The sequence below is a fragment of the Phlebotomus papatasi genome, chromosome 3 (genome assembly GCF_024763615.1).
Source record: "Phlebotomus papatasi isolate M1 chromosome 3, Ppap_2.1, whole genome shotgun sequence".
Lineage (NCBI taxonomy): Eukaryota > Metazoa > Arthropoda > Insecta > Diptera > Psychodidae > Phlebotomus > Phlebotomus papatasi.
The window spans coordinates 25,566,882-25,638,970 of record NC_077224.1 but is presented as its reverse complement, the minus strand read 5'-3'; the positions used below and the strand labels follow the sequence as shown (position 1 = coordinate 25,638,970).

General features: G+C 32.8%; 1 protein-coding gene across 1 annotated transcript; it reads left to right on the top strand.

Annotated features, from left to right (window-relative positions):
• The first annotated feature begins 14,150 nt into the window (after positions 1-14,150).
• Positions 14,151-71,787, top strand: LOC129807352 (transcription factor Sp9-like). The gene is given in 5 exon segments (XM_055856561.1): positions 14,151-15,211; positions 64,238-64,376; positions 64,379-64,517; positions 68,790-69,510; positions 69,565-71,787. Coding segments are annotated over 5 exon segments (1,488 nt in total). The 5' UTR covers positions 14,151-15,094; the 3' UTR covers positions 69,937-71,787.
• The last annotated feature ends 302 nt before the right edge of the window (positions 71,788-72,089 follow it).

Here is a 72,089-nt window from a genome sequence, read left to right as displayed (position 1 = left end):
CAATCCAACCATAGAGAGACTCAAGTTTATTTTAACACCTTTTGCAACATTTTTATTGCGTTCTCCACATTTTTTTTTATAAATTGATATACAGGGGGAGAAAAGTAGAAAGAAGTGTTGGCAAATTGATTGAAAAACCTTTCAGGTAAATGTCACTGAATTTCAATAATTCGCTTGAGTATCTCGTTGACAAGATCATGACGGATATTTTGATGGATATCTCTCAGTCATTTGCTGATTGAGATGAATTTGTAGTGTGACTAATTGGGGTAGATTTAATTGATGAGGTTTTTGTGTGAGAAGTGGCAATAAATTAAGAAAAAAAATATTAATAAAAGTAATTTATTGGGAAAGTGATCCAAGACGGATGGGCGCGAAAGTGTTGGGAAACACGATCGTGAATTGATCAACAACCCCGGGGGATGTTTTGACTTGGGCCATCAACGCGGGAAAAGTTGAATTGAAGTGCGCATCTATCGAAAGTTGTATTATAATGGGTGTGTTAACACTGTAGATATAAAATACTTTTTTTTCTGGGGGTTTCCCTCCTCTCCCTGAGGAACTAATTGACCAAATAACAGGCTTGAGATTTTCAAAATTATAGTAATTTTGAATGCTAAAATTCATCAATATCTGGCTTGTGGCCTGTCGCCCAGGAGATGGGCTTTCTTTCTGAGCCTGTGTTATCTGGGCAATGGATACCCCATGACAGGGTACTAGGGGAGAACTAAGACATCATCTGCACAAACAGAATGTTAATAATTTACTTTTATTTCACCGCCACACTCAAATTTGCATATCAATCTACCTCCTCATGCGTCCATTACTTTCTGCACGAGGGCACTCTCCAGTGGCTTTGGCAAAATTTCCCTCGTGGCCAGCTTATGGTCATGCTTCTCTGACTTTTAAGGATTCTTCTTTTTTATCCACGAGTGCACCCAGAGACGCCCTGGGCATCATCATCCATTACTCGATCGATTGACTGACAATCTTGACATAAGCATGTGCCGAACTTCAACTTAATTACAATTATTAACTTACTCCGATGGTGTTAAGGTGCCTCGTTTTTACTCCAATTCCATCGCCCATTGGCCACTAATAAACCCACACAATAAATTAGTTTGCAAATCAATTTTCGGTGTGGAAATGCATGAAATTCTACCTTAGTTCTGCATGATTGAAAATCGATACCAAAATTGCTATCCCATGCAAATTAATATTATTGAATAATGCTAAATTGAAAAAAAAAATAAAACTCCGAAGAAATACTAAAGTTTCAAGAACATTAAAGTCTAAAATAATAACCGGAAAACTGAAAATTTTAATACTTTATTCTACGAAATATCTATTAGGATTTGCTTAATTTAACATAATTCAACAAGAGATGGAAAATTTAAATATCCAATTGGTAGGTATATTTTTTCCTAATTTTCTTCTCATTTTGTGTGAATATTTCAGACTTTAAATACGTTAAGTTTATTAATAATTACAAACTATTATTAATGTACTTATGCAGTATTCACATGAAAATAGAAATTAGGGTAAATGCTCAATATTTGGGACAGTGTGCACCATAAGTGCCAATGTCCTTAGTTTGCTTGAAATGCCATATTTTCAATACAAATAGAAGTTTTTTGATACTTTCTGATGTTTGAAACCTTTCAAAGTTGTATAATTTTTTTCTAAAATTAATCTTAAAACGCTTAAAAATGAAACAAATAGGAAGAAGAAATTGACTGTAATTTTGGACACCTTGTTTGCAATTTTGGACAGCTGATATTTCGTAATAGGACTCCCATTTTCGTCTGCGTCAAGAACTTAAATTACCAAGTGTTCCTTCTGTTAACGAACAGAAACTATAGCATGCCCTAAGGAGATCGAAAAACTTTCAATTTTAAAATTGAACGAATTTAATATTAATAAGAAGAATAAATATTAGCTGGGATACATTACTTATTAAATATTAGAAGAAATTTGTATAATTTTAATCAATTTATTTGAAGTGTCCAAACCTTTTAAGTGTCCAAAATTGCAAGCTGTCCCAAATTAAGAGCATTTATCTAAAGTTTTCGTAATTCTCAATTTACAAAACACTCCCTTTTTGAATTCGAATATCTATTTGATAGAAGAAAAATCGGTCCTTTATAAAACCAAGACTTTGACGAATTTTTTGTGTATAGATTCTTGAAAAGGTTTATGATGAGAATTTTGTTTTAAAATTATTGTGGAAACTCCTAAGACTTTTAACTTTTGGTTGTCTCAGTGACGGAACCATGAGCTCTATAGGGGGAGGTAGGGTTTTTTTGATTGTGGGGCTGCATTGATATACGATTTTTCCCCTACTTCTGAGGAAAATTAGGTTTTATTGCAATCATTAGCATCATCATTTTCAACCGCTTATCCCTATTGGGGTCGCAGGCCCATGACATCCAAATTAGCAGCCCACGCTTGTCGATTCTCCGCCACTTCAGGAAGATGTTCGGGTTTGATCCTAAGGCGTTCCATGGCAAGATTCTGAATTTGATTCAGCCACCTTGTCCTAAGTCTGCCTCTAGGTCGATGCCTCCTCACAATGGCTTGCATAGCTTTTTTTATTGTAGTGCTATTTAGATATAGACAAAACAATTGTGAAACTAAATAAAATAATTCTAATGTCTAGATTCCTATAGAAATATGCGGAAAAACTTGTATATTAATGTAGCCCCACAGCTGAAAATAGCCTCACCTCCCCCTAAGGAGACTATAAAAATTTTGGTATAGAATTTATTTTGACTTTCGGAATTTTGTCAATAAATTTCTCAACGTGAATATTGAATAATTTAAATATTTTGAACATATTAAAAATAAATATAAAAAATATTTTAACCGTCAGTGTTTGAGTGTATTGAAATTTAAAATTCCTTTGATAAAAATTGTTCAATATTTTGGTACAGAAAATATCCAATTTACTATTCCTAATTCTAAATAAAATGAATAGCACACATATTTTTATCAAATGCAGTATAAAACTAATAAAATATTAATTATGAAAAATATAAAAAGTAGAATATCTGCTAAAACTGACAATTCACCCCATCAATTACTCTATTTATCAGTATATTTCAGGATGAAGGCAGCAATAAATTTTTGTTGATGCAATGAATTAAATTTATTTTTAATATTAATGGTTTTATTGATTTATATTTATGAAAATTTTAGAATTCACTGAAATTATGATTATTTTAAAAAGAACAAGCCTAAAAAATGTAAAGTTATTTCTCATTTGGATTCATTGTTGTTTTTAGTGGAATTTGATTCTCCAATAGCGTATTGGATATGAGTTAAATGGAACTCTATTATAACTTTATTATCCTAATAAAAGTAGAGTATCATATACCCAAAAGTCGAAAGTTTTAAAGAAAACTTAAACTATTTTAATGAAAAAAAAAACTGTTTTTAACGATCTTTTACGGGGATCAGAAATTTAAAGGATAATGTTAAATAGTGTCTCAAAATTCAAAAGTATTATTTTGAAATAATATAAAAGGAATTTTGATTAAACAAGATCTTTTCTAAATTTACAATTTAAATTAAAATACAACTTAAAGAAGTTTACCATTTCCATTTACGTTAGGGCCCAAATAGACTCTGGCTGGTTCTCGAGAATATTTAGCATGTAAAATTTTCCAGTAAAGATTTATTTAAAAGTCACGCAAGGGGACAAAGTCAACCGCATTTAGGGTACTAAGGGTTTGGGATCATCAATTAGAGGGTCTTTGCATAAATTTCCTTTATCTAATTCTTTATTTCTAAAGTTTACAAGCTAAATATTCTCGAGAATCAGTCTAAGTCTATTGGGCCCTTATTGCCTATTTAATGATTTAAAGATTAAAAAGGCTACAAAAGATTTATCACTTAAGTATAGGATTAAATTTCCATCATGGTTCTATATTCTTCTTAAACTGCTAATTGAGATAATACAAATTGAAGTTAAATATTTAAATCCCTTCGGATTTGAACGTAGGGGGAAACATAAACGGTAAGAATAATGCGCAATTGTTAAATCTTGATAGGCTGTTTCTTAAGTAACTAATTAATAACCTTCAATTACAGTTAATGCACAATTAAACTTTGACTTACTAAGGCCCAAACCAAGTGTTACTTCTTTTCGCATAAATGCATCTATTTATTAAATATTAAAGTTGTAAATTACATTTTAATTTGTTTTAATTACTTTGGAATAAGAGCAGATGCGTCAGATTCATTAAAATATATACTTTAGGCTTAACCTCATTATTTTGGTTTGAACAGTATTTTAACGATCATTCTGTCTAATTTCTGTTATTTGTAGGGAATAGAAAAAGTTATGTGTATTGTAATCTTGCATTGATTTAGAAGGATTGCCAAAGTAATGAGGTTATGTTTTAATTATTGTAATGAATTTAGCGCTTCTGGTGTTATTAAATGCAAATTTAAATGTTTTAGAAGTCTTCAGTAAATTGCAATCTACATTTCAAAATGGTACGATTAAAATAGGAAAAAAATTAGAAACTAAAATAGAAAAAGAAAAATTGTGAATTTTGAAAATGGCAAGGATTAACCGAATATTCAGCTTAATATTCCAGATCATTATCTAGATATATTATATTATAAATTTCTAATTTAATAAATATGTAGGTTTATTGCTGTGTTTTATTTATTTTTTTATTGCAAAAGTAATTAAAATTAGAATAAATAATGAGGAAAATGGGGTAGTTTTATGCAGTTATACTCTTGGTTATACTTTCTTAAAGGCTATTTTTCCAAATTATTGTATCCTGTTTGCAGATAAAGTATGCACCATGCCTGTTCTAATTGGTTGTAGCTCGTAAGTACTATTTTTTAAACACCAATGGCTTACATAAAATGTAATTTATGACACCGTGTATGTACGAAATTGCCCTATCCTCCCCGAGATGAAATGATTTTTCAACCAATTGCTGCCCACGAGCCCTCTCTAAAAGCAATATTTTTTTCATTATTTCTCAATGGAAAAATTCAATTAATGCTCTATAATAAATTTCCTGGACATTTTTACTTTTGGGAAAGTTGCATGTTGTGTTTCTTCATGAAATGCCGATTGAAAATTACCAAACACGCCCTTTTCAATATAACCATCTCATACCAAAAATACCGCGATCGGAGCGACACTCCTACGCATATTTCAAGTTAATAGAATTAAATTTCATCCCAAGCATATTTTGTGTTTGGTGTGCAAGAGAGAAAAAAGGGGTGAAAGGGTCACAGAATTACAATTTCCGAGAAATTCCATGATGAAGATCCGAAAGGAACTCCATTCATTACTACATTAATCACTTTGGAAAAAAGGGATTCATGTGCTTTACCCCATATGAAAAAGTTTCCAACCAAAGACAAGCATACAAACAAGAAAAATCTCAAAGGATTGCTAAAATGAAATCCAATCATATTTCCTCCAAAGTAAAAGAAAACCATCTTCAAAGACATGGCTTTGGGTATATCGTTGAAATGTCGTCTATCTGAGCTCAAAGTTCCGGTCTCTCAATCTCCATCAATGCGATTCCGGGCATTTATTAAAAGGTAACCAGATCCTTGGTACCGGAATTGGGCGGAACATGACCAACCCATCGAGATTGAGGGTATAAAGGTGACTGAAAAGAGCCCATGATGTGAAGAAAAATCCTCCAATGTGAAATGCGAGCGCACGTGGCTTAAGGATTTTTCAATGCACATGAGAAACATAATTGTTTAAGCCATTATGTGCTGCTGCTAAGCATTATCCATATTGTCGCTTTTTCAAATCGTGACAGACGCATCTGGACTAGAGGGCTCACCGTCAGATCCTCCCAGTTTTCTAAATTTTTTTCTTTGCACCCATAGAACAAATGAAAATGTGACAAACCCATCATCATTGAATTGGTGCACCCCAAGAATCAACTCACTCTCTGGAATCACGCTGAAATTTGCGAAAAAAATCCTATGCTTGCTTTTGAATCCCTTTTGAATCCTTATGAACCTATTACATTGATGAATACTTTCTAAACTTTGAGTGTATGAAAAATTAGAACATGTTCTAAATCTATGCGCTGAGTTTACAACTGACTTTTATCTCAATCCTTTTTTAGTGCCAAAAAAGCCGTAATGTTTAAAAATTTTGAGATTGAGAAATGATTTCTAGGAATGCTTCTGTTATTGATAAAAGTCTTAAATATGTTCGTAATAAAATATTTATTTCCACAAAAATAAAGAATTTGTAGAACATTAAGCATTTGCCTGCTAATGAATTTTTTTCTTAATAAAATTTTCCCTAGAAATACGACCTTTTTTGGGACAAAGGGAGTATTTACTGTTTAACGAAAAAATAATATTTTTTACGGAGTTAGTTTAGTACATGCATGTACTAAATAATAAATTATATTAAATTGTGCTAAATTTGAATAAGACCTCATTTTATACTCACTTTAGTATCTTCTTCGACGATTCGATGTTTGAGGTTCTTTTACGATATCTACAAAATGGTGTATAACAATTTTAGAACATCTTATAAATTAGAATAATTAAAACAATGCAACATTGATTCGTCAAAGAAAATCACGTATGAATCCAAATCATTGTAATCAATCCAAATGCATTGTAATCATTGCTGGCTCCTCGGAGTTTATCTTTTCTATTCAACGGAAAAGTATTGAATTACCAAATTTAGTAAAAAAGGTTCAAAAATTGTTTTAAATGAATTTCCAGTTGCAATGGAAATGATATATAATTCTCGAAATGTCGTAAAGAATATAAATAGTGAAAAAAAGCGAAGTATAGGGCCTTGTATTTCAATGAAAAATGATACGGAGAAATCTTTGACCTGAACATTATTTTTAGTACTTTACTCAAATATTTCTGCATTATCGACTTTTCTTTTATGTTGGTTAATGTTATGACTATATTCCCCCAGTACCCGCCGTGTTCTAAATATACAGAAGCACTTCGGAATAAAAAGTGCTAAAAATGTTCAATTTTCATTTGAATAGCACCATTAGTTTATCTTTATATCTTCTTCCATTGGAAATATTTTTAAAATTTTTAGAACACTGCTTAAAGTTTAGAACAAGCATGTATGATATAAATAACGATATTTTCAAGAAATAATTATCATTTCATTGCTTAATTTGTGTTCATATTGTCTAAAACATAATTTTATTAGAAGGATCGTTTAGCTCATGCATGTTCTAACAGTTGAATTAAATTAAAATGCATTTTGTTGTAAACATAAAAGTTTCAGTATTTATGTAGTTTCATATTTGTATTAAATTTTAGACAAGGATAAGGATATAAATACTGAATGAAGAATGAAAAGAAACTATGGTTAAATATTTAGAACAATTATGTTCTAAACAGGTTAAATAAGATATTTTACGAACATATTTTCATTGCTTTGTTTTTGAATATTTTAAATCACTCAATCATGAAAATTATTACTTATTTAGTACATGTCATTCAATATAAGAAAAGTTTTAATATAAATCACAATAAGAAATACTCTCATCATTACAAAAAGTGCTTGAAACAAATTCAAACTCATGGCCAAAATTAAAAAGTTCCCTTTTCTACTTTCAGCATTTTAATTTAATTAATTTAAAAAATAAAAAGTGAAAGAATAAACTTATTAGTACTGAATTGAAATAATTTTGTTTCATGCCAGATTTGAAAAAAAAAAATTTATTCTTGAAATACAATAATGCTGTGAGTCTTCTTGTTTCAAAACGATATTATTAATTGAATTTTTATTGTAATTAATACAACTTAGCACATTAGGGGAAATTGGGGCACCACCAAACACGGGGTACAACCAAACACTAATTTTTATTTCTAATCTACTTGGACTATCTCGACCATTCCTTCAGTGGACAAGCATCCCTAGTGCCTATAAATTCCTATAGGTCTTATCCTCTGAAGTCGAATATCCGATTAAAAAATCGCAGTATTTGGTGATACTCTGTGTTTGGTGATGTCCCAGTTTCCCCTAATGTACTAAACTGAGTACTAAGAACTTACTAAACCTAGATGAAAAGAAGAAAAAGGAGAAGTCAGAGTGCTAATTTTTGACATTGTTTTACATATTGTACTAAAGGTAGACTCGCAGGTCTAGCATTTTAGTACAAGTAAAGAAAAATACAGGCTATTCTTAGTATTGAGAAGGGTAGGGTAGTTTTACACACGGCTTAATTTTTTCAGAGCTAATTTGCAAGACGAATATGAATTGTATTTAAACTAACTATGTTCCGTTACTTTCTTTTATGTATTGACTATCTGAAAATTATACAGGACAATTCCTAAATACGCATTCTAAAAATCTTTCTTCTCGAAAGCAATGCATACGTGGAACTGTCCCAGCCTCCCCTATTGTTTTTTTACATAATCGCTCTGGAAGTGATGGTTTTATCAGCTTAATCCTTAAGTTTATTAAATCAGGCTATTGGATTTAACTTCTTTTCGAAAAGAGAACTATCAAAGAAAAACCTAGTTTCATAAGAACGGTTGCTCATGATTTTATAACGAATATACCTACACCGAGAAAAAAAGAGGGTGCGATTAACTTTTTTTCCTCATAACTTTAACACTTTTTAGGTGTAAAAATATATCAACATTTTTTAATGTTAATTTTACACCTTTTTAAGCAGGGGCCGATCAAGCCTAAAAAAAGTGAAGATATTTTTCACTTTTTCTTGTAAATATTTTGCAGATATTGCACTGCGACTTAAACAAATTCCCTCGTAGTTCTCGTATTATTTGGGCGAGCATTATGAAATATGTATTTTTAGATAGCTCTTAATGTACGATTTAGAAATATATCAGACTGGTAAGTCAATTCTCTTTAGGAAAAAACTAGCCAATAATCTTCAGTGCCTCTATGCAAAAACGTATGGAAAAATGGAATGCCGAGAGGCCCCTGTTTTTAAGGGTAAAATTAACACGAAAGAGGTTAACTTTAACCCCCAATACACCTAAAAAGGCTAATATTTACACCGATTTCGGATCAATACTGCAGGGTAAAATTAACATTTCCGGAATGTTATTTTAACTTTTTCGGATTTTTCTCAGTGTATTCATCCTTACTAAATTCCTTGTGTAAATAAATGTCATGCTTCTACGCCGTTCTATGAGTACATTTTTTTTTACAAGAACACACCCCTTCAATTGGGACCCAATAATTTAATTTTGAAAATTGAACGGTGGACAAAAAACGGTCATGGTAAACGAAACGAAAAAGTCAGCATGAAGTCTTTCTTCGGCATTGGTATCCCTTGAAGCTGGATTCTTTGGCCTCGAGGAGCGTGTAAATTGTGCTGATGTCGAGAATCTCACGCGGGGTTGATATGTGGGTTGGTCCAACCCCTACTGCCTCAGACAACTCCTGCATTTTGTCGATTCAGGGGATTGTTTGACGGTTAGAGGGCTGTTTCGGTTAATCAATCAGTTGGCACAAGCTGCCAATCAAATTGTCTGGAATTTGTGAACTTAAATCCTGTGAAGTTGGTGGAATTCTTAAGGTCAATTTATGAAGACACTTTTGGCGGAGGATTCTTTGATGTTGCACCCACCAACAATTTCCACGTAATATGTAAATGCAAGCAAAATTTACGAATATCCGCCAAAGTTCAGCGATGTTTTATGTTTTATGTTGCTACGTGATTTGTTGTCTTCCAGCGATGCATGATGTGGAGTCCCTCTTGAAAATAGAATTGGACACGAGTCAATTTGTTGTCATTACAAGGGCTCTCGTGTTCCAATGGGTAAAAGTGGGTGGCTTCCATGTCACATATTCCACATTGTTATTTGCATTTATGAAAAAGAGCCACACTCTTCTCCTGGCCTTCCCGGGAGACCCCATCAAGTCCAGCACAGCAGAAAAAAAAAGAGAAGCCATTCCACGGGAAATTTATGAGTGATGTGTGAGACCCTATCCCGTACCATACGAAAGAGTATATATGCAGATCCGAGAGAAGACCAGAAAGAAATATGGAGCAATTATTCAAATCAAAATTGTATCATTGTCTATTAATTATCATGATTCTTTGGGATGGAATAGCACAGTTTGTTGAGGAATAGACATATAATTGCTGGTTGCAGTGCGTTTTAACTTATCCACCAAGTTGAAATTTTCGCTTCCCTCGTCAACATTTCCCATCCCAAGTCACACATCAGGAACGTATTAATTGCCTCAGCCATTTTTAATTCGATGACAGCTTGAAATATAAAATTCTTTTAGTTTTTTTTTATTTTCCTACTCCTCGCTCCACATTGCCTGGCCACTTCACACGGCGCTATCCCCTGACAACCCCTTCACGCGTAAATTAAAAATTCATTGATATGGATTTTGAGTGGAAATTGAGCCCTGGGAAGTGGGATTTAGCAGTCGACATCGACCCATCTGCTTCTATATTTACATATTTTCACAGGATGTATATTTATTTTAAATGGTTTAATATTGTGTCTCGCATTTGCTTAAAATAGAGCTTATAAACCTATCATGTAAAGGCACTAGGCTTAAAATAAAATGTCTTTAGGCTCTAACTTTTCAAGGGAATTTAATAAATAAACAATAAATGAAAAGAAGAAATTTTAAGCCAAAAAACACGTAAATCGTAAGCACTCTAATTGCATATTTGATAAGCTTTTCTTTGCAAATTGGCAGCTTAATTTTGAGTCGTGTAAGCTCAAAAAATTAAAAAGTACTTTTAAGGCCCATAAGGGCACTATAATTCGAAATATTCATATTGCACAAAACTTTCTTTCGGGTATTTAAATAATTCTTTAAGGGTCAGTAAACAAAAGGAAAACAATGATCGTAAATCACTTAAGATGTAAAGATGTTTCACCTTAATTTGCCTCTTGCAAGGAATATTTTTAATATTTTTATGTATTAAATTTGTAATTTTAATGGTGCTCATACTACTGTTTCAAATTTTGAAATTCAAATAATTGAAAATTTTACCGCTTACTCTTTGGAACTGAAATCAGGGGTGGAATTGATAACTTTTAGATACTATCGCATCGAAAGTATCTATAAGTCTGTATCTGTTAGATTTAGTGATTGACGGATTTTTGAACATAATTGGACTCAAAAGAATGTGACTCATGAGAGATTTCTATACAGAAAGCGTAGCTATCTTTACAATTTTACAGAATCGACAGTCAGTTGAATCGATTTATCGATTTTGAAAAATGGAAATGGTAGTTGCATTTTTAGTGACTAATTTAAACATTAAATTTAACTTGCTAATTTAAATATTTATCAATAGTTACATTATTATACAAATGAGGCAAAAAGTGGTTTAATGATGTTTAACCCATTCCTTACCATGGTATTATACATCATACCCAAATTGAGTGATTTTAGATGATTTATTCCTGGGCAATTGATATCCGAATTGGTGTCGGGAATGGATTTTTACTAACTTTAGTTCTTCAGTTATTTGGAAAAAATAGTCCGACTGAGATGGAAATACATTTTGTTATTGTTTTTTTGCTTCGCGGAAAGTCATGCAAAATTTTTGCTCAAAATGGCGGACGAAAAATTCGACATCCCGTCGAATTTGTTAAAATTGGCCTACATCTTCTTGCCTGATTTGAATTATGATTGCTAATTTGTTTTCTTGGATAGTTAATCTATCTAAATCAATAGAGTTTGCAATAAATTAATGTACAGAATTTAAATTCAGTGACCGTTAAGATGCGTGTTTGAGGGCGGCTCCCCGCGCCCCCATAATGGATAAAATTTTTTTCTTTTCAAAAAATTCATCCATTAATCTGTAGGAAACTAATCCCAAAATATGAACATTCTATCTCAAGTATTTTTGGTACATTGACTGAATGGGTTAAACTCGTTCCGTTTGACGTTTTGAAATTTTCTATCCGTTCCGTCACAAAAGGTGGTCAGAAAAAAGGTGGCCGGTATTTCACTCAAAGTGGCCGGAATTACCCAAAACAATGTCCATTTTTTTTAAATTAATTTTTCAATATTTTAGGAAGTGATTTAAAGAAAACAAAGATGATAAACTAGTTTTCTAGGTTCCACACAACCTTCCCGAAAAGGAAGTAACAAAAAATATGAATATGAATTAAAAATATTGCATTTCAAACTTAGGACTTCGGTGCTTATGCCAAAATTTGGCACATTTAGTATTACTCCTAGAACCTCATAAACATATTAAATATATTTATGAAAATATAAAATCGGTAATTATAATTTTTATAATTTTAATTTAATTTTACATTGAGGCATTTATTTTTAAAATGTCAAATTTCTTTAAATTTTTACCGTGAAACTCAACAAACTTTAGAGGGACTATGTTGAAAGGAAAATCTCCAAACTTATTAAAGAGTTTGTTAAGCTTAGAATAAATCCTGAAGGTCTTCTGAATCTAAAAAAAATAGAAAATTATGAAATGAGCTCTATAGAGTAATAAGCTCCAACTTTCTTAAACTTTAAAATCGAAGCATGAAATTTGAATTTAAGTAAGTCAAAAGTGAAAGAATTGGAGAAGTTTTTTGAAGATTTAGGGTTTTTTTAATTACAAAAAAAAGACATATTAAGGGAGACTATGGGGCAGAATTAGCGAGCAAATAATATTTTTGTTTATTTATAATTTTTTGAAAAACATGTTTTAATCAAACTGAAAAATACTTCAATAGAGAGGAATTTGATTACTGAATAGTAATTAGCCTAATATTCTTTATAAAGAAAATTGATCTAACATTGCCCCTGGCTAATTATACTTCGGTATTCCGTACTGACTGGGCTAAATATATAGATATTTCTTAATAAACCGATTTTATTTCTCTCATTCGTTTTTTTTTAATATAATATTTCTTTATATATTGTATGATTGTCAATTCTATTTATTTAAAGTAATTTTATATCTAATGCATATATAATTTTCTATTCTTTATTTTTGGTATTTACGTGTCAAAATAAGTGCAATAATCAAATAGATTCAAGCTTATCCTCGAGAATATTTAGCCTGTAAATTCTGTCAATAAATACAAAGATAAAATAAATTTATGCAAAGGATCTTTAATTGATTTATCATTGATTAGTGTATGACAGTTTGGAATAAATCTTTACTGTGAAATTTTACATTCTGAATTATATTCTCGAGGATCCGCTTAAGTTTATTAGTTAGGGGGAAGTGGGGCACCTTTGAAATTGGGATTTTTTCTAATGTTTAAGTGAAACTGAGCCATGTCATAATGGAATTTAGCTTCTCAATCTGTTTGTGTAGCTAAATTATATCACGAAAAGGCTCAATTTTATTTAAAAATGGGTGAAAAATCCCAATTGCAACGGAGCCCCACTTCCCCCTACAACTCCGTTTAAATGAGGTATATGAACTTTTTCACCTCAGATAAAATTAATCCATACAAATCTAAAATTACCCAGATTGTGGTAAAATCAATCTCTAAATTTCCAGCAAATTTCCCTGAAAACTCAAAAATTCCCATACCTTAACCCCATCCTGTGCCATTGAGTTAAACTAGCTGAAAACTATGGGTTTAGTGCTGGATGTGAACTATGGGGGCTGAATGGGGTTTTTTCCTCGGCAATTTTTGCGCATGATCCCCCACAATCAATCAATTTGGTGGGTAGTTTTTTTTCTGCACCCCCTCACAGCCTGGGAAATTTGCATGAATTGGATCCACGGAAAAATGGAGTGTATCCCATTGATTGGGATCCACTTCAACAGCCCGGTGCTAGGGAGGAGGCCTACAATTGCGTCTCACGGATGTAGATGTGAGGTCTAAATTCCGGTTTGAGTGTCCCCACTTTTGTCGCATTAAAAATCCCTGCCCAGGGGGTTTGGCAGGGGGCTACACCCTAACCCCACCTCAGACTGGGGGTTGTAAGGGTATCCTCAAATACAAGTGCATCATGGTTTGGCATGTGTGGATATGGGCTTTTTTTGGGGTGAGCATGTATGTGGTGTGGATGCGTAGATGTGTGTTGTGTTGTACTAGGGGAACACTAAAGAAAAGTTATGTCCCGAGCTCGATTGGTGCGCCGCCAATGGGCGGATATTTGAGCAAAAAGTGGGAGATTGGGCGTTTCTGTGTACATTTTACCCTCGGATCTCTTGAAATGTAGCACGCCATGTACGGAGCCGGTTTCCTCCACTTGTACATGGCGTGCAGAGTGAGAGGTACTGCGTCGCGGCTCAACACACATCGAAACATCACACGAGAGTCAGTTCACAAGAATACCCCGGACTAGAATGAATAGCCGAGTGCCGGTGAGAACGTGAACCGCGACTTTTTTTTTGCTTAGCGGATAGTGCTTTAGTGAGATTATTTACTTCATAATACTGAATCTGGACATGGCTATAGACTGGACTCCTATGGACGACCTACTACACCACTAGGCCGTCAAGTGTATGCCCGATCAGGGGACTGTTGGGCTGTACCAGGAGGCTTTAGTATCCTCCATCTAGATTTATGACATCACTTGATTGACTCTCAAGGCTCTGGAGTGACTCTTTTCTGAATATTTTTTTGGTGTTCTAATTTCTAATGTGACGCGTCAACCCGAAAGTGGTCACCCCTTTTCTTGCAATTTTGTGATAATAGTACCGTGTAGTCCAGTGCCATTTAGTTACATTTTCACATCTAATATCATCATCAAAACAAATCCATAAGACAGAACAAAGGTTTTCTTTTTCGAAAAAAAAGCAACAAATACAACGAGACAGTATCCTCAGCAACAATTGATGTCCTTAGGATATTTTGTATACAAGAAATAACGAAGGCAAAGCCATAGAGAAAAAAGTTTAAGAAAAAAACTCAGGCCTTAGCACAAGAAGAAACGTAATTTGACCTCTGAGGACTTTGATTTTTGCCGAAGAATCGATGCAATAGGACCAATTTAGTGTGACTAAAGAAGGAGCCCTAATCGAAAGGACTCTCACATTGATAAAAAAAAATACCCAGTGTCGTTTCCCTTAAGATTCGGGTTGAAGTGCTTTTTTTTGCTGGTGCACTTGAGGGCGCTCGAGTGTAAGAATTGGCCAACATTGGATCGGAGGATAAGACATTCTGGCAGTCAGCGAAGATGTTGACCGACATGGGACCGACGGCAGCGGGACAGTTCTACGGATCGCAAATCCCAACAATGGGCATGAACATTACAAATATAGCGACACATATACAAAAGCCATCAGTTAGTCCTGTAAGTGACAGTTGATTCTCTTTTTTTTAAACCTACTCAATACCCCTGATGGATCGTGATTGATTGTCTGACACATATTCTCCCATTGGAAACTATGCGATCTACGGGATACTTTCTCACATGACACTTTTCCCCGATAATGCTTAAAAAGGAATAGCGTCGGGGAGCCTAATATTTAGTTTATCAAAGAAAAACCATCGACTTTTGTGTTTAACAATTTGGGATTAGTCGTGACAAATTTCTTAAGCATTATACTTTCGAATAAAAAAAACAGCCTACCACTTAGCGCCACTTCATCAAATTCGGGCGAAAAAGACCTTTGGGCCTTGGTCCTTGTGGCTTGCCCTATCGCGATAGGGCATCAGCGGGGCATTCAATTACTTAAGATATTTCATCGACACTCTGACTAATTGAGGTCACAACTGAGAGGTGTTTGTCCAATCGTATTAATATTAATTCTCTCACCTCTGCCACAAAATGAGCCATGTAAACCCACTCAATTGTGGAAACACAAGTTTTTATATGCTAGAAATATTTACATATATATATGCAATTGTCTAAGGGGTCAGTCATAATGTCTTAGGTACCTGTACCTTATTTCTTTATTCACGCATAACGCAAATAAAATCTTATAGGTTTAAGTTCAATGATGAATGATTAGAATTAAGAAAAAAGAATTGTAAAATTACAGGGGTCGATTTAAATTTAAAGAAATACTTTGTTTTTTTTAATAGGAAGTTAAGAAGATTAAGAGCTAAATACGTTTAGACTATTGAAGTTTAACGATATAAATTTTTATATAGGAGAATTTGATATTCTCATATATTTTATCGATTTTACGGGAACGTGCTGGTAGGTATCGATTTTTCAAAAAAAAAAAAAAATTTTAGGTTAAAGGAAACTACTTTTAGAGTGCAAGGGGTAAAAGATTTAACATTTTGAATTAAATTGGCATAGAAACGAATCACTAAAATATTTTATTTCGTTTTTGTTTATTATTTTTACAGTGATAAGTAGAAATTATTAAATTTCTATAAATATGAATGCGTTCGATAACTTTTAGAGCAGAAATTGTAAACGGAAAAATGTGCATTGAGCGGTATTATCAACTGGTTTTACCGGTAGCTTTCAAACCGTCCTCATACAAGTTTATTAGTACTGCAGGGTGACTTTGACCCCCTAATGTTCGAAAGTTTTTCTTTAATTTTAAAGCTTAAAAATGGTCCTCAGCGATTTGAAATGGTAGATCGGATCGGTAAAGATCGTCATTAAATGCTAAAATTAAAGAAAAGCTTACGAACAGGAGAGGGCCAAAGTCATCCATAGAGGATAAAGTCATCCGCATCTACGGTATATCAATTTTATAAGTAAGAAAGGCTGAACTTCTTTCGTAAATTAAATTTCGAACAATCCCATCTATAATCTCTTTCGGAAAATGATTTTCGAGAAGATTCTCTTAAATTTTAGTATTTTATTTATCAATAAATAAATTTTGAAAGATTGATAAATTTTTTTATGAGGAGAAGGTCAGTTAATATATTATATGAATTTAAGATTGACTATCAAATTCTTTGAAGCTTTTAGTGCACTTTATCAATTTCGACGGCTTTTACTCACTCATTTTAAATGCACATTCCTAAAGAAATTGCGAGTGTTAGTCATCACTTTGATTAGCATTCTATACTTATCGATTTTCGCCTGTTCAAAAAGATGTTTGAACAGAGTTGATTTCGAAACAATTTCTCCTTAAAATCCTGAACTTGCTTTAGCCACTTTAACCCAGGTCTGATTCGATCTCAGTGTTTATATTCCGTAATAGTCTTAAATCTACAACATGAATATTTTTTTAACAAAGCCCACATTTGACGACGTTTTCATTTAAAAGGTAATTCGAATTTGAGAGATCGAAAATTGAGTATCGAAAATTCGAACTGAAAGCGCTCAACTAGCGAAAATGTAAACTTTAACTTTGAACTTTCAATGAATTTTCGAATCAGGTTGTCTCGATAAGGTTGTTCATCAAAAAAATATATCATGCTTTTAAGAATTATCCAAAAAATCCAGTATTTCGAAAAATATTCAGTTTCGAAATTCGGAAATTCGAAATAAAAATCGATTACTTAGAAATTAGAAATCTTACAGCTCTTCAATTGCTTTCCGAGCCATGTTAAGGCTATTGTATTGCCCTAGACACACTTAGGCCTTAATCCGAGAGGTGGCTTAACGTAATTACAATCAAAATAATAATCAGATTACATTTTTATCAGTTTTTGTCTAATCCGTCTCCCAGCTTAAGCCGAGAAATGGCTTAGTTAATGGGAAAGTGATGGGAATTTAATAAAATAATTATTTTGATTATAATTACATTAAGACGTTTCTCAGCTTAAATCGTAAGTGTGTCTAAGGTTTATAGTCATCAGTTATTATTAATAATCTTCAAACACATGTAGATAATTCAAGCGTTTTATTGATAAACCAAAATTCTGATCGCTTGCAACTGCTTTAATAGTATTTTGAATTTGAGCTATTCATTGAGAAAATTTACTTCAGACTTTATCAATGACTTTCCCCTCAAATAAGCAATCGTACAGCAATTGAAAAATTCTCATTAGCACGTATGAATATCACTGAGTCATTTGATAATTGTCCACGACAGATTCGATTAATTTGCAATAATTACGACTGGTGCATTAATTGATGTTGACGAGGAAAGAGGCACGATCGACCGCAGTAAATCAATTGAATCCGCTTTTGGTGGAAATGAGGCAATTTTGCGAGTGAATTAGGTGTTATAAGGCTCATACTTATTCTTGATAGATGTAAGTCAGAGGAGAAAAGAAGCCTGATGAGCGATACTTGGGATCTTTAGGAAAAAAGTTCTTTCAATTTCTGAAACTCGCGTGACCATAATTGTTGTCATTTTCCCTTGAGACTCTCACAATGTGCAAAATGTCAATCATGTGAGAGAATGAAGAGTGACTGTGGTCCGGCAAATCTTCCTTGGCCATTTGTGTGAAGTTTGTTGGATCGTGTGAGAGACGTGAGAGATGGTAAGAAGTTTGGATGTCTTTGGGATAATGATAAAAAAGGAATGGGAAAGCATTACACTTTTGCGGAATGCTCGAATTTATGTTTTGGATGTTCTGTTTTGGAAACTGAAAATTCGGGGAAAGCCTTCCTACACCGAAATTTAATTATTCGGTAAAGTTTCAAATATTGCAAAAACCGAAGGCCGATTAAAACCGATTTACAGTTCACCTTTTTATAAACCGTTAGAACCGTTAGACTAATTCAAATTTATCCGAAAATCAGAGACGTTTTAGATGAATCCAAATTTGTCTAAATCGATTAAGAAATATTGGCCTCAATTCTGAGACCAAGATCAAGATCAAGAAAATTTCAAGATTTTGGTATTCAGAAAAAAAAATCAAAATCAAGATATCAAATCTGTCAAATGTCTTGGAATCTTGAAATCCAAGAATCCAAGAATGGAAAATCTTGAAATCTTGTTTCTTTGCTAAGACATTTTAAGTTCCATAAATGCTTCGCGTCAGAATATGAAATCTTGATCTTGGAAATATTTAACAGCTTGAAATTTTGATCTTGGTCTTGGTCTCAAAACCAAGATCGAAAAACATTTTTCTTTTTGACCTTGAAATACCGTTATAAATAAAAGTTTAACGTTGCGAAATTCCGTTATGGCTTCGATGAAGTAGAGCAGAGGTGTGCAAGAACCGTTTAAAACCGAACAAACGTCAAATGAAACTTGTACGTCAATGGTCAAAACGCTACCTGAACAAACTTATTTTGACGTTTATTCGGTTTCAACGGTTCTTGCACACCTCTGAAGTAGAGGAAGAACTAGGTAGACTGTTCCCTAGTTCTATATCTCTAATTGTTTGGTCTGTAGTTCTCATACCGGACGTACGATCAGACAAAGACCTTTTCAACACTTTATTTTGCTAAAGCTGAGATTGTTAAATAAAACCTATGGGTGTGGAGTTCCGAAATTTCGATATATCGGAAAATCGGAAAACCGGAAGATTGTATACATTGCCTTTTCGTGAAGTTTCGAGCAAATAAAAGTTAAAGAGATAGGGAGAAATATCTCATAAATATCTTTTCCTCCTGCAAACGTTGAGCCCTTATTATTGATGGAAACACGCAAAATCCTGGAACTCATTTAACCATTCCGACAAAAGTCACCTCATTATGAGAGATGATTTTCCCGCCCGCCCCAGACAAACGCACTCCGACTGTTTTCTTAAGAAGGCCACATGAGGAATCTCCCTTGGCAGAGATTTATCCCATCATCGACAGGCCCGAGAAAGAGCGTTGAATTACAATGATTTGGGTTGAGAATGTGTGAAACTAGTGTTAACACACAATAAAACATGACATTATGTCTCTGACACTTAATTAATTATCCTCCCCGAAAAAGTTGAAATAATACCCCGATGCTTTGCCCCTTTCCTTCCCCGATCGAACTCCTGTGAAAAATTCCAGAGTGACAAATTTCGAATTCTTCACCATCGAGATAAATTAAGCGCATAAAAGTGACACTTTTTCACTTCACTCACGAGATTCTTCATTGACTGGCTTCTGGTATCTCCTTCGTTTTTTTCTGTGTTAGTCCCTTCAGGGAGAATCTTGTTTGAATTTTTGAAATATTTCTTCTTAATTTATTTATCGTTTGTTGGCACATGTGGAGGAAAATTTTCAAACAACTTGAGTACCAAACGGGATTCAGAGATAGTTGATTGTCATTATTGGTAAACAAGGTACTTCAACAATATACAACTTCTTCTTACATTTGTGTTACCTAAAGGTTACGATATCAATTCAAAATTTTCGAAGATCTTTGAAAGTCTTTTCGATAGAATGCATCTAGTTGCTTTGATAAATATTTTGTTTATCATATGAATAACTAAGTATAACCCTTTAAGGACGAATGGGACACCGGTGTCCCAAAAATAAAACTAATTTTTCGGACTATTTAGAGGACGAAATAATTTTTCATATAGTTAAAAAAATTGTTTTTCTTTTTGGGACACCGGTGTTCCACTCGTTTTTAAAGGGTTAAAACTTTAAAAGCTACTATAAAAAACAAATTACAACCCAATAAATAAAAAAACCTTTCTTTTTCGAAATCAGGAAACCATTCTAAAGTTTATTTGTAGCTGTGACACTTTTGAGAATTCGAGATTTTGGCTTTTGGGATTTTGGCCCATTCGGGATTTTGGCCTTCGAGATTTTGGCGTTCGGGATTTTGACCTGGATCCGTGTAATTTTTAGCAGTTTTAGGGCTTAAAATTGATTAGATTTTCTACCTCTTTTTTTTATATTTTAAAATCGAATTGTATTTTCGACTTTAAGATGTAAGATTATGTTCGAAATTTTGAATTCATAGTGAATATAAAGAGAATAACAAGCAGAAATTAGTACTGTAATTTGTTTTTCGAGGATTACAGTAAGGAAACAGTAACACTTTCGAAAATTAAAGTACTAATTTTTGCTTGTTATCTTCTTTATATTCACTACGAATTCAAAATTTCGAATATATAATCTTACATCTGAAAGTCGAAAATGCAATTCGATTTTAAAATACAAAAAAGAAAGAGGAAGAAAATCTAATCAATTTTAAGCCCTAAAACTGCTAGAAATTACACAAAGAGATTTTATATTGAAACCTTTTTCTCTATCAGTTATATTCCGATTTGCCTTTCGAATTTAATGGCGCTGGCACACCTTTTCAATTGAGTGAAATTCAATCGATTGAAATTTTACCTCTTACTCTTTCAAACTGAAATAACATATGTTTGTCTCTTTCTGTCAAATGAAAATTGAAATTTCGATTTCATTTTCAATTTGAATTTGAATTTTCATTTGACAGAAAGAGATGGGTTTATCTGATTTCAGTTTGAAAGAGTGAGAGATAAAATTTCAATCGATTGAATTTCACTCAATTGAAAAGGTGTGCCAGCATCATAAGAAAGTGGTTTTTCAAAACAAGTGGTGTGGGTGTATTCTTTTCAACTTAAGAACTGATTTATGAACAAGATGTCTCAACTTCTAACAATGTTGTATGTCGCCGGATCACCTTGAATTAGAAGGGGGTACAAACATAAAGTTGGGAAATAGTAATGATTTTCCGCTATTAATAGTTGCTGAGAATTTATGCTCTTCTTATGATCATTACCGACACCCTCTTCCTTTATTAATTATGCCCCTGATTTTTATGGTTATTGGAAAATAATCAGAATGATCGGGCACAAAACTTAGTTTTACAATGTGATACTAGCAGCGGGATGTCCGTTAATATCCAATCAATTTTTATACTTCATCAGTCCTCAATGGGCAATTAAATGGAACTCTCTATTAGTGACGGTTTTGTCGGTGGAATTATGTTAATTTTTTGGATGAATTTCTGGCGATTTCTCTTTCATCCACCATGATCTTTTACCGCGGGAGAACCATAAGGAGTTGTGGCTGTATCAAAGACCAGCATGGTGCCTGGAGAAAAGAGATTACAGTCAACTGGAGTGAATGGTGGTCTTTTCTGCATCATTCTTCTCTAAAACCTAAAATAAACACACACTCGAAGATGACCAACAATGTCCGGAGGAAGAAAAGAAAGATTCAAGGTGGACACAAAAGGCCACAACAGAATCCTCCAACTTGATGGCTTTTGTTATGCTATTTAGACTGCATTTTTATTCACTTTTCATCTCTCTCTTTGCCTGGACAATACCTCAATGAGGCTCAAGTTATATTTATCGGCAGATAATCGGTTAATCTCTCCTTTACCACTCTCCTTCAACCTCAATCGCTTCGGTGATCCTCTAGACCGATCAGCCCAAGATGATCTCGACTTAATCTCAAAATCGCCTCAGACAACCTCTCTCTCTCTTCCTCCTAAGACTTCTTGAGTACATTGTAGCATCAGCTATTTGCACAAGATGCCTTTTAATTCAACCAAGTGATTACTGAATTGGATTTAAAATTGCTCCACGAAAGACTTTCAATTGCAATTAAAGTATCGTGATCACTCCTGCAGAAGCCACTAAAGATCACTTGTTTCTGATTTGCAAGAGGCAGATGAGGATTTCAAGTTTGACTTGACACGAAGAGCCTGATTTCCGTGGTAGATTTCAGGTTTAGCCTAATGGTTTAACATAATCGTTTAATGTCCTAATGGTTTAGCTTTGAGCTTTTCTAATTTCTAGATCATATCTGGAAATGGGGGAACACTTGAACCCTTCTTTATTTCATTGTTTTATTTTTTTTTTAATATTTCGACTATGGATTTCGATTTTCAAGGATCGATTGCGGACCTACTAACTAAGGGAAAGTGCCTATATACTTCGTATGATCCTATGCTTTGCAATGACTAATTTTTTTCCACATTTCTGAGTGCATTCAAAGGGCTTTGAAATTATAGAAATGATAGAATTAGTACTGGATTTTATTTGGGGTGTATTAGAAGTCACTAATTCATTCGTCTTATATTTACTTGCTTTTAGTTTCAAAAGGTCTATTCAATATCTGAAGACCTTAATGGACACTTTTAAATGAGGATTTCGAATCTTTTGAAACGAATTCTGAACTTACAGCAACGAGGCATTATTTCTAACAGTTTGATATAACGGGAAGTGGGACGCCTTAGAATGTGTGGCAGCTTTAAAATTGGGATATTTAATTTATTTTTAAGGAACATTGAGCCTTATCATGATATAATTTAACTGCACAAACAAAATTAGAATGTAAATTGCACTATGATATGATATGTTTCAGTTCCATTTACCATAAGATAAAAACCATAAACATAAGATAAAATTCACCATAAACATAAGAGAAAAATCCAATTTTCAAAGCTTCCCCACATTCAAAAGTGCTCCACTTCCTCTACAGTCCGCTTTGAGTGAACTTCTAAAACAGAAGCAATTGGAACTAATATAAAAGCACAACAAATAATACAAATAATAAAATAGAGCGAATATAATTGAAAATTTCTAATTATTTTCGAGTTTTGATTGAGTAGTATTTTCTAATTAATCATTTTCATTTCATTTTATTTATATTGCTTTTTTTCAGACTTTATAGTAAACATATTTTTATGGAAAATTTTAAAGAACTTCGTACTGTTTATAATCTTGTTCCGTCGAGGCAAAGCACTAATTCTATGCAAATTAAAGTGCACGATGTTACACTCAAGGTGTCCGATATATTACCCAAAGTAATTTTAGAAAAACTAAAGACAATATACAACTTTACAAAATTTCCAAACAACACTTTTATAAAGGAAATTTAAAAAAAATGTCAATTTATGTAAAGTAGTAAAATTTTTAAGTAAGAAAATGGGGACTTATCTTGAAACCTGTCCGAAATATTGTTCCGTTCAGGGCGGAGCATTCCCATACATTTTCCGTACAAAAGTATGGTAATATTTTTTTAAAGTTATTTTTTAGTTTTAGTATAAAACCAAATGCAATTATTTTAAAACTTTTACCAAACGAAAGAGTATCTAATGTTATGTTATTGGCTCAAAATTTATAATGATTGCACGAGGATAACAGTTCCTAAAATCTATATGAAAAAAACGTAAAATTCGCAATTTTTTGAAATTTTCTGACAAATTTTCTATATTTGTAACAACAGTAACATTTTAAATTCAATAAAATTTATTCTCTGTACATGTGCCAACCATTTCGTGTTATATTTATTTTTGTGGGATCTATGACTTAAAAATTATAAAGAATTTAAGAAAAATATACCATTTCTGAATTAAAATGCTCCATCCGTTAGCTAATCATCCTAGGTTCCGTTTCCCTACACAGTAAAAAATAAAATAAAATAAAATTTCTCATAAATGTTTGAAAATTCCTAACTAACTAAAATATTTGTAAAAGTTTGTACTTCTTGCATATGCATTATTCGTTACATGACCACTTGACGTGTATTTTTGTTTTTTTTTTACAAACATTTGGTCTTACATTTTTGTTTGTTTGGCAAAACTTTACGATCAAAGAACAAAATATTACGATTTATTTTGTGTGTTTACGAACAATGTTTGTGAAAAATGTACTAACTTTTACTAACTTTTTAGGGTTATACGTTTTACTAGCATTTCGTAGGTACCGAGTAGGAATAATTTTTTTTCTGTGTATTCATATAAACATTAGTAAATTTTGCAATTTAGGATCCATGATATATCCCTCTCGTTTCACTGTTTCCTTTGAAACAATTTAATTTCAGCTTGATGTTTATGGTGTTATAGGGGCATTTGCACCTAACGAAATTCAATTAAGAGAGTAGCAAGAGGTGGGTGGTGTACAAAATAGGGTTCTATAAGAACAATTTCTGTTATGAAGACCTATTTTGAACAAAAAATAATAGGTTGATCGGAAATACATACAATCCACTTCATGCTATGCTCCTAATTAAATTTCGTTGGGTGTAAATGTATATTCAAAATATTAAAAATTCAGTTTAAGCGCCACTAATAAATCTTTAGGTTATTATACCTAATTTGTAACCTATAAAATCGTCTATTATTCTGATTATTCTGCATATTATTACGCAGGTTCTTTGAAGAAAGGTATAAAGATAAGCTACAAACTATAAAAATTAAATCAATTTGCTTAATTGCGTTTTTGAAAATTCTTAAAATCATTTGCTGATCTTCGCTCCATTCATGGTGAATGCATAACATTGCAATGTTCTTAAGAACTAAAATACTCCAGTAAAAAAAATTAATTTTTAATTTTCTTTCAAAATAAAAATCAATTGAGAGAAAATAATGAATTTAGCATTGCAATGAATATTTTTTCATACAAATTTTCTCAATTTCTTATGTACAACAGCATCACATGCTGCTTCCTGCAATATATAATAATGTTTTTGCAATTTGCATGAGCTTTTAAATAATTCAAAAACATTCCCGACAATTCAATTACACAGTATATAGTGAAATAGTCTACTTGAAAAACTATTGAATGATTTTAGTTGTATATCAAATGCAATTTTCAATTGGATCTTTTGCAGCAAATCGCGCAATGTTGAAGCATCTCTGGCAAAATCTTGTATATATATTTTTTTCCTCCCCAGCAATTTCCTTAAATACCATGAAAACAATCACACCGAAGCTTGTGATCTTTCGCCTCCGGAGGATCAACGTGCAATTTCCTCATTAGAAATCAAATGGCAATAAAATTTAATTCTCTATCTCCACCTCTTAATTGTTATTCTCTTGGGTGGATTATCTCGTGTGGATGGCGATAAGATCGTTATGGAAAATTAATTTCCTCAAATATCGTGCGATATTGTTGAATAGATGAGAAACAATGCTGCATTTAAAACCAGGATTTCTTATGGAAATCGTGGTATGGGGAGTCATGGGGCAAAAAAATGCGTTTTTTTTATTAAATAAAGATGAATAGCTCAATAAATAATTTATGATTGAAGATGGAAAAATAATGAGTCGAATTAGTCACATTGAAAAAAACTTGGTTTTAGTATCTACGTCTGAGTTTTTTTTATCTTTAATTTCTTTCTGGTATTATATCTTGATTTTAATTTCACGTACGAGTGTATTTTCTTGAGTGAAACAAAATGCAAAAAGAAAAAAGCTACAAATTAATTTAGCGCAATTTTCAACCAATTTCAGCGAATTACTGCAATATTGTGACAAATGATAAATGCCACGAGACCGCGAGAAAAGTCAGTTAATCAAAGATCGGGAAAACTCTTACAACTTATTTGTAAAAGAGATTGCACAAGAAGCGATGTAATGAATAATTTTCACGATTTTGAACAATAAAGTAATCCAAGAATTTTATGGTCACTGAAAACAAGCAATAATATTCAAATTTTATCTGTTATAAAATATAATCATTAGTTCAAGTGAGAAATTTACTTTGTTGAAGATGAATCCGTTTAGCCCAGAGGTAAAATCATATTCTAGGCGTGAAAGTACATCTTGCGTTTGAGGTTATTAATACAAGTATTTCTACTTGTTAAAGTTACTCGAGAAAATCATCTTTCAATCAATAAAACATTGAAGAACACTAAAAATCAGTTAGTTATTTGATTTGTAAATAATGTACAAAGCACGAATTAAGTCTAATTTAAAACGTATTTTTGGTGGAATTATGTAAGGTTGTACTTAAAATAAAAGTATATAGTCTGTAACCGTTTTAATAAGGGAAAAATTTCGAAAACAAACCAGAAAGTATATGATTTTTTTCTATTATTATTATAAAGTTATTATTTATCTACTGAGCTAGTTTAATTAAGCACATTCTTTTATCATACTTAAGGTAAAGTACCCTTACTCGACCGGGTTCCTCTATTCTACCGGTGGGTCAATTTTTGAATATTTGATGGTGAATTTCATAAATTTCTATGAATTTGTCACTGATTCGTATTATTTAAAGAATAATTGACCTATTAATGTTAGATCATACACAAAATATTATAGCAAAAATAATTAAATTGAATAAATAAATCTACCGGTCGAATAGAGGAACCGGTCAAATAAAGGGTACTTTACCTTATATGTTAAAAATCCGAAAACTTCAAAATCTTGGAAATTTCTACTGAATGCAAAATTAGAATTACGTTTATCCTTAGTTCACTTGTTTATCGGATCCGGATTGTGGACAAATTTGTAAATTTAAATAATTGAAAAAGAAATCAGCAAAAAGTAAGTGAATCATCTGGGGCAAAATGTAACAATCCAGAAATTGCAAAATTCGTTATCTTCGAAAATAAAAACAACCCAGGTTTCTTATCTTAGATAAAGGGAAGTAGGGCCCTTTGAATTAGGGAACATTCTAAATAATAGCGTATTTCTAATATTTTTAAATGGAACTGGACAAGATGCCCTATTTCCCCTTCAGAATATACCTATTTTAACCAACATAATTCTGATAATTTATGCATTATTGAATGTCTCCAGAATGACCAAATTTGATGAATACGAATCCGTTATCTCTTGTAGGATTTCTCTAAGAGCTTTCTCTTTAGAAAACGTATCACATTGTTTTCAAAACTTACCATTTGGGGTAAAAAGGGGCAAAAATTCGCACTAAAACTAACATCGCGGTCCATTTCTTATGCAGTTCGTTTTTTTCTGCTTCTTTTAAAGCACCAAAGAAACTTTTCTTGCCACAAGCAGTTTTTCAAAAATAATTTGAAATTAACATTTCTTGTTAAAGTAGAGAAAAAGATTTACGACAAAATTTTAAATGATTAAATTTTCTATAACAATGCGCATATGAATATCTCTGTTATTTACGTTAGGTCACAAAAAAATGAATATAAATATTTTCTATATATAAATATTTTACATATATAAGTCATCAATATTTTCTACAGAATTTTTGAGATTGTTTATTAAATTAAATTAAAAAATAATGGTTCGAAAAGTACGTTACACTTTGAGTAGGAGAAAACGATATTTTGCAGGTTATCTCCACGTTTCTTTACTAAGGAAGCATTCAAGCCGAGGGATTTTGATTTGAAATATCCACTTTAAAATAAATAAAAATGAGCTCAATTGAGTTTTAATCTGATATATTTTTTTCTATCTTTCGACATATAAAATGACCATCATCGAAAATTTGACGTTGCTGCTTTTTTTTTGTCTTCTAAACAAACCTAATACATATACTCTATCTATATTAGGTAGACCTATTAGGTCTTCACACCTAATATACACTACTGTAGTATCTACTGGTGAGTCTCAGGTAATATTTCCTAGTGGTTCGTTTCTGAGATAAATTTCTCTACCGTGTGTTATAATATCCCCCAGTGTGTCTTAGCTAAAATAAAATTCTTACTAGTCCTTCTCTTTTGTTATACAATGTCTGTTGCGTGGTGTCTTTTAAACTAAGACTTAAATTTTTAAAGAGACCAGGGGGTTTTCTTGCTTCTTTATCTCACAAACAATAATTAATTATTAATTATTATCAATAATTAATAATAATAATAAATATAAAATTAAAAGAAACTGTGTAATTAAATACTTCATTGCACAACAGGAGGGTAATTTTTGTGTCATAGCATAGACAAAGTTAAACACAGTTAAAACTCAGCGAGGGTTTTTTTTTTATTTCGAATTCGAAATGGAGGTTTCGAATCAATTTCTCCCTGTTTTTATGAGCCCTAAAAAGATGATTCTTGTTTTTGCAATAATAGAATAATTTAGTTGCTCAATTTTATTTCAATTTAAGAACATTCTTGTATAATTATGGAACTTAGCATCTGAAAATTATTTATTTCATTAAGTTTTTACAACATCTACACATATTTTTTATATAGAAAAATAAACATAGAAGAGAGTGCATGCTTCACCTCAGCTTCCTACTAAAGTCCCGCCCCCTCATTTCCATCACCGTTATCATTTTTCAAATAGAAATTATATGATTGTCGAACACCATGTGAATGAAGTTCGAAGCGTTTCGAAATAAAATAGAAAGCAAGCCAGATTTTGTATTTTAGTCAAGACACACTAGGGGAAGTTATAACAGAGGATGGAAAAAAACCACCACAGGCACAAACCACTCCGGGAGGTTTCCCAAGACTGACCCACCTGAGCATTGTACATTGAAATGCATTTTGAATTTGAATTCTAAAAAACCTTGTTTAGAAGCAACCTAAGAATCCAAATAGACTTAGGGCTTAAATAGACTCAGGCTGATCCGTGAGAATATTTAGTGTGAAAAATTTTACAGTATAAATTTATTTGAAACTGTAATATACTGAGGACTCAGGATCATCGAATAGAAGTGCCTTGCATCAATTTCCTTCACTTAATCCTTTACTACCAACTTTTATAAGCTAAATATTTTCAAGGATCAGCCTGAGTCTATTTGGGCCCTTAGGCTGATCCTTGAGAATCCTGTAAAATTTAGTAGTAAAAGTTTAGGTAAAGGAAATTTGTGCACAGGCCAAAGAACCTCTAATCGATAATCCCACACCCTTAATGTATGACAGATTGGGATAATTCATACACTGTTAAATTTTTAAAGCTAAATATTCTCGAGGATCAGCTTGAGTCTGTCTAGTCCCTAAAAGTTCTTTAAAAAGTATTTCTTTTCAAAGAATAATTTGTCAGTCTTCCTATCATCTTAACATTGCTTTTAATCTTCAGATCAAAACGAGAGAAAAGCGCCTACATTAATATACTCTTGGAAATATTTCAACAGTCTCTTGAGAAATTTTGCTTCACTTGAAACCCTAAAGAGTCTTCATCGTATTAACACGATGATGTCATAAGATAAATCACTTTAGTTAAAAAGGCGAACAATTGTCATGGAAAATTGGGGTTTATTGTCACTGAAGTAGCGAATAGAATAAAATTTGACACAGATTCTCGAGGCATCAAAAACGGTCGCATCTTGTAAAAATTTTGTGGCAGAAAGAGATAAAATGTACTTGATAAATAGCTTATTATTTTCTTTTACGCCACAAGACTTTCCTAATCCAAACATATTCAATGTGGTGAGATCGCAAAAGGCAACCGTGAAAAGTTGAATCAGTTTTACGAGGCGTGACGCTCAAGATCAGATACAGATCCATCTGCAAAGAGCGGCTTCTTAAGCATAACGCCTAAGAAGGTATCACTTCACTTGGGTTAAAATAGGGAGATCATGGTGACGAAGGGACAACAACAAAAAAAAGGTGGTTAGAAAACGAGGAATAATTGTCCGGGAAATGTCTTCCAAAGGGAGAGAGAGACAGTGCAAATCGTGCATTGAGTTACATGGCTATTAATTAAATTCAACTAAACATCTACTTATTTTTTTCGCATATTTGAGGAGATGGTGTGTGCCTCATTTTGTCAGGCGCGAACATCTTAATCTTTCATCAAAGAAAAGCGTTTTGCTCCTCGATTTTTCCACACACTCTGTACTAGCTGGGAAATTTATTTCACTTACTTGTCACATTTAAATGGTGCGTGTCGTGTATTTTGCATTAATATACGTGTCATCCGTCTTCTTCCTCCCATTTTGCTCCCATGGCTTCTTTTTTTGCAAAAAAAAACTAAAAAGAAAACAACTCTAAAGACATTTCTTAAGCATTTCCCAACTATTCTGGCAATGTCTCACTGTGTCTTTCTCGGCAGACGGCATCTCCTCAAATATACCATTTCCTCTCAAAAAATCACCATCTCTCATTCATGATTTCGATTTGGTGTGAATTGATTTGAGTGTCAATGCATTTGAATTGCTAATCAACCTCTATCGTCTCCCAAAAAAACTCTGATCTTCCCCAGGATTTAATATATCCCACGAAGATGTAAAAAGAATTGTAGATGAATTGAAAATAACACAGACAAGCCGAAGGAGATTGTAAAAAAAAATCAATTACCATTGTAAAAGATGTTATATTAATAGAAATCACGATTTTCTGGAATCAACATTATTTAACAAAAAGTGAAGTGGGGATTAGACATTTTTCCTCTAGGAATTGCATGAATGAGTTTCTCCATTCATAGATTAAATATATATCTATGTGAACATGTTTGAAATAACTGATAGAGGGGGTATAATAAACGGCTAAGATAAAACAAAAGGGGGTTTGTTTTATCTAAATCTGGAAGTTGATGTCTCTTACTGTTTGGCCTCTAGCAATAGATGGTGAAAAATATTGCGTTCTTTGAATTCAACCAATAACGAATTAAAATTAATAGAAAGACTTTATAAAATATTTCGTTTAATGTATTAAATGAAGACCAGTAAACCGAATTCAATATATATTAACTAGCGGATAAATAAGTTTACCACTCATAGTTTACTATAACGGACTATAATAAATTGATTGATAACGGTTAAGTGGTCAGGAAGACTGATCGACAACGGTTAAACGATCAGCCAATCCGGAAGACTAATCGACAGCAATCAGCTGATCATGAAGACTGATCGACAGCAATCAGACGATCACGAAGACTGATTGACAGTAATCCGTCGATCATGAAGACTGATCGACAACAACCAGCCAATCACGAAAACTAACAGACAGTAATCAGCCGATCATGAAGAATGATCGACAACGATTTTGATCATGGAGACTAAATTGATAGCAATAAACAGATCATGAAGACTGATTGAAAACGATCGGACGATCATGAAGACAAATCGACAGGAATCAGCCGATCATGAAGACTAATCAACAGGAATCAGTCGATCATGAAGAATGATCGACAACGATCAGTCGATCATGAAGACTAATCAACAGCAATCAGCCGATCATAAAGAATGATCGACAACGATCTTAATCATGGAGACTAAATTGATAGCAATAAGCCGATCATGAAGACTGATCGACAACGATCAGACAATCATGAAGCCAAAACGCCGGGAATCCTCCGATCATGAAGACTAATCAACAGCAATCAGTCGATCATGAAGAATGATCGACAACGATATTGATCATGGAGACTAATTGATAGCAATCAGCCGATCATGAATACTGATCGACAATGATCAGTCGAACATGGAGACTAATCTACATCAGCCGATCATGGAGATTGATCGGCAACGATCACTCAATTTTCACCGTTCACTTTCTGATCATACTTGTTCATTTGAAGATTTTCCTGTGGTCGTCAGTAGGAATGTCATCTTAAGATTAAAATACCTTTCTAACCTCCTGTATTCGAATCAGATATAGACATTCCCTAGTGGTTGATAAAACTATAATTTACCTTTCTTCATTTCTTGAGGATCGTTCATCTTATTTACATTTAAGATTTTCATTAAAAAAAGAAAATACCTTTCCAGTTGATTGTTACTTGATACTAATGATTTCTTTTATTGTAAATAAGTCTAATAATCTTCAAAAAATAAAAGAAAAACATAGGTTAGTCGACCACTGAAGGACCATGATCCGGACCGAAAGCTCTGGGAAATTTTAAAAATTTGTTCAAATCTTCAGGTGACTTCATTTCTACTAGCGACCACTTTAAAGTCTTTAAATACACTCAACGATCGTTCATCACATCGGTCTTAACTTTCAATACTTGTTCACCTTCTGTCTCCTAATCGTTTATCTTCTAGACTGGTACAAAAGCATAATTTACGAAATATTGATTTACTTGTATGGGAAATTTCAAGACCTTTAAATTAAATCTAAATTTGAATAATTCGGTTGAGGACAGAGTGTAACTTCGACTTGAAAAACTGGGTTAAGACAAACTCAATCCTCTTTCTCAACGCCTTTTATAGTATCTGCATTTTTCATGCTTTGAATTTTTATTGTTTATAAATTTATTTTAAATGCTTTTTTTATTTGTTTGGTAAATTAAAAATCTGAATTTGTCAAAACAAAATATTTTTGAAAATGCTAAACAGAATATATAATACTGAATAAGTTAAAAAATAAATTCAAGTCTGGAAATCGAATTTCATCTTAAGAATGATCACAGTTTGCCCTAAATTTTTGGATTGAAATTGGTGGAAGAAGGGATCTTTTGAAATAAGGCTTTTTTTGACCCAATTTTAATTAAAATGAGTCTTATTTTTATGCAGTTTCGCTTCACAACTAGAGAAGAATCGAAGAATAAAGTTCTTTTTCAAAGGTGCCCCAATGTTACCTTAGTGTTCTTTGTATGACTGACAACACTGTTCTCCTTAGTTCTTTAATGCCGTATAGAAGATCCCATCAAGGATCGAAACATTGCAAATAAAGTAAAATTGTGGAGCATAAATTAACCCGCCTTTGACTTCATTAAAAATGATTCAGTTCTCTTTAGTAAAAGTAATTATGCAAGATATGAGAAGTTATAAATGAAAAAAAGATGTACCGAGACATGAAGTAGAAAATAAGTAATAAATAAGGGGTGGAAAACTGTTACCATGCTTTGCGAGCTGCTCGAACTCTACGATAAGGAGCTTCACGTAAATACTCGGTTTCGAAATTTTTTTGTGTGCATAAAAGTTTTATATCGATGTAAATTTGTCTATAAAGTATCACAAAACCACATTTAAATTGAAAATTTGTCAAGAAGAAGGTTTTTTAAAAAAAATATTAATGTTTAGTTTAATTTTAAAAATTATTACGATTTAATACCGATTAGTACCGATGCAGTTGGGTTTGATATTTTAAGACTAAATCTAAATTTGACCAGATTTTTCCTGTGGAGGGTGTTTATGGATGGAATGTTCACTCAAACTTATCCCAAAATAAACAAAATCGCAAGGGCCAATTTTACTAACCAATTTCGCTAGCTTCGCTAGAGATTGTTGACTAGTGGGGGGTCATCAATGATCGGAAGTTCATATCTTTCACCGCTTACAAGACAATACGGTCAAAAGGTAAAAAATGGGTTGTGTAAAATGTTAAGGAGTTAAAAGAGAAAATAAAATCTCATATTGTCGATTTTTTTAAACTTTAAAATACTAACAATTTATTTTTAGAGCTTCATAAGATTTCTAATGAGTGTACTAATTGGAGAAAAATCTGCGCGAGAAAATAAAAATAGAATGAATTAGTAACGTTTGAATTGTTAATTAAACATGCACTTTATAATTTAGTTATATTCCATTTAATATAATCGAGGCAAGTGCATTTTTGGTAGATGTATAGACTAAAAATAATTCCAGATAGCAATCATTTACAGTAAATCATTTTTTCAATTATTTCAGCTGAATATTCTCTCAAAGCCTTAATCCGTTTTTAAATTTAAATTCATGCTAAAAAGATTTCGTCAAAAAATATATCACTGAGAAAAAATAGGGTTTGATTAACTTTTTTTGTCATAATTGTAAGATTTTTAAGTGTAAAATATATCAACATTTTTTATGTTAAATTTACACCCTTTCAGGGGTGAAATTAACATGAAAACGGATTATTTTAACCCCTAATACACCTAAAAATGGTAGTATTTACACTGATTTCAGATTAATACCCTAGGGTAAAATTAACATTTCCGTAATATTAATTTTATCATTTTCGGACTACTCTGACTATTGGATTCAGCTAAACTTTAATTCAACTGACAAAAGGTTAATACAATTTACAAAATTTAGCTAATGCCATAAACATTTGGTTACCAACTCGAGAGATATTTCACAAGGGAATTTGTACGTAATTTTTTTTTAATAACGTTTATATTACCTTTCTCTCTTTGTGCTTTTTACTAAATATTTTTCGTGTAATGAATTAATCTTGTTAAAATTTTGTCAAAAGAATGTACTTCACTAGTTTGACAAAACTTTTCCATATTCTGTTTGGGCGAACATCCTTTTGACAAACTTTTCATGTTAATTTGACAAAAACTTTTTTCAGAGTAGAATTAAATAATCATTAAAACGTATACACTGAGAAAAAAAGAGGATGCGATTAACTTTTTTCCTCATAACTTTAACACTTTTTGAGTGTAAAAATATATCAACATTTTTAATGTTAATTTTACACCTTCTTAAGAGTAAAATTAACATGAAAAAGGGTAACTTTAACCCCCAATAACCTAAAAAGGGTAATATTTATATCGATTTGGGATCAATACTGCAGGGTAAAATTAACATTTCCGGAATGTTATTTTAACTTTTTCGGATTTCTCTCAGTGTATTATTTCCTCTCCTAATCTCCTCCCAATTTAAATGAAATCTTACAAAATTGAGTTGCATAACCTCACTCTGAGTAACTCCATTAAGTCCGACTAAAACATAACCTCACTTTATTCATAAATGTCATTCAACTAACTAAAGAAATTGTCAGAATTGCGAATTCTTCCAAAGGTTTTCTTATTATTCACAGCAGTATTTCAAGGGTTTCAATGAATGAATTACCGACCGTACAGTAACTTTTATGCAAATTATTACTCCCCTATTACTACAAATTGAGGTTATGGCATTTGTTATAAGTTAAAGCGGATCAGTTAGAAATGAGAATAAAACACAAGAGTAGCATAAAATTAAAAAAAACGAAATAGTTTTTACTGGGTTAAAGTTATAAAATATTATCTTTTTAAGTCATAGAAAAAAAAATGAAACTTCTGTATTAAATTATGACTTTGTTAATAATCTGCTAATATAACTACATTTTATCATGAAGCTTTGAAATTTACAAGATTGTTAAGACTGTTATGCAGCAGAAAATGGAAATAAAAAAAAGCATATTATTCAATAAAATTTTACTGTAGTAGCTTCAACAGTCACTGAAAAGACTCAAAAACGATATTTCAAACGGCGTGCATAAAATTTTCAAACGCAATGAAGATGAAAGAGGTGCATATGAAAATAGGTGGATAGCATAAAACATGGGAATAATCAGTGTTGTTGTCTAAAATACACCCCGCAGCGACTTATTTGCCGTAAAAATGATGTTTTACACACAAAATAAAACTAAATGGACGCATTTTCGCATCAATTTGTCACAAGTTGTGCATTTTAATTCACAATTTAATTAATCATCTCGCACACAGGGGTCAATTCCATATTAATATTGCATTATAACATTATGTGTGCAAGAAAGGAGGGTAAATTAAATTAAATCCCAGATATTAGTAGCTAGAAGTGAGGTGAGAAAAAAATTACATAAAGTTCCAAGAAAAAAATCACCATATGGCGTACGTGTAATGCATGAAAAAAAACGCAAAATGTAGCTTTGTAATCGAATTAATTGTTAATTCGCATGAAAAGCAAATAAACTCCTGCTACTGAAATTATTTCTCATTCAGTGGCAATTTGGTTGGGGACCCCAGCCAGACTCAGATGACCACAAATTCTTCTGAGGCACAGTTTAGACAGTCTGAAAAAATCAAGAACTAAAACACTCACCTCTAACTATATCAGCCTCAGGCTGTCCAAGTTTTGTACTCGGTGGCTCTTTCAACTTCTTTGCTCAAGTTACCACCGCGAGGGGCTCCTTTTGGTCTTGTACCTTTGCAGATGAGATTCTCGGCACAAGCAGCAGACTTGCTAAAATATGTTACAGCTGTATATTAAGATAATTTACTGTTTTAAAGACTTTTCAATAAATCTCAAAATTGGCAAGCTTAAAGTCGGTGAAATAATCCAGATTTTTCAGCTTCAAAGGAGCAAAATCTAATACAAAGACAATTTCTTTCTCAAGTTGTTTTGCAATTTGCCAATTTTATTTTCTAATGAAATTTTACTATTTGGCTTTGAAGGACATTAATTAATATCGTTCGATTTTAATGTGACTATAAATATATTTTTTAAATATAAATGCGCTGAGAGAAATCCGAAAAAGTAAAAATAACATTCCGAAAATGTTTATTTTACCCTGTAGTATTCATCCGAAATCGGTGTAAATATTACCCTTTTTAGGTGTATTAGGGGTTAAAGTTACCCTTTTTCGTGTTAATTTTACCCTAAAAAAGGTGTAAAATTAACATTCAAAAATGTTGATATACTTTTTCCACCTAAAAATGTTAAAGTTATGAGGAAAAAAAGGTAATCGCACCCCTGTTTTCCTCAGTGTGGGAAAGAGAGGCACCTTTGTTTTGAGGCAGCTTTAAAATTGAATTTTTTCTCCTATTTTTAAATGGAACTGAGTTTTATCATCATACAATTCAGCTTAAATATATCACTGTAAGATCTAGTTTCATTTAAAAATGGGAGTAAAAAGCCCTATTCTAAAGATGCCCAAATTCCCCCTATTAATATGTTTGAAAGATGTAATCGTATTTCTCAACGAAAAATACGTATTTTCACATCAATTTAAGTAAGTTTTATTTATAGTTTTACTTCGAGTTTAAAAATTTATTTCTATTTTTTAATCTAAAAAAAAACTAACTAGTCTTGCTCATATAATATTAGGTATGCATAATGGACCTAAATGCAGTCCTACTCTAAAAAAATGTTTTGTTAAATGTACAAATACAAATGGATTTTGTTAAAATTTTGTCAAAAGAATGTTATTTACCAATTTGACAAATTTTGTTCTTGCATTTTATATAGAAAAAAACATCATTTAGACAAACTTTTAACAAGATCCAGTTGGGCTGCCGATTTGACAAAACTTTTCCATATTCTGTATGGAAGAACATCCTTTTTATAAACTTGTCTTGTTAATTTGACAAAACATTTTTTTCAGAGTAGGTAGAGCAGATCCGTAAGAAACCGAACCAAATGTAATCTAACTTAACCTGCTTATAGGTTATTAGGAATGCAAATCTGTTTTTGCGGTTATCCGTCTTATGGCCTCACCCTATAAGTATCGGGCAATACTGCCACTTCATCATATAGCGCCATCTTTACGTATAAGATGGCAGTATCATAGTGGAAACACTGAGTTTATCTACACGACCATTGCTCTTTTATGCCTTAATTTCTGTTTCACAATGGGGGGAGGGGTCTTCGAAAATCAGAAGTCAATATCTCTTACCGTTTGGCCTCTAGCCGTATCACAATTTAAAAAAGGGGAATTATATAAATGCTCTCTCTTTGATTATGAGTAGTAAAAAATATTTGAAAAATCACAATCCTAAAGTTTCCACTTAAGTTCTCTAAAAGATAATAATCTTCAAAAATGTCAGAGGAATAAGGCTTTCAGGTTTCGAATAGACTCTGACTTCAAGCAATTCATATTTCTCCCATGTCCCTTCAATGAATCTGACCTAAATTTTTCAGGAAATTTGACACTTAAGTCTGCCTATTAAAATATATATTGCCAGATATAAGTCAGGTTCATAAAAAAAAATGAGGTATTCCAAACCAGAGCGGGTTTGAAACCTGAAAGCCTTATTCTATATTACCAAAAATTTACCAAATATACTGCCTATATATCATTTTGACATAACATGAACAATTAGTTTTTACTGCGTTAAAAATATCATACTCGCTCGAGAAGGCCTACCGCAAGAATTTGTTTAAATATTTCATAAATGCAAATTCAGCACATAAGACAGCAATACCGAAAAGAATTAAGGGCGCCCATCTACAAACGTTATTGGCTGAAATATTTACGTGCGATAATGTAAACAGGAATTCCTATTCCCAGTGATAACAAGAAGGTGGCCAGAATGAGACGAATTCTATTTGTTTTTTATTCATTCATTCAATTCTCTGTTCTCTAGTAAATTCTTTTCTTAAATCCAAATAATTTCATATTTATCTCATAATATTTTTGCCTTATTCCAATGCCCAAGGGGTAGACCAGAAAAATAAAAGAACATACCACCACTTAGTGTCATGCTGAGTCCTTTTTCCCCATCGTTCAATATAATAATAAAATGCTGCCATTTCCAGTGTCCACACAAAAAGGGCGAGATTGCGCTTTTTTCACATGATTCCCAAATTCATGGTGAGAAGAATAATGTTAATAATTTGCTGAAGGTGAAGATAAAGAGAGTGTTTGGCCTGACAATTTGTACATTTTTTCTCTCTGGGATCCCAAAAGTACTCCTCTCTGCTGCAGTCCTCTTGTGTCAATCTCGCCACGGGCGACCAAAGATCTTTTGAAGTCCCCATGAGGTGCATTTGGCAACTTTTTGCTCTATATTGTTGTTGATCTGGGAAGCCAACAACAATTGTTGGTGACAACAAAAGGAGATTTTCCGCGTATTTGGCCAGAAGAGATGGATTTTAGGAGGACACTGGAGCGGATTACATGAGAGGATCTATTGTCATTGGACTGATTCCCTAAATACCCTTCCCAACAGATCTTTCTGGAGTGTAATCTGTGTTGTTTTGAGGAAGAAGCAAAGAAGGGCGGATAATCGGTCTAAATACAATTTTGTGCGTTAAATTAAGTGAATTCTCTCCATTTAGAGCACTTTTTTTTTGCTATTCTTAAGACTAAGCTTAGACGATCATGAATCCTCTCACTTTAAACCTTCTTCAAAACTTCATTGAATGATCTAGTGCATTGAGAAAGATGGTGCCAGGGCAGAAAAAAGGGATGGTAAAGTGAGACAGACTTTGCGGAGCGCTCGAATTTGTGAATTTCGAGAAAATGTCATGAAAACTTGGTTGTAAATTTCTATCATTTAATTTTCGTACTTTTGATACGCGTGATTTTGCAACCCTGCTTTTTGTAAGCCTTTCTTCAATTCTAGCACTTGAAGTTTGTCTAAAGACCATTCTTAAGTGCTTAACTTCTTTTTCCTCATAATTTTAACACTTTTTAGGTGTAAAAATATATCAACATTTTTGATTGTTAATTTTACACCTTTTTAAGGGTAAAATTAACATGTAAAAGGACAACTTTAACCCCTAATACACCTAAAAAGCATAATATTTACTCCGATTTCGGATCAATACTGCAGTGTAAAATAAACATTTCCGGAATGTTTTTTTTTTAACTTTTTCGGATTTTTTTCAGTGTAGAATCACTTACGGTATAAACCGTTTTTAACCGCAATTTGAGAATTATACTAAAATTTGTCGAAACTAACTCAGAAATTAAAAAATTAAACTTGGGAATTAGAAAAAAAATCATCGGTTCATAATCGACCCTAGATACGTTTAAGACTTAAGCCAAGAGACGGTTTAATGTAATTGCAATCAATATAATGATTTGACTAAATTCCCATTAGTTTCTCACTAACTAAGCTGTTTCTCAGCTTTAGCCGAAAGACGGATTAGTCAGAACCTGATGGAAATGTGATCTGATCAATATTTTGATTATAACTACGTTAAGCTGTCTCTCGGCTTAAGTTGTAAGTGACTTTAAAGACATTTTAGATTCATTAAAAAACATTCAATCGGTAAAGAAATACGATTTTTGGAGCCTTCTTAACATCTCTCCCTAAGAAACAATTTGAATCAGAGCATAAAAATATTAAACGTGGGATAAAAGTTATAATTACCAGTTTACAAACGGTTTTTATTGATTTAAATTGTTTTAAATTCATCCGGGATTTCAAGACCTTTCGATTAACCCTAGCCTTAGTTCAATCAACAGAGTAATACGCTTTCTACGGCTTTTATAACCTCATACTTTGCAGAATCGATTGAAGAACAATGCTACCGTTCAAGTAACAATTAATAGTAATAATTATAACTTTGTACAATTGTTATTTTGGATTTTCGTTAATTTCTCATGTCCTACTACTTATAGAACTGAATATAAACCCAATTCAATATCTGCAGTTATATTTTGAATAAAGGTTCCGATCACCTCAAATGCGATATAAAACCAGTTGCAAAGAATTCAAATTGATCTAATGCCGGCTTCAGACTGGAGGTTTAGCCCAGTTCCCGAAGGTGTCAAAAATCTAAATGACAAGCAATTTTATTGATTTTTAAAAATCTAATGAATCATTTGCCTTAATCCAATCCTAAACAACAATTTTCTAGAAAAAAAAATCGTTCGTGATAAGGAATTAGAGGAGTTAAGTCAGATGGCTAAGTTTTAGGGTTTTGACAGATCTGAGGATTAGCCGAGCGACGGCTTATCGTCATTATATTCGTAATAATGGTTAAACCACATTTTCCATTAAGCCGCCTCTCGGCTTAAGTCGTAAGTCTGTCGAGAACATTATTAGGTCTGAAGCCCGTATAAGATGCAAAGGCCTTTCAAATGGATCTAAACTTGTTCCAATCGGTTAAAAAATACTCTCACTAGACCCTTTTTATGTGTATTATTTTTATGGATATTGAAAAATATCCATCTAAACAATTTCCAAAATATCTCCTAATGGGAGATGAATATGAATGGTTGGGGTAAGGAAGAATATATAAGACAAGGTTTATTATCTTTGGGTCAATTTATGGGGGGTCCTACAAGGATTAAGTTGCTATCTCTAACGGTTTGGCCTACGCAAAATTGCATCAAAATCTGACTCTCAGGGAATGAAGTTGGCAATTTCAGGATATTGTAAAATAGAAGGATAGTATACAGATACACCTACTTCTCACTTCATGGACTTCGAGCAATAAAAAAAGAAGAAGTCCAGGCAAGAGATCACAAATAGAGAAACATCCAGCCTCACCCAATAAAAGTCTGAAGCTGGAAATCCTCTACGTTTGCGATTGTGAATTTCCAAGAAATGAAATTAGTGTGATTTTTGCATTCTACATTTATTCGTCAGACGAATTATATTATTGCCATGGATGATAGAGGCGCGAGAGGAGCCAAAGTCAGTGTTGTGGAGAAATAAAATGCAATAAATAAATAATACTTAAAATTGTTGCATGCAAAGTGCAAATCAACAGAAATTCTCTATCGTGTTCTTGGGTGTTGTTGAATATACATCCAGTTCACCCTGGAAGACCAATTTGAAAGAATTACATATTAAAAAAAAAGAGGTTTGCGAGACAATTTTGAGGGAGAGATGATGGATTTTTGTCGCGCGAAATATGTGGTTCTTTGACCACAAAACCCAAGTCCTTCTAATGAGGAAATAATGAAGTCATTTCCGTGGAAAAGACACAACCGAAAATTCATCGTTAAATTTGTGCCTGTAAATACGACAAATGCCATATTAATATAACCTTTCAGTAAGCCAAATGGCAAACATTTTAGCCAGTTGTGGGGAGGAATTATTTGCCCAGCTTATGGAACCCTTGGCTATTCCATGGACCACAATGTATAAGAAGGTAGAAACCACAAAAGAAGTTGCGCACTTTATTTCTCTATTAAGACCCCTAAAAAGATAATTTTTTGTGGTCGCTTTTGTTTTGAAATTATGTAAATACCATCGAGTAGATCCATCACTGCGAGAAAAAATTCCGTTTTAGTAATAAAGTAACAGTGAAGTATTTGGTTTTGAGGTATTGATGATATTCTATAAAGTGTTTTGTATATTTAAATAAAGATTTGCTGAAATTTTTAAAATATATTTAACGTTTGTAGTTTTTACAAATCTTTTATTAATGTGACATTTTTGTTGGAATTTTCATATTATAACAATTCGTATTTTCATCTAATTGCCAAACTTGTGGTTATATTCACGTAGGGTCTAAGGGCCTCGACAGACCTGAGGATTAGTCGACAGACGGTTTAGCGTAATTATATTCGAAATAATGATTAAACTACATTTCCATAATTTTCCACTAAGTCGTCTCTCGGCTTAACTCGTAAGTGTGTCTAGGGCGTAAGGGTCACCTATTAGCACTTTAAGAACTTCTTCCATAATTGAAACCCTTTTTTTACCATTTGCGATATGAAACTTTATCACTTTTTTATGAATAAAGTAGAATGATTAGTGGTTAGAATAGTGGAAAAACGTCATATTAATTTCATCTTAACAGATACTTCAAAAATAATTTTCGATATATAGACGAAACTACCAATAAATGTTCCTTACCGAACGACTGTTTTTTTTCGAGAACCTAAGTATGAATTGGTCTGTCAGTAATAGCTCATCAGAGTCGCAAAAGCAATTTTTCTTTTTTTTCTTTTCTTTCAAATTATCCACTTAATGGTTTAATCGATCTAGGAATGCATTATAAGTTCGAAAAGGTTTTAAAATTCTCTACAACCTTTTCCAATTTTGTTTTGGTCTAGAACATTTATAGATTAATTTGCAAGACGAAATACACTTGAGTAAGTAGCACATACGGTCTGTAATACTGAAGAGACTCGACTTCTTTTGTTGAGTACTTTATTGGAACTGACTACAATATTTAGCATAATTTTACTTTACAAATTTTGCTTACTCTAAGAAATGACAAAGTGCTTAATTTATAAAATATTTGTTTAGGTGATACAGAGTGTATCACTACAAGACATTTAAATTAACTTGTCAATATCAAGTCCAATTGTATACTAAAAATTAAAAAAAAATAAATAAATAAATGAAGGCGAGTTAGAAGTTTTACGAGAGTCAAAGGAACACCTATTGGCACATTAAGAATGTGTCATGACTATTGGCAGCCTATTTTGTACCATTTTATACCATATGAAATTTGAACATTTCTCCTTATAGGAAGAAGTAAATAAATGAGAAAACTTCATATTATTTGAATTTTGTTAGATACATTAAATAAATTTTAATATTTTGACAAAATTGCCAATAGGTGTTCCCTGCCGAATATAGGTATTCCTTCTACTCTACAATGAAAAACTTGAAAAATAAATGTTCAGTTTGTTTTTATAATTAAAATTCCAACAAAATAATACTGCTTTAAGAAAAAGTTACCATTTGATATAGATTTCTTTTATTTTTGGAAATATTTTAGACTTTTACTACATATCCAAGGTTACCTAGCCCATGCGAACATTTCGCCAATACATATCTAAGTCCTGAAAAATCGCCATTTTAAAATATCGAAGGTCAAAGTTCAATCACTATGGATGAGATCTCTTTTAACCGATTTACTTAAACTTGAATTTTTTGGAAAGGTCTTGGAATTTCTTACTAGACTAAGGTAAAGTAACCTAAAGTCGACTGTTGATTAATTTTTGAATTCACTTATTAATAGTAGATTATAAGCTAAATCACTGTGCAACAGCAAAAAAACGTTTTTCTTTTTTTTTCAAATAACCGGTATTTTCGAGTTCTCTGGTGTCTCCTGAGTACATATCCCGAAGAAAGTTATGGTCCATGCCGTCTGGTTTATGAGCTAGATTAAGATGAAAATCTTTAAGAAATTGGTTAGAAATATTTTGTGAAATTTGCTTTATCTCAAATATGGTACATCCTAAGATGTTGGTGTCAAAGAATCACTCAAGGATGTGTAGACCATAGGATTCAAGGAAAATATCCCAGGAACGAACCATATGCCTATCTCCTCATTTTCCTTGAAATCTTTTAGATTTTCCCCATAAATCCCTAAATATCCTTCAAATTCATTAAAAGGATGCACAGGACGACTTACGTCGTTTACAAAAATATTGTCCCGAATATCATAGGATCATAAAACGTATCGTTATCCAAAAATTATGCATTTGAATTACTTATGAACAACAGACTTTTCTCACAGAATTTAATATTTCATCTCATATCTCATATCGTAAAATTATAATAACTAATAGTTTACCTTTCTTTGTAATGAACTATCTAACACATTTCTGACATAGGGGAATCTAGATTCTTACTTGGTTGCTTGGTAGCCCAGATAATTCAATTTATTTATTTTGGACACGTTTTCAATTAGTGGTTAATTTTGATAACATTTGAAGTGTGTGTCCCTGTGGTCATTAAGTCATACTCTCTAAAGCGGTCTTCAGACTAGAGGTTTAGCCCAGTTCCCGACGGTCTCAATTGCACCTTAAAACTTTGCGCCTTTTAACTTCTTGTTACTTGCGATTTTTAACATACATAATAAATTATCAAAAAACAAATAATTTCTTTTTATTTATCATCACTTTTGTATACACGACAACTTTAGAAATGTACAAATCCACTATTTGCCTCTTAAATGACATAAACTCAAAACATAAACGGATTACATTAAGTTGGTTACATCTTTCTGACTATTTCAAATTACTTTTTTAAATGAGGCGAAAAACTTTTAACGCATCAGAATTGATCAACTTATCGAAAACAATTATTTTTTATATGAAATAAAATTAGAATTTTTTTTGAAATGAAGAAATAAGATCTACGGATTACAGGGAACTCATTTGCAAAAAGAAACATTTGAAAAAGTAATTTCTTCTATTAATTTATTTTATCTGATTTATCGGACGTACATTAGGCAACAAACTTTTGATACACTGAGAAAAAAAAAGGCTGCGATTAACTTTTTTTCGTCATAACTTTAACACTTTTTGAGTGTAAAAATATATCAACATTTTTTAATGTTAATTTTACACCTTTTCTTGGGTAAAATCAACATAAAAGAAGGGTAACTTTAATCCATATTACACCTAAAAAGGGTAATATTTACACCGATTTCGGATCAATAATGTAGGGTAAAATTAACATTTCCTGAATTTTATTTTAACTTTTTCGGATTTCTCTCACTCAGTGTACCCACTGCATTTCCCAGTAGATGGCGTTCTGGTCTCAACATATGATTTCGAATCTATAGTAAAATTCGTTGATTTAACTAATGTTTTCTCTTGTTATGAAAATATCATCGAATATAAAACACAATGATAGTGTTCGATTAAAAGGAGCAAACAACCGTCAATTCGCTGATCATTTTTGCCCTAAAGTTGCAAATGGCACTTTGGAAGGTGGAAACTTTGTTGGCTGGGTTTGAGGTGGATTTGGGTTGGAAAGTGTCTTGAAAAATGGACTGGAAGGAGGCAGCAAAAGAGCAGAGTCTCTGAGCATTTGGTGGCAGAGTGAAATACAGTTCATGGTGTTGTGAAAACAATGTGGACAAGATAATTGTAGACAGTTTTTCTTTAATGAACAGACAACTTACCAAACCGCAGCCCACAAAGTGTATTACATACATAAATTAATCGGTGAACGGTGGATGGATTGTGTAAAAAGAAGTTTAAAAAATATATATATTTTCTTACCTTTTTCATCTGTTTCTTTTCCGCGGGATCCGCGGCAATTTCTCTTTCCTGCCTCCCCAAGTCCCAAAGAGATATGAAAATTGACGTATTTTATGTTCCTCTCAGGAAAGGTTTTTCTTCCTTCTCTACCAAGTTTCTATTCTATGCCAAAGAGCCCTTGAGAGACGAAGATGGACCACAGAGAGTGACCAAGAAAAAAGGGTGAAATGAAAGTCAAGTTGGATGTTCTTTGAGCAATTGTTGGGCTTTGAAATAGTGGGCACGAGATGAGCATTATTGTACGCGATATATTGTTATTTAAAAAGAAAAAAAATATAAATACAATTGCTCACATATGTGTGATGGGGTTTAGACAACAAGAGTCCGCACAAAAGACTCCCGACTCTTTTTCTAATTAACTTCCATGAATGCAACTAATAAATTTTGTTATGGCGAAAAAAACGGACGAACGTACTTATCGCGACCAAAAACACTCAACTTCAAAACTGATGAAAAACAACCCATGACAGATGGACCATGGACGGACAAGAACATCTCCTCAAAATACCTTCAATATTGTCGAGGCAACAAAAGATCAAAAGGAGAATTGATGGTGAAGTTCCCGGGCTGAAATGAATTAAAAAAAAGTCTGGAGGAGTATGATGGAGAGAATGAAAGAAATTGGCGCCACCAATTTTGCCTTTTGCCACTTTTTCGCCTTTGACAAGGGCTCATGTAAATTCTACCGAGACGGCGACAATGATTTGATCACACCTATGCGATAGGGTAAGATAATTACACAATGACAAATCAGAAAATGCATGCCTTCAGCCCAAAATACGTCCTTCACGCAAGGGATAGTCTCTAAGCCAATGACTTTCACTAAGCACATCTTGAACTGGGACAGAACTGTGAGAAAAGGATTGGGGTCCAAAACATCCCTGACGAATGATGAATAAGCAAAAGGCGAACCGTTGCGTTTTTTCGAAAATCAACAAGATTTTTTATAAATAGGCGTTTTCACTTAAGCCATTGTTCATGACTACTTTCTGTTATAAACTATAAGGTAATTTACTGTTGAATTTCTGTCGGAGATTTACGGTTATAGAGGTCAAGACGGGAACTCCGTGGTCTACCTTTTAATCTCAAGTTATCCTTTATTAGCCAATGTTTCCATCTTAAGTTCGATTTTGGAGTTCGTAAAATGGCTTGAAAAATGAAATTCTAAGATTAACTTTCATTTTTGTCAAATAGACTTTCGTAAATTCAAAGCCAAGTTATCTATGTTCGAAAATTGTCCGAAAGTCCGTAGTGGAGGTTTTGATAATAATGATCCTTATGTCCTAGACACACTTACGACTTAAGCCGAGAGACGGCTTAGTAGAAAATTATAGAAATTAGGTTTACCCATTATTTCGAATACAATTACGCTAAGTCGTCTCTTGGCTAATCCTCAAGTCTGTCAAGGCCCTTATACGGGTTTCCACCCTAAGGGCCTTGGCAGACCTGAGGATTAGCCGAGAGACGGCTTAGAGTAATTATATTAGAAATAATGGTCAAACTACATTTACATCATTTTCCACTAAGTCGTCTCTTGGCTTAAGTCGTAAGTGTGTCTAGGGAATAAGGCTTACCCACAAAGCTTAACTTCTCTAATTTCTTATAAGTCGAAAATTTTAACTTAGAATTGGACTATTAAAAGGAATTAATTTATTTGAATTAGAAGACCAAATTAAATGGGTTACTATTTAGGATTTTGAGACCTCCGGAAACTAGGCTAAAGTTCTAGTCTGAAGACGGTCTTAGAGTGCTGAATATACTGTGTTGAATATAGAGTAGACTCTCGCTTAATCGTTCAAGCGGGAATAACGGTCACCCGGATGATACATATCAGATTGTTTGAAATTCAACAATTTTTCTCTTACGTAGGAAGTTTGTGGAGTAAGGACAGAATTACATTGACAACAAAATGCTCGGCGTAGCCTCACCGTATTTCGTTAATTTACGTATTTTCATTGCAATTCTAATGCAAATTCACAATTACCGTATTACCTTATCTCATACTCGGTGGCACTAGGTGAAAATAATATAAGAAAATTGAAGAAATAAAATGAAAATTCGATAAACGGTGAACAAAAAAAAAACTGTAAGATAAATTAATCGTACAGTTTTTTTTGCTTACCGTTTATCGCATTTTCGTTTTATTTCTTCAATTTTCTTATATTATTTTCACCTAGTGCCACCGAGTATGAGATAAGGTAATACGGTGATCGAGAATTTGCATAAGAATTGCAATGAAAATGCGTAAATTAACGAAATACGGTGAGCATTTTACTGTCAATGTGATTCTGCCCTAAATCCTAAAAAAGTGATAGTGAGAAAGAATATTAGTAAATTAGAGCACATTTGCTTCAACAACAGCCTCCAAAACATAAACAAAATGCCAACAATTTCTTTTAATTCAACATCGCCCGGATTGTTTTTGTGCAAGCCCGAATAAAGAGTATCATGATAAGCCAGAGTCTACTTTAAGTTCTAATTGTCATTTTTGACAAGTGACGAAATACTCTGATCAAGTTCGTAATTTTAAGATTTTAAGATTATATTAACTGGTATTTTTAAAATTATTTTTTATGATTAATTTTATGTAGCACACAATTGGTTTCGAACAACCAACGTTTTAGGTAAGTTTTTTTCAGTATAACCCTCTAATCGGATAAGTCTAAACCTGAATCACGGTCTTCATAAGATCAATTTGGCCGATTTGGCCGCCACATAAACCTTTTCTTTTAGAATAGTAATTTCAAAATACTTGCCATTAATTTATCAAAATATCGAAAATCAAATACTAGCAAAGCCCTACGACTTTCGAAATAACTCATAACAGAAAATCAATATTCACTGATATGTGAACTATTGGTAGGAGGAAGTGGGGCACCTTTGAAAGTGGGGCACTTTTGAAATTGGGATTTTTCAGCTATTTTTAAATAAAATTGAGCTTTATCGTAATATAATTTAGTTGCACAAACAGACTGAGAAGCTAAATTACATTATGATATGGCTCAGTTTCACTTGAACATAGGTGAAAAATCCAAATTTCAAAAGTGCCGTATTTTCAAAGGTGCCCCACTTCCCCCTAAATATTGTTCTTAGACATTTCTTAGAGTAACTAAAATTTTTTAAGAACTCCAATGTTCTTCAATGCTTTATTATATCCGAGATGTTCTTAATGAGAATTTAATTTCGAAAAATTGTTTTCGAACATTATCAATTAAACCTAAAATGCTAATATTGAAGATTTCGCAAAGGTTTTTGCAAAGAATACGCATTGAAAATTTAATCTATTGATTGAATATGATACACTGCAGCCAGTTTAATCAAGATTTCAAACGCAATTTATTAATTTATTTTGCAATTCCATTTTTAATATATTTCTCGGAATCAAAATTAAATTCAGCCAAAGCATATTTTATTTCTTCAAAGTAATTTTTAAATTTCTTCATGCAATTAAAGTTAAATTTCTTGTTATATCTTGCACTCTTAATGTTTCTTTTCAACCTTTGATGATTAAGGTGAATGAACAGGTTGTTATTTGTTTTTACTTTTATTTTCCAACGAGCTTTTTCCCATTTGATAACTCCACAAATTTGTCTTTCAAGATTTTTCTATCGTTATATAACGAGTAAACATTATCAACAGTTTTACAATAAAATATTTTAATGCACTATAAAAAATTAAATAAATGCTTTAATTGACTTATTTAAACGCTGAACATCATATAAAACCATTTTTATTAACATGAAATGTGTGACTGTGATGAGGAAAATGTTAATTATATCGTGAAATAATTGTAACTGCGTATGGTTTAAGTGCAATTGTAAGATTTCCAACAATTAAAGAAATGCGTTTGGGAAATAATTCAATTGCAAAATTATCATCATATCCGGGTTGAATTAGTAACCCTTTTTTTTGGACCCATTGTTGGTGTCCCAAACCACCTGCAAAAGTGCGAAATTATTTAATATGAATTTAATAAGTGCGCCAGTGCTCGTTTCTAAACACATTACTCAGAATTACTTGAGCATTTCTTGATTAATTGAGACACGTCAGTTTGTTGATTTTTCGCTCTCACTGAGAAATATTTTATGGGAAAGTTATGTGATTGAGATATCAGATTCTCATGTTGAGAAATTATAGAAATTTTCATGGAGATTGCGCAATTTAGAAAAGTGCTGCCTTTTGAGCATTTCTCAAAGAAATTCTTTGCATTTTATTAATTGAGTTTACAGACGTATTATTTTGTAAAATGAGATTTCTGAATCAACCTTTGATGCTATCTTAGCAAATAAACCGTCACTTACAATTATAAAGCATGAAACAGAGATGAAATATATTGTTTCGGTTGATATTTTGAAAAAAAATTCTAATTCTAAAGTTCTATTGAATTTTTCAACGACAGTTTCAGTAAATGAGATATAAAAATGTTCTTTAACACCGTTGAAAATGAAAGGAAGCATTTGGAAAAGAAACATAGAACATAGAAAATGACAGTGATCTATATTTCAGTTTTTTCGAAGAATAATTATCTGAATTAAAATTAACAATTTGCTAGAAAATCAACAGAAGATGAAAAAATATTCATAAGACAGAGAAGTAACAGAAATTTACTGAAAAATAAGAAACTTCAAAACATAGAAAATGACAGTGATCCATGTTTCATATTTTTTTCGAAGAATAAAGTTTTTTTTATCCAAATTAAAAAAAAATGAGAAAGAAAAGAATTTTCTAAAAATAGCCAAAAGATGAAGAAAATGTATAGAAGACAAGGAATTAATAGAAAATAAGTGAAAGCTTAGAAACATTAAAACATAGACAATGACACTATTTTAGTTTTCATCTTTTTTCGAAAAAGAATGTTTCTTAATCTGAAATTGAATATATGAGATATCAATTTTTTAAATCGTGAAAAGATTAAGAAAATATTTAAAAGACTAGGACATAATAGAAAAAACCATAAAATAAGAAACATTAAAACATATAACATGACTCTGTTTAATTTTTTTTTAAGAATAACGTTTTCTTGGCCTAAAATAAAATTAAGAAAATACAATTTTCTAGAAAATTGCCAATAGATAAAGAAAAAATAGAAAGTACAGAAAATATAGAAAAGATTTATAAGAAATAGAAAATTATCGAAAACTATGAAAATTTAAAACATAGAAAATTACAGTGATTCATGTTTCGTGCGTTTTCGAAAAATAAAGTCTTCTTTGCCTTGAATGAAATAATATTAGAGAAATAACAGTATATTTTTTAAGAAAAATATATTCTAGAAAATTCCAAAAAAAAACGATAAAACATAGAAAATTAGGTAAAACATAAAAATTCAAGTTTCAAAGTTTTACGAAAAACGCAGTGATCCATGTTTCATGCGTTTTCGTAAAATAAAGTCTTCTTTGCCTTTAATGAATTAATATTAGAGAAATAACAGTATATTTTTTAAGAAAAATATATTTTAGAAAATTGCAAAAAAATGGTAAAACATAGAAATTCAAGTTTCAAAGTTTTACGGAAAACACAGCTTTTCTAAATGTTCTAAATGAAGTGTACAAGAAAAAGAAATGTAAAAAGAAATGTATATAAGTTCAAAAAATCTCCTTGAAAATTCTCAAAAGCATTTGAAAACATTTCGAAGAACGATATGGGAAATTATCAAAAAATAAAGAAACATGAAACATAGAAAATTATTTGTTTCATCGTTTTAAAAAAAAAAATTACGTCTTCTGTTCTTCAAATGAACTGTCCAAGATTTATTTTTGAACGGAAGATTTCAAGAATCGTATATCCATATAAAATAATTTTTTTAAAGATATTTTAAATAAAAAGAAAAACTTGAAAAATGCCTGGAAAATTATCATTTCAAAATTCAACCCTTTGAAGATTTAAAAAAATGAATTGTCTAAAGAGGGAAGGTGCCAATTTGAATTATTTAAATTTTTCCTCAAAGAAACGGAGGAATTAAAAGAAAATTATAGGTTTTTCATCAAACTTTCCCCTCCATCTTTCACCACAAAAGACATAAATAATTGTTCCGCCTTTTGAAGAAACTTCTGCTTGAAAAATTCCTTGAAACATATTTCAACCCTTTTCCCCACAAAAAAAGAAAAGAAAATTGGTGAAAATTGGATATAAATCAATCAATCCCCAGACAGTAAAATAAAACTCTATCAACGGCGATATCTTTTGGGGTGTGATTAGGTATGACCTGTCGCGAGTTGTTTTAATAACAATATTAATATTAAATTGCCGCGGGAGGTGTTTCATATATGATTTTAATTACGGGCAAGAGTAATTGCATAAAAGAATTGTTGTGTACTATAATTGCACATTGAAAACATCATAATTAAGATGATTTAATTAAATTAATTGCTGTCTTGCACCTTTTTCTATATATTTAAAATATTAACAATGGCTATAATATTCATTAGAAGGAAAATTCGAAACATTTTAACCAACAAGCTTTTCCCTCTAACATTTTGTTACTCTCTCTTCATTCTTCCAAGTCAAAGAGGTAATTGTCAGCTTCTTTTATTTATAGTGTAAATAGCCTTAGTGCACGTGAATGAGGTGGAACGATGAAGGGTGTTCCTCTATGATTGACACCTTGACAGTTTTACCTTTTTTTTGGCATCACTACTTTTCCCCATTTCTCCTGCAGAACACAAAAAAAGACGAGTTTTCCTGGGACGAAGGGGACATCCAAAATGTTGAAAATTTCATGGCGGAAAACAATTGGTTTAATACCTTAATAAGTCCATTAGGGAATAGTGTCATAGAATTTACTATACACACTTTGTGGACATTCTTTTGTGTGAGAAAATAGAGCAAATAGCCAAAAAGTACTTTTGCCGAATTAATTCAAAGAAGGGTCTGAACAATGGACTCTTGCTTAAATATCCAAGGGGCTGCACACTTCTAAAACGACTTCATTGCACAAGAACAAAATCCACAAAATCTGATTATTCTCATGGTCTCTAAAAAGACCTTAAAAAAATGGTTTTTCAAAAGATTTTTCAAGTGAGTTTTGTTAAGATCACTTTATTAAATTAGCAGCTTAAAGTAACTTTTAAGGACCATATAGACGAGGGCATTTTAATTCTAAATATGCCTGATTGACAAAATTTTCTTTTGGGCATTTATATTATTTATTATCAATTTTCTTCAAAGAAATAAAAGATTAAAATTGGTAGGATACAGGCGTCGACTGGGTTGACATGTGTCGAATAGGCCGCACGCTCTACAGTTTCGAAATTTCATACTTTAATGATCATCATCATCATTTTCAACCGTTTATCCCTATTGGGGTCGCGGGTCCATGACATCAAGGTTAGCAGCCCACGCCTATCGATCCTCCGCCACTTCAGGAACCGAAGACCTAGGACAACGCACCTTGTCCTAGGTCTGCCCTGAAGTCGAGGTCTCTTCCCAATGGCTTGCATAGCTTTTCTGGGGAATCTTTCTATACTTAGTGATTATGAGGAGAATTATAAATGGTACATGAATATTATGAGTACCGTTGCTTTATTTATCCAACAACAAATTTATGACTGACACAATGTTGATACTGAAAGCCCTTTCGAAATTCAAGAACAGAAATACTTTAAAGTATTAAAAGTACTTAAAAGTGAAAAAAAGAAGTAAAATAAATAAATAAAGACAGACCTAAAATGTACCGATAGTTGTACTGAGACACGAATTCACAAATAAATAAATAAGTAAATCTTGCGAAAAATAAATAATTAAATTATTTAATTTAGGCTAGTTACATTAAAATTTTTTTTTGTAAAGTAAACAATTTTATTATCGGTTTTTATGCAAAATAAAAAGTTGTTTTTTGTCATTTAAATTATTTAGCATAATGCCCAACGCACAATAACTTTTGTTTAGTAAACATGTTTTTGACATTTCAATGAGAGTGAGTGAGATCTAGATTTAATTAATTAAATAATTAAAGTCATCTCGCTCACTCTCACAGACAATTTTGAAAATATGTTTACAAACAAAAGTTATTGTGCGTTGGGCATAATGACCAGGGCACAATAACTTTTGTTTGTAAACATGTTTTTGACATTTCAATGAGAGTGAGTGAGATCCAGATCAAGTCATCTCGCTCTATCACATAGGAAAATTTGAAAACAAGTTTATAAACAAAAGTTATTATGCCCAGCGCACAATAACTTGTGTTTGTAAACATGTTTTCAAAATTTCCCATGAGAATGAGCGAGATGACTAGATTTAGATCTCACTCACTCTCATTGAATTGTCAAAAACATGTTTACTAAACAAAAGCTATTGTGCGTTTGGCATAATAATAACACCATTAAATAAAAAATAAACAGCATTTAAAAATAAATTTAAATTAGATTTATAAAGAATCCCGTAACATTAAAATTCCGCTTCAAAATAAAATTAGTAAATTTAACAACTTTATCAAAATTTAAACCTACTAAAGTCAACAATTTTTTATTGATATTCCCTGGTAAAACAGAAGAACAAGTCAAAGTTCTTTTAGACAATTTTCACACTTTTTCCTTTGCAAAATATTTTCTGCACATTGTGGTAGAATGCTAGAGATTTCAGTTACTTGAACACCCCTCGCCTATATTGCCTTAAGGTGTGAGTTGATGGCGCCATTCGAAGAAAGAGTGATTTTTAAATAGCTTGCTGAATGTTGGTTGCTGCAAGAAGTGCTCTTTGTTGTTCTTCTCTAATGAATTGTAGGTGGTTAGAAGGCGACGAACCGAATAATCGACGACATGGCGTGACTATTTCATAGCGCCAGCGCTCTTTTGCCACATCCCTTTTCCGGGGGAGACTATATATACGTACATATACCAATAAACTCAAGGAAAACTTTCTCCTTGCAAAAGGAGACTGTTCTCTCTTTACGTAAATTAAAATTCGCACAGAAGGGATTGAAAGTTTCTCAATTAAGATCAGGTTCCAGGGAAATTGGCTCCTTCTTTTTCCTTAATTATTTACTCAAAATAGGAACTCTAGGGGTGTGGGTGGATCTATTAAGTATGAATAATGATGCCTTATTGGCCTTATTGTCGCATGTCGTGTCAAAATCGCGATATTCTGCCAATGGGGACGGAAAAGTCGCTTGGGGAGACAAAAAGGCCAATCCCCAGGGACGACGATGAGGGCATCGTTTAACCCATTAAAATAATAATCGTCATCTCCATCACGGGCAGAAGCACTGAGCAAAAAGTCGCTTGGGCGCAATTATGTGGTTTTGGACGAAAGCCCATTAAAAACGCCGGCTAATGACTTTTTCGTAAATTAAACACAAAATGTATATATGGGATGAGATGGTCTTCCTTACCTCTAACCCCACCAGAATCTCTTCTGCACTCTCGGCACTTTTTTTCTCAGCAGTCTTCCAGCTATCTCAAAAGTTCCCGAAAAGAAAAAGATGTTGCAAAAAAGGTCTTGTCTTTTTTTTTTTAGGATTCTGATTGTTCGTCTTGTTTTCTCCTATTCTTAAGTGAATTGAAGGTGAATGAGGAAGATACCTTGAGAGACACAGGGATTTAGGCAAGGTACTATGATTATAGGTCTTTGTTTACAAGCTAGAAAGCTCAATATCGCAACAAGTATGCTTGAAATTTTACTGCTCGAACTTCACAAAGTAGAACAGTTGAGAACTATATAGGGAAAACAGGGGCACCACCAAACACGGGGTACCACCAAACAGTAATTTTTATTTCTAAACTACTTGGACTATCTCGACCATTCCTTCAATGGACAAGCATCCCTATAGTGACTGTAAATTCATATAGGTCTTATCCTATAAAGTCGAATATCCGATTAAAAAATCGCAGTGTTTGGTAGTACCCCGTATTTGGTGGTGCCCCAGTTTCCTCTATAAATATTATTAAAATATTAATTCAAAATAGGTCTAGAATCTAGAAATAATCTTAAGATCGTCTAAAAATGATTCTAAGAAATTAAAACGATCTCAAAACCGGACGATCTCAAAATCGAACCTGATTCAGGATGATTGTAGAGAATATTAAGGTAGTAAAGATTTATCCCAAATGGTCATACATTGAGAGCTTGGGATCGTCGATTAGTGCTCCATTGCATAAAATTGAATTGAATGAGTGGTCCATTGCATGAACTTTTGAATTGGGGCACCTTTAAAATATGGTTTTTTTCCTATTTTTTTAAATATAAGTGGACCATACCATCACTGGTAAAAATAAAAGGATCAAATTGATCCTTTTGCAAAGGATGGATCAAATTATCATGTTCTATTATGAAAAATATGCATTCAGAGTTTGAAATTTGGTCCATCCTTTGCAAAAGCATCAAATTTGGATCAATTCGATCATTTTATTTTTACCAGTGATGATATACATAATATAACTGCACATGAATCTCAAAGTATGATAAGGCTCAGTTTGATTTAAAAATAGGAGAAAAGATCCTGTTTCAAAGAAACCCCTATTAAAAAATGTCTCACTTTACCCTACTGGTCTAATTATTTAAAAAAATCTTCATAGATGATTATATTATATTCTGAACAGGTCCACATCTTAAACCGAGAGATGGTTAACGTAATTATAAAAGAAATTTGGAACACATTCCCATCAGTTTCCCGATAATCCGTCTCCCGGCTTAAGCCGTATGTCTGTCTAGGGTATTAAAAAATTAAGAACCATGTAATTCCCTTGTAAAATACGTATTTATGATGTCAGTTAACTTTTCAAAGCAGATAGAAAAATGTATCGATTGTCTGCATTGTTCGTTTAATTATTTCACAATTTATCTTTTATAAAATTATAAAGCATTACAGACGACACTTTAATTTTTTTTAAAAGAAATTTTGGACTGGAATTTAAAACATAATTTCTACTTTATAAAGTTATTTCCTCATTCTTGGAATATTACGAAAATTTCTATAAGTTATAAAAATATCGTTTTATCCTAGAGGTTAGTCTCAACACTAAAACGGCGATGGACGCACGGAGTGAGTTAAAAGGCAGAGATGCAATAAAATTTTATTATATATTGTATAAACCAAAAGGTATTTTTTAATAATTCTTATTCCGATTTCCAAATAGATAGATGAATTAAAATCAAATTTTGTACCATATGCTACACATCAGATGAGACTTACGTAAGTAATCTCATTGAATTATAAGCGTGTACTAAATATTTAGTACATGTCTGTACTATATTTTTTAAATATATTTTTCTAATGAAAATAATGATTTATATTACAAAATATGGTAGTCCTAATACTATTCAGTGCTTCGAATTAAGTTTTTGAAAACTGGTAAACCTCAATGTAATGCTGTTCTAAATTCTCGGTAATAGTAATTCATAGATCTGTTTTTGTAAATTAGGCTTTAAAGCTTCTCTATAGCTTTAAAGCCTTACAGCTTGTAGATTAATTGAAGATTAATATTAATTGAAAATTGATATTATTTTTCAGTAAAACAAATTCAGTAAAAGCAAATTAAAGGTTTTGAAAAAGACATCTTTGCGTGAAACACTTTATTAATTTTTAATGTAATAGTTTCAAAAACGAAAGAGAACAAAATTAATACGAAATCAACTTAATGGAAGAATATGCAGAATTGCAGAATTTAAGCTGCAATATATTTCCAGAGTATTAAGAACTTTATGATAATTTAAATTCATAAAAGAAGTGGTACATTTTATCGAAAATTTATAGGTTATAGGAAATTGAAGAGAAGTAAAAAAAAAACATAGGAAGAGGCGGAGCTATAGTGAAGCAAGGGCTATATTTAAAACGTTATTTTTCGAATATTTATCAAGGAAGCTGTATTAGGTTAAAGCCTGTAACTTCCTTTACAAATATACGAAAAATAGCATTTTCAATATAACCCCATCTTCAATGTAGTCCTAGCTCTCCCTAATCTTGATAATTTTAATTTTCTTCAACGAAATTTAGAACAAAACTTATTACTCGCTCTTGAAGTTATGTTTATTCATTTCATAAATTTAAAAGTAAAATGCAAAATAAATATGAACCAAAAGAGCAGAAAATCTTATGATATTAAATTTTTAATGTTTACTAACCAGTTTAGAAATTCTCATTGTCAATGGTTTTAAACGGCATTTTGAACAGTTTTAAGATTCAGAAACAAAAGTCTTAAAAACGTTCTATTTTTTTTACATTAACAGAATTAATATACGTTTAAATATAGGTTTAAAAAAAATAAATTTTTAAAATTGAAGATCTTTATCAAAGAATATGAATAAGTTTTTGAATGATGATTAAATGCTAGTTTAGCATCTTCAACGCAACTCTTATCTCACTCGTGGCAAATAATTTTTATGACTTTCTTTCCGAAGTTAGTATACCTATGCTTAAGTGTTGATCAAGGGGTAGATACTAATGAAAAAAATGTATATACCATTTCTGACTTAATATCCTTCCTTGATGTTGATCTCTTTAAAAAGATGTAATTGAAGAAACTTTCAAAGTATTATACGAGTAGTATGGGACCTGGACCTTTTAATTTAATAAGGTGATACCTCGACTAAAGAAAAATTTAGTGATCCTTCTGGAATGATCCCTGTGAACCTATAAAGTTTATTTAAGAAAAATCCACCGTCAGCTGATCATGGCTTTTTTTCTTTTCTTCTACGGAACAAAACATAAACATAAACATGTATGATGCTAAAACACCTTGTTTCCTCACGCATTAGCCTTCGTATGGTCATCCATAAAATAATATCGGTTATATGGGATGGGTAAGACAAGAAATGGGAAAGAGATCAATTGTGATGATGTGATCAATTTTAATTTTTCGGCAACTTGCACTTTTCTTATTTCTTCTCTCGCCTCATCATCTCTTATAATTTTTTTTTTGTTTTACCAACGTCATCTACCCAACTACATATATTGCCCTCCTTGGCTCTCCTATGCCCCCCTTAATAATATTTTGAGCCTCTGTATGTGAAGATTGGTGAGAGAAAATAAATTGGGCCGCTTCAGTGTTAATTTCCTCTGCCCAGTTTCTTCAGTATCATGCTCCCATCCGAATCCCCGAATAAGCACAGAAGCGGGAGCCGTGGAATTGAAAAGAGATGCGTCTGTGGTATTAATTAAAAATTGCGTAGCTTAGATTGGGTGCTACAATAAATAAGCTTGCGGCTAATTCATTTTCCCACGGAGCCGCTTCGAGGAGTTTTGAACTTAAAATAAAAAAAAAATTAAATCGCAATACTTGAAGAGCATCATTCAAGAGCCAGTCGGTTTATGCTAAAAGTGTGATTTGTGAGAATTAATGCGTACAATAAATAAACAAAATGTGCAATAGCATTTTGCATTTTGACACGATATATTGTGGCTCTTGAGTTACATTTTCATATTTAACCAACCTGCCCTGAGACAGACACTTAATTAATTTTGACTGAAACAACCGCACCCGTTTTGCAGCCCAAGCAATTGCCTTCCTTTTTCTCAGAGCTTTTGCCGCAAGAAACTTTAAAACTCAACTTCCTCGCACATTTTTCATACTCATCCCCGCAAGCCAAATAAATCACCCACTCTGCTCCCGGGAGTCGCCAAAAAAGCTCCCACACCATCGAGAAAATTACTCCAGGCTTGGATAATTAATTGGGGTTGGGGGGTAGCCGTTTCTTTATTTTTTTTCTGTCTCTCACAAAGCCCATGCTAAAAATACCTTAACTTTGTTTTTAATTGCATCCGTGAGTTTGAACAATAAAATTTCCTGCTCAAACAGCCAGAGGGTTGTTTGTTATGCCCTCTGCGTCTCATGGTTTAAAATTTAGTTAAGTACACTTGAAAATTGCGTGGAGGGGTCTCGTGATTTTTCAGCAATTCAGGCATACTTTACACTTTCATTGAGGGCTTTTACATGGAGTGTTTATCAGTTTTGTGAATGGAGTTTCAAGAGCTTTAACTATCTGTGTTTAGATTAAAGAGTCAGTAACGAAAATCACTACTATTTTTCAAACAAAAAGATTATAGCAATTCTCAAAAAGGGGATAAAAAAGGGTATTGGAAGGTGGGGAACATTTGAATTCAAGCAAACCCGAATTCAATTTAAAAAAAAAAAAACCATCAAATAGAAAAATTCAAAGGTTCAAATAGAAAAAATCCAATTTCAAAGCTTTCCCAAGGTACCCCACTCTCCCCTATTGCACAATAACTTAAAGTAAACATTTACTAAAAACTATTTCGAAAAGTAGCACTTCTTGTAATACATAAATTAATAACGTAATAAAGTCAATGAATGTCATATAAGTCAATAAATTTAAGCAATTGTAGGGGGTAGTGGGGCTACTTTGAGAAATAAGGCTACATTTCAATATTCGCTTTTTACGCATATTTCTAAAAGAAGCTGGGCCTTATAATTATTTTATTTAGTTTCACATTTGTTTTGTTGGACTAACTTACATTATATTAAAGCACACATTTCTTTAAAAAAATATGCAAAGAAACTCATGATCAATGTAGCACTGCAAAATAGCCCCATCTTACCCTATTCCATATCTGATTTACAAAATTATTTAATTATTTTTCGATTTTGTTTAATTGTCTACTGTAATAATTTGATGTTTACAGACCGTTTTTGCAAAACTACTTCCAAAATACTCCGGGAAATTTATAACGGAGAATTAAAAACTATTGCCCATATTTCCAACAAATGCAAAAGGGAGAGATGAGGCAACAATGAGCTGGAGTTATATTGAAAATCCTATTTTTCACATACATCTAAAGGAAACAAGACCGAACCATAATTTAATTTAGATCGACCTCTGTTTTGTTTATCTAAATTAAATTACGTTATAGCCCGCAGCTCCCTTAAAAAAATATGCGAAAGGTTAGCGTTTTCAATGTAGCCCTACATTCCTCTGTGTAGGAAAAAGTACTCTCTCTTCGAACGTTCATGCCTTCGAATAATGTGGATTTTCTTGTATTTTTCCTACGAGTTTTACACATTTATAAACTTAGAATTTTGTAACTTAAAGTTACCAAGGAAGCTCAAGAGCAATTGGTAATGCTCCTCGGACCGTCAGGTTGTTTCCGTATTATTGCTCCGAAATTAAATGCATTTTTAAAAGCTATTCTTAAAATTACTTTTTAGCAGTTATTTACAATGATGCATTGAGTTAGTTTACATTTATTCTGTAAGTGAAGTTAACGTTTCATTTGAATTTTGAATTGACAAAAAATTGTAAGACTTTGCTAATATAAAGAATAATAATTTTTAACGCATTTTTAGAGCTATTCTAACATTTTTTTTCGCTTAAATTATATGTTCTTGCCAACCAATTAATCAACGTGGTGAATCTTTTACTTTCCTGGTAAAGCATTCACAATAGAAACACTGAGAAAAAAGAGGGTGCGATTAACTTTTTTTCCTCGTAACTTCAACACTTTTTAGGTGTAAAAATAAATCAACATTTTTTAATGTTAATTTTACACCCTTTTAAGTGTAAAATTAAAATGAAAAAGGGTAACTTTAACCCTTAATACACCTAAAAAGCATAATATTTACACCAATTTCGGATTAATATTGCAGGGTAAAATTAACATTTCCAGACTATTATTTTAACTTTCTCGGATTTCTCTCAGTGAATTATCATGTACAAAAATACTATTGAAAGTATTTTGGCGCTTAGATTTTGACTTAGACGGAGACACTGAACCTTTCTTGATTTTGACAATTTTATTCACTACGACATTTCGAGGATGGATGTCCTCTTCATCAGGTATCGAATATGGCAGGGAAATGGTAAACATCATGGATCAAGTTGTGATCAAAGTTCAAGTGCAGTGTAACAACTCCCACCTGTACGTGATTTTCCCTGCCATATTCGATGTAAGAAAAAGAAAATTCATAATATTTTTGATAGAAGTGATTTTCTAAAAATTGTTCAATTGAATTGTAGACCTGATGAAGAGGACATCCATCCTCGAAACGTCGTAGAGAATAAAATAGTGAAAATCACGAAAGGTTCAGTGTCTCTGTCTATTTCCTGCTACATTCTGTCGAACCGAAATTCTTCTTAGATTTTGAACTAAATATGGAAAATTTCTCTTAATATTGCGATCCGCGGTGCCCTTCCGATGCTATCATACTAGAATTTTCACAATCTAATTTTAAATTCAAATGAGCCAATTGAGCATCGTAAGATTTCTAAAATTTACTAAAAAAGTCTCACAGCCACGACACATTTTGTAAGAAATTTTCTCAATTTTAAATAATGCCGCAAGAGTTTTGATTGTGAATGAATCCTCAAAATGTGTGATAATACTTGAAATGTCTTATAAGTCACTTATCTGTTATGCAAAAGAATCCCCAAAGCCAGAAGAAAGGGTTGTAGGTAAGGAAGGTCATGAAGAAACTCTCATACAGTCTTGTTGAAAATCGGTATCAAGTCATCCCAACTGTGATTTCTTGACACAACAATTTCCTTCGAATTTCTTTAAAGGAACTCATAAAATTACACCCAATACTGAAGCTTCACTCGCGTACAAGTTTTTCACTAATCACTGTATTTATTTTATTCTTTTGGCCACAAATAATAATGAATTACAAGTGAATAAATTTAATAAGAACAATTTGGTTCAAAAGGATACTTGTTTAACTGCAATAAAATTGAAATTAATGAACAATTTTAACACTTTAATTTGCTGAATTCAAATATAATTGAGCAACCATATAATTATGATTTCCGAGCGGGGAAATCAGAATGTTGAGAAATAAAGAAGACTTCTTGCTTCTCTCGATGTCCACTTTATTCTATCCAAAATTGTGTTTTTACATCTTATATAACTTTTGAGCCACTGCTCAAGATCTTTGTGATTCAATAGTAAAAATAATGAGATCACCATTTCCTTGTGATTCATTGATGGGTTCTCTGAATTTCTCCCTTTTAACTTGTCTAAGTGCGGAAGGCAATAAAAGTGTCAACTTCTTTTAATTTATTCTCAACTCAAATGAGTCTTCAAGATTTTAAATACAAAATGGAATTATTAGGGTGTACAAAAAATAAGAATTCAGTGGTGATCATACAAACATGATTGAACATGATATGACTTGACTTAACTATATGTATGCTAATTAGCATGTTTAAACATGTTTTGGTGGGCCAAATATTAGTTTATATCAATAAAAAAGCGAGAATCTATCAATTCAAATGATTTTTACTGCAAAATAATTCATGGGATTCACTAGGAAAAAATCCTAGTGTGATAGCACGATTCCCTTACCATAATTAAAGAAAATTAAATTGCATGAATAATTATTATAAATTTAAGCTTATACTTTCCAGCTTCTGGACCTAAAAGTTAATTTCAGTATAAATCTTGAAATAGTCGATTAACAAGGGAAGCTATACAGGAGAATCAGACATAGTAGATCGGATGGGTAAAGATCATCCTCAAGTGCTAGAATTAAGGAATTAAGTTATATGCATCTACCGTATTTGAATATTTAGTTTAAGATAGCTTTATTTCTAAATAGTTTTTAACCTAAATATAAACGTTTTCTGATTTCCAACAGTCCTGACCGTTGTACTTTTCTTCATTTAAAAAAGTTGGTCTATATGATATTCTTCTGTACAAGATATGACAAAGTTTTGTTTAATTCAGAAACAACATCCTATTGACAAAATTTTGACAAGATTTGTTGACCGATTGGAGAGTATGTTACTTTATGGCGCCTACACTGATAACCTTCAGACGACTCAAGCTTTAGGCATTTTCACTTTTTTTTTTACATGTTCCTTAATGAATCTAATCGATGGCAATAAATATTTTAATAGTTAGTTCTACGTCCCACATTTCCTGACAAGAGTCATGGGTAATCTTTATAACAAACATAGGAAATAAAAACTGAGTTGTCCAAAGCGTGAATCCGCCAAAAGTACTGCACTTCTCTTGTAATTCTTCAGTTACAACTTGAACAAAAATAATGGCAATCCGTTACAAGATAAAGACAGCTGAAATCCCAATTTAAATTGTATTATTCAGGTGCTAAAAGCCATGTTCTCGGAAGTAAGAGAAATATCAGTGAGGAAATCAATTCGAAACACCCCGATGGGAAAAGGGGTCCCCCTTCTGTAATGCTCATATCGTGATCGTGGTGGATGAGTCTCAAGTATCAGCTACTTGTGCATAAAATGGAGTGTTGAGTAACCCCCTGGGTGATAGCTATTGTTAAAAGAATGAGTCTCGTTATTGGTCGGGACACAAAAGAGCAAGCCAAAGAGCGCAAAGATCCCACATCAAAAACACACGCAGACACCAAAGATAAACGAGGAGAGAGGTGCCCTGCTGCGGCGGCTGAAGTGGACGCCGTATTATTGCCGGCACCCAATTAGTTGCGGCTATAAACAAATCTATGAATTAATTTAAGGTGGAAGGAATACATCTCGTATGTTTTTTGGCCTTTGCCGGCGCTCATCTCCATTGCACCCAGACCATTGTCTCTTGGCGGGGCTTTTTATGAGCGTCGCATGGTGTCAGAAATGGGGTTCTTTGTGGTGTGTGAAGTGACAAGGAGGAATTTATGTCACTCAATGGGCTATTTTGCATAATTCATTGGGGAGCGCCACGCAATTGCCAAAGACCTCCCAGAAATACCACGAATTTCACTATAACATTGCATTTTCTCTTTACTCTTGCAGGATCATCCTAGTCTCAGGGGGACTCCTCTGGCAATGCTGGCGGCACAGTGCAACAAATTGTCCAGCAAATCACCTCCCCCACTTGCGGATGCCGCCGTGGGGAAGGGTTTTCATCCCTGGAAGAAGAGTCCTACAGGCGGCGCAATGGAGGTGCCGCCGGGGGACCCCACTCACCCGGATCTGGCGTCTCAAGTGGGGTCTCAGTAACCAGCAATGCCTCCTCAATGGCACAACGAAGTCTCTCATCGTCTGTGAACTCAATGGGAAACGTTACTCCCAGGTAATTAAATTTACTCTAATTGCTCATAATTCAAACATTTTTCGAATTCGACGTCTTTCGAATTCAGCAAGAAATTTTATCAGACTTAAATGGACGAATAACGTTTTTTTTGCAAGTTTTCACTGCCTTTTTCTTTTAAATTTTTATCAAATTTACGTTATTTAGTGGTGAAGTTACTGTACCATATCTTTTTTCTAAATAAGTCTTAGTTTTTTCACTTTAGTACTTTTAGTATGACTTCAATTTAAATATGGATGAAATATTATGCTAAATATTATGCTTTTTAGGTGTATTAGGCGTTAAAGTTACCCTTTTTCATGTTAATTTTACCCTTAAAAAGGTATAAAATTAACATTAAAAAATGTTGATATAGTTTTACACATAAAAAGTGTTAAAATGATAATGATTTTGATTTTCTCAGTGTTATTGTTAAACATAACTTCCAAATAACTACAACGGATTTTTGATCTATGTTTTTTGGCAGGAAAAATATCAAAAATTAACAATTGCTATAAAATTTAATTTTATTATAAAATTTTACAAAACTGAGAAAAAACAGGGTAGAATGGGTAGAATTAACGTTTTTCGTTCATCCAAAATGGTATTCTAACTTTTAATACACCTAGACATTAAGCACTTACTAAGTACTCATTAAGTGTTTAATAAGTTCTTAACTCTATGACTTAATTTCAAAGAGTTTTAGAAAATTCAAGTATTTAAAAAATATAAGAACAAAACGTCAGCGCTTTGGGGGGAATAGTTAAACTAATAAGGCATGACTCAGTCCTAACACTAGGCACTTAATTAAAGCCTTATTTAAAAGTACTTAAGTATGTAACAGTGTAATAATAATAATAATAATAATGCTGGCGCAACATTCCATGAAGGAACAAGGCCTTCCCGCAAGGGGATTTCTAGACATGCATTATTATTTTTTCTTGTACGGGATGAGGTTGTCAGTCCTACGCCCCGTGGAATCAAGTGCAGTGAAGCTCACTGGATGCAATCCGAACACCTTTAACGCCAGAAAAATTCCTGGTAACCTAAAGGGGATTCGAACCCGGGACACTTGCATTATAGAGCGAGTGCTCTACCACTTGACCCATTGAGTAACAGTGTAATAGTGAATAGTATTTTCACTAAGTACATGCTTAAACCATTCCTTACCATGGTATTATACATCATACGCAAATTGACTAATTTTAGATGATTTATTTGTGGTCAACTGATATTCGAATTTTTTGTCGGGAATGGATTTTTAGTTACTTTAGTCCATCCATTACTTGGAAAAAATACCCCGACAGAGATGGGAATACATTTTGTTGTATTTTTCTCGCTTCGCATGAAGTCATGCAAAAATTTTGCTCAAAATGGCGGACGGAAAATTCGACATCCCGTCAAATTTGTTTAAATTGGCCTTCATCCTCTTTCCTGATTTGAATTCTGATTGCCAATCTGTTTTTTTTGGATAGTTACTCTATCTAAATTAATAGAGTTTGTAATGAATTATTGTACAGAATTTAAATTCAGTGACCGTTTAGGCGCTTGTTTGAGGGCTGTTGCCCGCGTCCCCATAATGGATATTTTTTTTTCTTTTCAAAAAAATCATCTATTAATTTGTGGGAAACTAATCCCAAAATATGAACATTCTATCTCAAGTATTTCTGGTACATTGACTGAATGGGTTAAGTACCTTCGACAAAGCACTTTTTATGTGGTTACCCAACGGCAATGAAACAAATATTAATTATTTCTTTTCTTTTATTTCTCAAAGAAAAACTAAAAAAAAAACAATTTGGCCTAATTGGTTAGATAAACACGTTGCTACCGACCCTGTTAGCTTGTACGCGCACTATTTTCGTTGTCAATAAGTCCGTAGATTAAGTTAAAAAAAATTGTTGACCAGTTCAAATCCAATTTCCTGCAATTTTACTAGTGAGTACAGACGTAAGTTCGTCATGAGACGTACAAATGATAGGACAGAGTGCGGAGAGCTCGAAACAGTCTGGAGCCCACACCAGACGATTGCATAAGCAGGTCACCTCCTAAGTATTTTAATTTAAGAGTAGATATTGCTTTGCCCCCTATACAATGGTCCGATTGCTGTCAAATTTTGATACATATCATTTTAAAAATGGTTGTTTCAAGATGTAGAGTAAGTGTAGCAAATTCCGGACAGATGGCAATTTCGGCCACATTTTTTTGTTTCTCAAATTTCTATGAATTTTTAGTTTTTGCTAGAGATTATACAATGCAAAAACAATAACAAAAAATATTGCTTTGACGAGCAAGATGATCTAAAAAAGGCGTTGGAAGAATTCCGGAAAGGCAAGGAAATATGAGAATGAAGGAGGCCGGTTTAGGCCACGAATCGTATATCTACATTTTTATTCATTTTAAAATGTATTAAAAATAATTTTATAGAAAATAAAGACGGTAAACTGTCTACAAGGTTTCAAGCAACAGTCCTTATGTATCAAAAAATTCAATTAGATTTAAAAATCATACATTTCAATCTTGAGACTTTGGCGCTTTCATGCAACTATGCCGAAATTTGGCACACTTCCCCTATTCAAGTCTTTGATAGTGGTTCGATCTATGCGTCAGTCTACGTCAACGGACTTATTGACCGACGTGGTAAATGTTGCCGGACTAAACTAGACTGAATTCAAACCCCTTATAAGAAGTATTTCAGGTGAATTTGGACCAAAAATCAATCAAACGATCGGTTAAGAAATATAAATATAATTCACTGGTGTTACTAATCTTCACATTTTTTTTTAGATTTATCACTAAAACCATGAAAACTTATGTAACTTAAAGTAATGTTATGTTTTACTGAAATCTCAAATCGGTTCATTTTTTCCATCCAATAATGGTTGACAAGTGCCCATAGAATTCTGTATTCCAATATCCACTTTTGCCACTAAATGACACTACTTTCGCCCGAAAAATTCCTTAATGAAGTATACTTAATAAGTATTTATTAAGGACTTTTTTGTATACCTGGATTAAGCTATTATTTAAAACAAAAGCATGGTAAATGCTTTTAGTTATAGCTTACCTTATGTTGGCCGGGAGATGTCTGCCTTTAATACGGGATAGTTAAATTCAGTTAAATTTAAAAATGAATGAACAAGGATTAGGGTAAGTGTGCTAAATTTCGGCATAGTTGCATGCAAGTGCCAAATTAGAAATTGAAAATTGATAGACGAAATACAAATTGATTTTTTTTATTCCTTCTACTTAAGGAGTGTTACTTAGAACCTTGTAGAAAGTTTATCGTTTTTATTTACTCTAAAATTATTCTTAATACATTTTAAAATGAATAAAAATGTAGACATAGGTTTGGTGCCCTATTTTGGGACACCTTCATTCTCATAGTTCCTTGCCCTTCGGGAATTCTTCCAATGTCTTTTTCACGTCATCTCGTTTGTCAAAGTAACATTTTTGTTATTCTTTTGCACAACTAAAAAATCATAGAAATTCGAGGAACAAAAAAGGTGGCCGGAATTTGGCACACTTACCCTATCATATTTTCATAATTATATTTTTAAATTATTTTTCTATTCGATTGCTTTTCCTTTAAGTATACTATCAATTTAAACCGCCAAAAATTAACCATTTTAGCAAGATGTTTCACGCTCTTCCCAAAAATCAAAATATTATCCCAAGTAATATGCTAATCAAATAATTTGTACAAAAAAACCCATAAAAAGTAATTATTCCCCAAATAAATCATCTTCACTCATCAATCATCTTCAGTGAAATGTCAGAAGCATTTTGTTCGAAGAAAATATTTCATTGTTCATCGGATTTTGACTTAAAAAAAACCTTTGATAAAAAATATGACGATTGATTTTTAAAATCTACATGCTAAATTTCTCACTCGATTCATGCTTGTTTTTAGTAAGATTATGTCATTCTCTCTTTTCTTTGCAAATCAACACCATTACACACTTGATTATCAATTCAAATTAGTTATTCATAATTTTCAATATTCGATGATTTCAATATTCCTCCGGAGGAGTGATTTATACTGGCGTTTTTCATTTATTAAAAGACCGATGGTGGATCATAATGAGAGGCATATGGAAATAAATTGAAATAAAAATGTCGATAATTTCACTGTGATTTTAGTCGTTTGAGGTATACTTTGTGTCTAAGGGGTGATTAATTATGTCGTTTGTAATGAGAGATGAAAGCCGACGAGGTTGTAGTGATTGATTCTAATGTGTGGCTTCTCTCTTTCTTTTCCATGTCCACGTGCAGCCGCTCAGTGTCGTCGTGTTCAGCGACAGTTACACCATCTTACGGCAGTGATTTGTACTTTCCCGGCGCCACAACATCACCCGCCGTGGCGGACAATTCACACAGTCACATGCATCAGGGTTTTCTGGGGAAGGTTGAGGGTGCTGCCCTGGGATCTGTTTATTCTCGCCATCCCTACGACTGGCCCTTTAATGCTGTCTCGGCCGCAGCCACTGCGGCAGCACACAAACCGGACGGTGTTAATTCCGGCTGGTGGGACATGCATGGTGCGGCTGGCGGCTGGCTAGATATGGGAAGTGCAGGAATGCACGCTACAATGGCTAACTACGCTACAACTGGCTCTGACTACTCCTCCCTCACCCATTCACTGTCAAATACAGCGCATCTCCTGGGCTCGGGGCAGCATCTCCTGCAAGACACGTACAAGAGTATGTTGCCGACCCAGGCTGTAGGTGGCTTTGGACTGGCAGCTCATGCGGGTGGTGCCCCTTCTGCTCCGGCAGCCCCTCAGGCCCCATCTCCACGATCCCAGAGGCGCTACTCTGGTCGAGCCACATGCGACTGTCCCAATTGCCAGGAGGCAGAACGCCTGGGGCCAGCTGGAGTCCACCTGCGCAAGAAGAACATCCACAGCTGCCACATCCCCGGATGCGGCAAAGTCTACGGCAAGACCAGCCATCTGAAGGCCCACCTGCGCTGGCACACTGGAGAGAGGCCATTTGTATGCAATTGGTTGTTCTGTGGGAAACGATTCACTAGATCCGATGAATTACAGAGGCACCTCCGGACGCACACTGGTGAGAAGCGCTTCGCATGTCCCATCTGCAACAAGCGCTTCATGCGCAGCGATCATCTCGCCAAACACGTGAAGACCCACAACGGCGGCTCTGGCGGTGCCTCAACCAAGAAGGGCTCATCGGAGTCCTGCTCAGACTCCGAGGAGAACAGCCAGGGCGATTTGCACCATCAACAAGCACAGTTGGGGCCACATCAGGCACAGCAGCCTCCACCGCCGCCACAGGCTTCATTTGCCCAGCAGCATCAGATTCATTCGCCGGCGCCCGCTCTTCAGCACCATACACCCAGTCCGGGCCTCGAGCACGGTTCTCTGGCGCCGCCATTGGACGTTAAGCCAGGAATAGTCTGAGACGAGGCGGCGCACCCGGCGCTGCTGGCGACGCACCAGCTGGTGCAGTGGCCACCGCCAGGGGCTCCGGGTGCCGCCGCCACAACTCTCCTCTGGCCCCAGTAAAATCCTACCGTTTTAGGGGCCTGGGCACCATGTCCCTATCTGTTAGAGCCACACGCTACGACACATTAAATCAGAATCCTTCGAGAAATATCCTCAAGGAGCCTATTCGGCTCACATCTCTCTAATACTTTAATATTAATCTTTCGTTGGTTTTTAACGTATAATTTTTGAATTTGAAAATAAATTAAATATTCATTTATGAAAATGTCAAGTCGTCTCAAGCACTCCTATGATTTTCTTAAAGTTCCTTTACTCTTATTAGAAAATTTGAAGGAAATTTGACATCTGTCAATTTGCTTTAAATTTCAACATTTGATATTTTCAAGCTAATTTAATAACCGTTTTATTTTAATTTTTCAACGTGAACTAATTTTCTCTAAAATGAAAAATAGTAAAAAAAATGTTGGGAAATTTTGGAAAAGTTTCATGAAATTTTCAGTAATGATACCCTAAAATTTAAGAAGTATTGTATAAACTTTATGAATCATACGAATAATTCCTGTAAACATATATTTGTTTCAAGTATTAAATGAAATTTATAAAATACCATCTGGAAATTTTGGAAATTTTCGTGAAATTTTATGAAATTTTCATGAAATTTTATGAAATTTTGGTATAACTCTATGAAATTTTGTGAAATTTATCCGAAAACCTTTTTAGTTTTCTTCATACAGTTACGGTAATTTTCTATTTTTTATAATTTATCAATGAGATGCAGTAATACTTTGAGGATATTTCTCCGAATGAGACTAGAAGAAAATTTGAAATACTTCATGGTACAAATTGTTTAAACATGGCTTTTTCTCACAGATCAGAGGTTTTGAACCCTAAAAAAAAATTATTGTAACTAAAATCCCTCTGAAAAAATACATTATATAAAAAATACCAATTTAAAAATTGTAATTGGAGCTTGCGTGCTGTTGTCGTTTCCTTCTCATACCCTTTATCTTCTTTTAGGATGGCTCAGAAATCTCGAAAAGAAGAGGAAGAATCACGGTGAGAGACAGGAAGAGGTGTATCTAGCGTAAAAATCATCAAATATGAGATATTTTGTAAATAATTGTTAATTGACGTAAGATGAAAAATTGAAGAAAAACAATGTCTTTGAAAATTGAAATAATACAAATTTCAATTGGAAGAAATTTGCATTTGAATGCATTTTCTTCATTCAAAAGAGAATAAACTCTCAAAATATTTGGGAGGGGAAATAAAATTAAGCTTAGATGAGGAGAATTAAAAAAAAAAGAAATTAGAAAAGTTTCAGTGTAAAATCACAAAAGGATCTAAAAATATATATAATTTGCCCCATCCTTAATCTTTCTTTTCGTTGAATAGAACAATTAATGTCACGCAGAGAAAGAAAGTTAGAGAGAAACATGTTGAATTCACTGTGAAGGCGATTTAAATGAGGTTTAAAAGTGAACCCTTAGACACAGATAAAATGTCATAGAACACTGTAAATAATTTATTACAATTTAAATTATATTTATATCCCCCTCAAAATAGACGAGATGAAAGTGAAAATATCATTTTGAAAGTGTAAGGAATACTTGTTATATAAATATCAAATTGATGATGTACTTAAGAAGAAAAAAAAACTAGAAATGTAAAAGAACGGTGTAAAATTGGATTCATCGAGAAGCTGAACATCTTAACTAATTATCAAATAAAAGAAAAATATTATTGTGTGTAAAAAAAAAGAAAGATAAACAAAAAATTCTATTGAGAAATAAAATCTAGACCAAAGTTCTGAAACTTTTTTTCCATCATTTCCCCATGTTCTTTCTCTGTTCGTCATTTCTGGGCAGGTGCTGTTGGCAGTGGGAACGCCGGGTAAGTACGAAAGAACGTGTGAAAAGGAAGCTTAAAAAACGCGGTCAGAAGTCAGAAGCTCGCAAAAATTCTAAATTGACCATTTAGCCGCAAAGTCGACTTACCCCAAGGAGATAAAAAGGCAGTTATACAGACATCAGACTGAGGGTTTATCCCAAACGCGCAAATGTCGTAATCTTCAATAGAGCCCTATTTGAACTGATTTTCTAATACTT